This window comes from Mytilus galloprovincialis, chromosome 14, assembly GCF_965363235.1.
Source record: "Mytilus galloprovincialis chromosome 14, xbMytGall1.hap1.1, whole genome shotgun sequence".
NCBI classification, from domain to species: domain Eukaryota; kingdom Metazoa; phylum Mollusca; class Bivalvia; order Mytilida; family Mytilidae; genus Mytilus; species Mytilus galloprovincialis.
This window is the reverse complement of record NC_134851.1, coordinates 33664432-33725379: the sequence shown is the minus strand read 5'-3', so window position 1 is coordinate 33725379 and position 60948 is coordinate 33664432. Positions and strand designations below refer to the sequence as shown.

The 60948-nt window shown below is 31.3% G+C and overlaps 2 protein-coding genes across 2 annotated transcripts in view; one reads left to right on the top strand and one right to left on the bottom strand.

Annotated features, from left to right (window-relative positions):
* The first annotated feature begins 1480 nt into the window (after positions 1–1480).
* Positions 1481–40055, top strand: LOC143059444 (uncharacterized). The gene is made up of 7 exons (XM_076232942.1): positions 1481–1517; positions 2148–2243; positions 3728–4030; positions 11361–11479; positions 18852–19023; positions 29189–29337; positions 39960–40055. Exons 1-7 carry the CDS (start codon positions 1481–1483, stop codon positions 40053–40055), a joined length of 972 nt encoding a protein of 323 aa, XP_076089057.1.
* Positions 40056–58670: 18615 nt separating this feature from the next.
* Positions 58671–60948, bottom strand: part of LOC143058778 (uncharacterized) — a 7995-nt gene continuing 5717 nt past the window's right edge. Inside the window, exon 6 of the mRNA XM_076232220.1 lies at positions 58671–60672. Coding sequence (XP_076088335.1) covers positions 60596–60672 — 77 coding nt within the window. The 3' untranslated portion in view covers positions 58671–60595. The remainder of the gene's footprint in view (positions 60673–60948) is intronic.

Sequence of the window (60948 nt, the reverse complement as noted above, 5' to 3'; positions counted from 1 at the left end):
TTTATGATCATAAGATAGTATCAAGAAGAAAATTTTGTAAAAATAAATTTCCACTTTTCTGTATTTTACTTATAAATGGACTTAGTTTTTTTGCCAGAAACAAAACATTCACTCTGTGGTTTAAGTTTTTAAAATTTTTATAATGTTCTTAAACTATCCTGGATTTCTACCAAACTTAGACAAAAGCTTGTTTCTGATCATAAGATATTATTCAGAAGTAAATTTTGTAAAAAAAAAATTCACTTTTTCCGTATTTTACTTATAAATGGACTTAGTTTTTCTTCCAGTTAACATTACATACAGTCTGCAGTTAAAGTTTATAAAACATTTATTAGATTCATAAACTATCCTGGATTTTTTTACCAAACTTGGAAGCTTCTTTCAATCAAAAGACAGTATCGAGAGGAGAAATTTTTATTGATGTTTTTCCTCATTTTTGTTGAGTCTGCGATTAATAGCAAAAGTAGGCGAGACACTGGGTTCCGTGGAACCCTTACAAATTTTTATGATAAATACATGTTTTGACTTCTTTAAGTCAAAAACAAAAATCGACTTGTTTATGTCTGAGCTCTGACTGCCAAAGGAGCAATTTTTGAAGGCTTTGCCCAAATACTTAAGATCTTTGCACAATCAGTTTCTTTGTTGAGTTAATGATCTTTGCACAATCAGTTTCTTTGTTGAGTTAATGATCTTTGCACAATCAGTTTCTTTGTTGAGTTAATGATCTTTGCACAATCAGTTTCTTTGTTGAGTTAATGATCGATATGAAACATTGAACTCTAATAAAAGGTTATGAGCAAACCTGAGAAAAATCATTAAAGGCATGATTTTACATCTCCAAACTAGAGAATTTTGATGGGATTGTAAAAAGTATTTTACTTTTATAAGTACATGAAGTAAATTTTTGAGAAAAGTAAGGGGAGATTATACAAACATTATAATTTACTTATATAAGTATATGTATATTTACTTGTTCAAGTAAATAAAAATTACTTGTACAATGTCAAGTAGTACCCCTGACTGACAAAAATGAAACAAGTATGAAATGTAATAATTACAATTAATGCTATAGTTAATGCAAAAGCCACATGATGAGTTCCCTTGGCAGGAACAAAACTGTTTTTATTTTTTGTAATAATGAATCATTCATGTCATTCTAAATCACTATTCATTTTCATTCCTTGGATTTGAAACTTCTAACATACTTTTGAAAAGTCATTAAGTACATTTATTTGGTTTAACCATATGTTAACATTTGTTTAAGCAGTTGTATATATTAGCATTGGCACATGAAATTTCCTGTACATTCAGTCATGGTTCATTGACTTTAGATATTTGCATATAAACTTACATCTTAAAGAATTGCCATTTAAATTTCAGCAGTTGAATTATCAAAATAACAAATTATACACAAAAAAATGACATGATACATGAGACATATCTCTGTACAAACAGTTTATTAATTGTCTGGCCTTTGTAGATGTCTTTAGTGCAAGATTTACACCCCAAAAAAACAGGTGAGCGACTGAGCAATTTTAAGGCACACGGGCAACACACCAGGGGTGTGGAAATTCTAAGCCCGACTCGCCCGACTCGTACATTTGAACAACCGGACAAGTAGTTATTTTTGTCTAGGTTCCATGGACAAGTTAAAAATAATACTTAACAACACAAAGTTGAAATCCATCAAAAATAAAGGATTAATTCCAAAACGTATAAAGATGTTTAATTTATGTAAAAGAAACCAATGTTCAGGGAGTAAAATCATCAATGTTCATGACAATAAATATTACATAATACCGGAAATAGATTTATTACTAAAATAAGTAAAAATAAGTATGCGAACCCGAATCTCATTACATTGCATTGGCTTTGTCCATTGACCCGGGATCGTTATTTAGGTTTTATCCATTAATCACCAGAAGTATCTTTTCTTTAGATTTTGTATCGAGATTCAGATTGATAAATACTTAATAAAACACTGGGCAAGCGGACAAAAAAAGTTACGAGTCGAGTAGAAAACCTAAAATTCAAATTGAGAAGAACACAGAGTATTTATTAAATACATCATGCATATCATATACATATATTGCCCCTGGCTTTGTATGGAAATTTGGAAAATAAATTACTTTTTTGCCTATTTACAGATCAAAGGTCAACATTATTTGTTGTCAAAGTGGTAAATAAAAAGGATGCTTTAATGGCTCATCTAGACAATTATCAAGAAACAAACAAGTGTGCCAGTTGGAGTGAAACACCAAAAATAAATAGTGTTTCATTTAGATTCAATTTCTTCACTCACTGTCCACTAAAGGAGTATGTTCGGTAAGGTCCTAAAATGGCCCCCCTTTTTAACGTAAATTTCAAATTCAGATTTATTGACCAATATCACAATAAATTATAGCTTATACAGTGACAAGATAGGAAATGAGACATTTTGTTGAAAATTTTACGTATCTGAGTTTTATTATGACGTCACAAGTTGTACTCATATTGATTTTTTCACGAAAAAATCAATAAAAATGGGTAAATTTCAATAGATTATTGGACAGGAAACATAGAGCGCATATGTCGACAACAAATATCCTTTAAAATAATGTTTGTGAAGCCATTTCACATGTCTCATTTGAAAATTAGGTTTGTCGACGCCTTCGCTCTGTTTCCTGGTCCTTAATTTGGTTGAAATCCAGCTGATTTTGTCAAATTTCACCAATATCCCTTATCTTGACCTTTTTTGGATGTAAATAATAGCTCTGTTAAACTTTCTCACATATCTTTAAAGCAACTTAAAACATTTGTTGTCTTATAACTATGAACTTTATAATTGGGGCCAAATATGGCCCGTACCGAACTTACTCCTTTATATTAAAAAACTGCTGCAAAATCTTCCTTTGTATGTCATTTCATTCAATTCATTGTTTGGTTTGCTGTAAGGTTTCTGTCCCATTGATGTTAACCCATTTCCTACTTTCCAAATTTTTAAACATATTAAACAAATGACTTCATTTGTTTGTGATGCAAAACAGTGCCAAGATTTATATATTAGCTTACAATGAAAAACTTCAATATTTATTGCAACCATCAGGGCAAGTAACTTTTTTTCCGGACAAGTTAACTTTACAGTTTTACTTGCCCAGGGACAAGTGCTCACAACAAATATTTCCAGACCCCTTCACACCTACTTTTGTTGTCAGAATCATCCGTAGCAATCCTACTCAAGTATGTCAATCGTAATTATTTCGTCAACCTACACAAAATTTGCAATAAATGTCTCGCAGTATATGATTAATTATGGAAATTGTTTCAGAAAAAACTTAGTTTTTGTATAAACATGATGAATAGTACTTATCAACCAGTTAGTAAATTTGTATAAGATACCGTGAAAAAAATCTAACATGTTTTATTTTTGGTATGTCTATAATAAGTTACAAATTTTCCCATGACGTCAATGTCATTCAGACTCTCTCTTGACTTTACGTATGAAATGAAACCAGCTCAGATAACTCCCAAGAATCATTTAGACTTTCCAATAAAATTGACCAATCGGAAACCGAGACATATAAAAGACGTGACGCGTTTATTGCCAATCCATCTTGTACCTTGTGTTATACAATGTTATATATAGGTATATAGGGGGAAAAAATTATGAGACGAGTGCCTATGACTTAGAAGCCTCTTGCTGAAGATATGAGGTACTTATAAATACTACTTTTTAATTTATTTATAGTAACATGGGAAACAGACACTAGAATTATACATATTGGAGAAACTGTTGTCCTCACCTGTACAGTGCATGGAATAGAAGAAATTGACACTGGAGAGACAAGACAGTGGTTTAAAGACTCAAGTCTAGTTTGTTACAATGGCAAACCCACAAATTCATTAAAGTATAAGGAATTATTAATTAGAAACAAGTTTCAGCTACTTATCTACAATATAACAGAGGATGATTTAAACTGTGAATACCAGTGCCTGTACTCTTTTCAAACATGTACCAAAAAATTAGAAATAACAACAAAAAATTTTGAATGTAAGTAAAAGTATCCTTTCATTTGATGAAAAAAATATGTATGGTTATCTACATATATAATGTCTAAAAGTAGCAACAATCAACATTCAATCTACATGTATTTAGACGTGGATCAGTTTGTTATATACATACAGGTATGTATATATATGATCCGATGGATAAATCTGTTGTAGAGTTGTCACTGGCTCAGACGTACTCATAAATATAATTATATCCCATGCAACGAAGTTGCGGAGGGTATAATGTTTTTGACCCGTTAGTCCGTCCGTCCATCCATCAGTCCTGTTTCTTGTCATTGCAACTCCTCTCAAACCACACAACAGAATTTCACGAAATCTTTTCAGATAATAAGGACATACTATGTAGTTGTGCATATCGACGGGAAATTGCGATTCAATTTTTTTTCTAGGAGTTACGCTTCTTTGAACTTATTTACTTTAATGTATTACTGCAACAGTTTGTCATCGCAACTCCTCTCAAACCACACAACAGAATTTCATGAAACTTTGTAGATAATAAGGACATACTATGTAGATGTGCATATCGACGGGAAATTACGGTTCAATTTTTTTTCTAGGAGTTATGCCCCTTTGATCTTATTTGCTTCAAAGTACTTCTGCAACAGTTTGTCATCTCAACTCCTCTGAAAACACACAACAGAATTTCATGAAATTTTGTAGATAATAAGGACATGCTATGTATATTGACAGGAAATTATTATTCAATATTTTTTCTTATACAATTTTAATTTCTCCAATGACAATGTGGGGACGTGGGGTATGTGAGCGTGCTCACTAAGGTTCTTTAATTATTTTCTGTGACTGTATCTTACATTAATTTGTAGGTTCCTTTACTATAGATAATTTATCTGATCTGTAAAAATAACATCTCCATGCCTTATATGGACCATAATTTGGTATTGGGACCGTTTCCTATAACAATAGAAAAGTGATAAAATATTGTATTTTGGTGAGAGAAGTTCTTGCTCCCCAATCAAATGCTATTATTTCTATTAAAATAAAGGTGCTTTCTACTCTCCCCTAGATAGAATTTGAAATAAACAAATGTTTCAGATTATCCGGCCGCTTTTCTGTGTCGTTTCTTAGCATTATTTTCGCTTCCTAAGTCATGTAAGTGTGTAACTCTGCATGGCAAATTTAAAGATTATCGTCGCCTGCAAAATCGTTACTTTTGGTTTCAATTAATAAAGAACATCGACCAATAAGAATAGTCAGAAGAAAATGCCGAGAACTATAAGTATTTCTGTAGCAGGTGTAAGAACACTAGCGTTACTATGGTTTCCAATTTCGTAACACAAATTTTAGATGGTGTAATCTGCTTTGTTGTAATAGAATATTTTCAACAATATGCAAATATGAACTCTTGGAAGATGTTCAAACAAGTAAATCAGAGATGATTTACATTCTTGTTTTGTTCTTAGTAATAATTAAGTTAGAAAATGACGTTATCGTTATGCGTTACATTTCACAAGAAAGAGAAGTCCAGTTATTTCCTTTTTTTTTTTTAAATTGTTTTTGTCATTAAGTTCTAATCATTTCTGGTCATATGTGAAACATGTGACTGACATGTGATCACACGCTTACGGCCAGATATATGAAATACTAGGTCTAAACATTGTTTTTGTTTCCAACGGGATGTTAGCAAGCATATTTTGTAGACTTGTTTCATATTGTTTAAAAAAGGAAAATACTAATTTCAAAGAGATCGCGCCGGGGGTCTATTATTTTTCCTATGTGCATAATGTTACATACGATCTTGAGTGAAAATAAATGCCCAATGACTTGACAAAATCGATTTCAGATTTTACGGGACGTTATAACACACTTCGTTTCCAGATAACGATGTAAAGGGTCCTTGGAAAATTCAATCGACATAACGTCTCTTATCATTGTGCCGATCCTCGTTGAATTGATTTTGCTTCAGCAGTAATTATTACTGAATATTTTAGCCAATTTAGGTGAATAAAGATAATTTAATAAAAAATACATGTTAATATACCGTTACTCTTGGAATGTACAAAGTTGGTATCTTTGTCTCAATTTAAATTTTTTTTTTTTTAACATGTTCTGCAAACACTTCAGAAATGCAATAAACTTGTCAAAGGAGAAGTAAACTGTTACCATGCATGACTTGAAGGGAAGTACTTTATTGATTTTAGCCCACTAAAGTAGGTTAAAATGTGGAAACCATGTAGATGGTGTACAGGTCACAAATATCACATGGTGCCTATTTTAAAGATTTAAATTCCAAGTTCAAAGTTTTTTACTTGACAGGATTTATGGGATTTTGACATTGCCAATGATTTGGAATAAATTGTATATAACTGGAATTTCAAAACCAAATATAGATACATGTTTTTGGCTAAAACATCAAGATACCAGGCCTCTACAATAACTTTTTTTTTCAACTTGTCCTGTAGGACAAGCACATACCAAAATTTACTTGTCCGAATGAAATTGTTCATGTTGTTACTTGTCCAAAAATTTTCTATTAAAAATAACCTTTTTTTACATTTTTAGTTGATTAAAGGAACAAAACGAATTTAAACAATATAACAGAATTTGATGTATTTTAAAAAAAATACTTTTCAAAAATATGAGTCAAGTACAACTGCGAAACTAGTCATATCACAGGAATTAGGTTCTAGTTTCCATCAATGCTAGTCTCATCAGTCTCTAATCATGAGGCACCATCTGATAGGCCTGTACACTCATTGGGGGTCTATTATTTTTTTTGTATTCTGTTTTTTTTTTTTTTAAGTTAAAAAAAAAAGTTTATTCAAATGCAATCAATAAAAAGAAGATAAGCCATCATAAGGTCTGATTGCCAATGAGTCAACTCTCTGCAAAAGACCAAATGACACAGAAATTAACAACTATAGGTCACCATATTGCAAGTAATGTTTTTTAGCTCACCTGGCCTAAAAGGCCATGTGAGCTTTTCTCATCACTTGGCGTCCGTCGTCGTCGTCGTCGTCGTCGTCTGTCGTCGTTAACAATTTTTCAAACATCTTCTCCTCTGAAACTACTGAATGGATTTGAATGAAACTTAACATGATTGTTCCTTAGTATATCCTGCACAAAATGTGCGCTTCGATTTTTGATCCGTCAAAAAACATGGCCGCCGTTACTTAAAATAGAACATAGGGGTCAAATGCAGTTTTTGGCTTATATCTCAAAAACGAAAGCATTTAGAGCAAATCTGACATGGGGTAAAAATGTTCATTAGGTCAAGATCTATCAGCCCTGAAATTTTCAGATGAATCAAACAAACCATTGTTGGGTTGCTGCCACTTAATTGGTAATTTTAAGGAAATTTTGCAGTTTTTGGTCATTATCTTGAATATTATTATAGATAAAGATAAACTGTAAACAGCAAAAAAGATCAGCAAAGTAAGATCTACAAATAAGTTAATATGACCAAAATTGTCAATTGACCCCTTAAGGGGTTATTGTCCTTTAATGACAATTTTTCACAATTTGTTCATCATATTTGCTAACTTTAAAAAATCTTCTCCTCTGAAACTACTGAATGGATTTGGTTAAAACTTAGCATGGTTGTTCCTTAGATTATCCTGCACAAAGTGTGTGCTTTGATTTTTGATCCGTCAAAAAACATGGCTGCCGTTACTTAAAATAGAACATAGGGGTCAAATGCAGTTTTTGGCTTATATCTCAAAAACGAAAGCATTAAGAGCAAATCTGACATGGAGTAAAAATGTTCATTAGGTCAATATCTATCAGCCCTGAAATTTTCAGATGAATCAAACATCCAATTGTTGGGTTGCTGCCACTTAATTGGTAATTTTAAGGAAATTTTGCAGTTTTTGGTCATTATCTTGAATATTATTATAGATAAAGATAAACTGTAAACAGCAAATATGATCAGCAAAGTAAGATCTACAAATAAGTCAATTTGACCAAAATTGTCAATTGACCTCTTTAGGAGTTATTGCCCTTTAAAGACTTTTTTCACAATTTGTTCAAAATGTTGACTTACTTTAAAAAATCTTCTCTTATGAAACTGCTGTATCAATTTCAGCCAAACTTAGGCTAAATGAGTTTCAGAGTTTCAGAGTATCTAGTATAAATTTTATATTTCATTTCCTTGTATGTCAAGAAACATAGCTCCTATGGCTAAAATAGAACATAGGAGAAAATGATTTTTTTTTGCTTTTGAAGAAAATAGGACGATTCAAAGAACATTTAAATAAATTGAAAAGCCAAAATAATCATTGATGAGAGATTAAACCAAAAAAATTCAGGTGAGCGATTCAGGCTCTTGAGAGCCTCTTGTTTCTACTTATGATAAAATATGATTTTGTGAATTTTATGGTAAATAAAAAAAATTATTTTTGTGAAAAAATTACCGGTACGGTATTTATTATAAGGAACAGAATAAGGTAGCAAAATGAGGTACTGATTTGTCTTGGTCCCGAAATGTCTCCTGCCTTGTCAAACTGTCTATCAATCATGTCTACTAAATATGTCTCCTACGGTGCCAAACTGTCTCTTAAACAATTGGAGCTGAATCTTTCCACAACTGTCCTGTAAAGTTACCTTATCTACAAAGTGCATCATTGATTCCGATCAGTAAGACTGTTTTCTGAGAATAGTATACCTTTTACCTGTTAAAAAGTACCTGACAAAGAACCAGTTAAAAAATATCGATTGCAAGTAAACATGTTGAAGAAAAAGGTTTTGCATTTGAATAAACAGAATACAGAAACATGTCAAATTAATATTTGTTTTCCTGTTTTTGTTTATAATAAATTACTTTGTTCATCAAAGTTGGATTAAATTTATTTTCTGCAGAATAATTGTACTTGTCCCGACGGACAAGCTTGATCCAGCTTTTACTTGTCCGACCTTTTTTCCCTCTGGTATCGGACAAGCGTTATTGTCGAGGCCTGGATACAAAGATTATAGTATCCTGTATCAATAAAGAAAATATGGAAATTTCTGAATAAATTGTACTAAGTGTTTTCAAAACAAGCACATATTTAGGAGTTTTAAAATACTGTTACATTTAAGATGGATTTCAAGAAAAAGTATACTGTTCAGATTATTTTAAGCAGATTTTGCAATAAAATAAAACTAAAAAAATGCTTTCGGTTTCTTATGGTTTCCTGTCGGGTTTAAAAAAAACCTTTAATTTAACATTGAAAATAGATTTTAAATATTAACATGAAGCAAGTAACACCAGTAATGGTGCGCATTCATGTCTTTTGAAATATATTGTGCAAAATAAAGAAAAAAAGATTGGTTTCCTGTTTGGTTTCCTGTCAGGTAAACGGTGAATCAAAATGTATTATTTTTTTTCTTGAAAAACCCACTTATCCAATAATACTATTCTAACACCAACACGACCCAAAAACTAAAAGTTAAACTTTTAGAACTGACAAAAAAGGATACAAAAAGAAACCAAAGGCTGAATACCAAATTATGGTCCATATATCATGTACTCTAGTACAACGCTAGATTAAAACTGAAGTGGAAAGGAAACACCTGGCCACTGAGAGCTTTATTTTTATGAAGTCCAGGTGGTTGTGTGGTCTAGCAGGACGGCTACAGTGCAGGCGATTTGGTGTCACGATATCTCAGTAGCATGGGTTCGAATCCCGGCGAGGGAAGAACAAAACATTTGCAAATCTAACATTATTGGGTTACAATGTTAGATCTGTAAATTTGCTTTCGCAAATTTTTGGTTCTTCCCTCGCCGGGATTCGAACCCATGCTACTGTGATATCGTGACACCAAATCGCCTGCACTGCAGCCGTCCCGCTAGACCACATGACCACCTGGGCTCTCATAAAAAGAGCTTTCGCTGGCCGTGTGTTACCTTTACTCGTCAGTTTTAATCTAGCGGCGTACTACAGTACATGATATATAAGGCATGAAGATGTTATTGTTACAGATCAGCTAAATTATCTATAGTAAAGGATCCTACAAATTAATGTAATATACAGTCACAGTAAATAATTATATTTACAAGTACGTCTAAGTTAGTGACAACTCTACAACAGATGTATCCATCGGATCGCCATCAATGATGGTGATAAATGGCTGTGTACATAATGTATATACAACTCGTCTAAACATCAACCCAACAATGTTAGATCTGTAAATTTGCTTTCGCAAATTTTTGGTTCTTCCCTCGCCGGGATTCGAACCCATGCTACTGTGATATCGTGACACCAAATCGCCTGCACTGCAGCCGTCCCGCTAGACCACATGACCATGTATATATATATATACATATGCACAAACCCAAGAAAACATTAGCATGAATAGGGATTTCAAGGGTATAATCAATGAAAAATGGAATGAAAGCAAAAGGAGAAACAAATCATGTTTATTCAAATTATTGATCATTTTGATTAATGTGAAAGAAAAAGGTACATATCATAGTTATAATTATAGATCATTTTGATTATCGTTGGATATTTCACTGAGATTAATTTTCTCACTTGATCTGGTACAGAGAAAGTGAGAAAAGCAATCAAGTTGACAAATGATAATCTGTTTATGGCTATTTTGACTGAGTATGTTAACCTTGATGTTTACATTGACAGTGGCCGGTGTGCCATAGTTTCTTAATTTTTCTTATCACTCCATTGTGCTGAGGAAGGAAATCATCAGTCAGTAAGCTAAGTAAGATCAAAGGAAAATTTTGTAAAATAGCGATCATTAACATGATTAATGTATTATGTTCGTTTACTGATATACAATATAATACTTTACTTACTCCTGTTTTAAAAGTACATGTACATGCACATAAGTTTGACAAAAGAATTGCCTTTCTGTACAGGATTCACATATCATGTACATGTACAATGTATATTGTGGCCAAATTTTTGCAAATTATTATTATATTCCCCTTAAAATGAATTCGACGGGTTCAAACAGAAAGATTTTGAAAGCAGAGAAAACTGTGCATCTTATAATCAGCATGACTTTATCTGATGACAATACCAATACTAAAAATCCAGGCTAAAATAAGGCTTACACATATAGTTATACTAAAATTCAGTCACAGACCCACAATATCACTGGTGTGTTCTAGTATTCTAATATATTTATTGTTTAGATTGACATTTTTTTTCTCTCAAGTTTTGACCATGACATCTAAATCATTTGTAAATACTTATAATCAACATGATCAATACAAACTATAGCCATGAACTATAGCCATGAAGGGAAGGAATTTTTCAAGTTTTGAAAAATCATATTGGTTGCAATTGTTTTTTTGCATTTTTTTTGTGTATTGATTTGCTAAAAATATTCACTTGTTGAAACTTATTTTGCAGATCCACCCACTGAGAACACAACAGAACTTGATTACAATTACACAATGAATGGCAGTTTCAGTGTAAAACTACACTTGAAAAAAGTTTTTCCAAGGCCTAATTGTACAGTTTCTTTTCAGGTAAAATAAACTGATTGGTGTAGCTTGAGTGTTCCCCTTTTCCATTATTAATCTTAAGCTTACAAGTGATAAAAAGACTCTATTTAACATGTTTAAACAATCAATTGAGTTCGTGTATTCAGTCTTTGAATAAATTTCAACGAATTTGCAATAAGGAAAGTAAAATAAATAATAATTGCCAAAATGTAGTTTATATCATGCTCAGTGTTCTCCCGGGGTCGTTTTGCGGTGCACTTTTCAGTGCAATCCCAATTTCCTGCTGTTCTATTGCACTGACTGCAGCGCTATCCAACGCAAGCGCGTCACTATAATTTTCAAAATTTTTCAAATTTCCCGCTTATTTTTCACTTCGAATCACGTGATCGACTTGCTTACTATTTCTGAATGAATTATTTTCGTTGTATTAAGCATGTTAAGTAACTCCGCGGGACCAGCCTAATAAATTTTACAAAATGGTAACTTTGGAAGATCAAAATAAACAAAGATTTCAACATTGACATCTATTTTTTAGCTCAACTGGCCTAAAAGGCCAAGTGAGCTTTTCTCATCACTTGGCGTCCGTCTTCGTCGTTAACTTTTACAAAAATCTTCTCCTGAAACTACTGGGCCAAATTAAACCAAACTTGGCCACAATCATCATTGGGGTATCTAGTTTTAAAAATGTGTCTGGTGACCCGGCCAACCATCCAAGATGGCCGCCATGGCTAAAAATAGAACATGGGGGTAAAATGCAGTTAATGGCTTATAACTCAAAAACCAAAGCATTTAGAGCAAATCTGACATGGGGTAGAATTGTTAAACAGATGAAGATCTATCTGCCCTTAAATTTTCAGATGAATCGGATAACCCGTTGTTGGGTTGCTGCCCCTGAATTAGTAATTTTAAGGAAATTTTGCTGTTTTTGGTTATTATCTTGAATATTATTATAGATAGAGATAAACAGTACGCAGCAATAATGTTCAGCAAAGTAAGATTTACAAATAAGTCAACGTGACTGAAATGGTCAGTTGACCCCTTTAGGAGTTATTGCCCTTTATAGTCAATTTTTAACCATTTTTCGTAAATCTTAGTAATCTTTTAAAAAAATCTTCTCTGAAACTACTTGGCCAAATTAATCCAAACTTGGCCACAATCATCTTTTGGGTTAGTAGTTTGAAAAATGTGTCCGTTGACCCGGCCATCAAACCAAGATGGCCGCCATGGCTAAAAATAGAAAACATTAATAGCATAATATAAGAAAAACACAACAAATCAATTACAAACAAACAGCGCGCCGCGACAAATTCACTGAGAATTGTTGAAAATTTCGCACTTACCACAGCGCTATCCAAAAATCCTGGGGAGAACACTGTCATGCTTTTAACAAAAAAATAATAAAAAGAATGGGTCACAGGGCTTATTTTCACGCTACGCTGTGTTCAAAATTGACAGATTTTGTATAGATTATGCATGGAAAACCCAATTTTCTGCAATAAAGCATAAACTACACCATAGAATTTTGAGAAATCATATGAGAAGATATAGCTTTTAATTTAATAGTCTGCTTTCAGTTAAGAAAAAGAAAAAATGGGGTCACCAGACCCGTTTTCCTGCTACATTTAAAAATAGGTAAATTCTTAAACACATTCTATTGTAAAAGTACCTTAATCTGAATTATATGCCCTTGCATTTGAGTTGCCTCCCCTTATGTGGCAAAGATGGAAAAAATTCAATCAAACAAAAGTTGTTTTTTTTTAAAATACAACCATAAATATGATAAAACACGTCATTTTCTATATTGAAATGAATGTTCTTACACATGAATTACCTGCTACTCTAAAGATTTGCACATTCTATTAAAGATCTAGACCTTGTTTTCTTGTATTTCCAAATCAAAGATGGAGGAAGACACCCTATCTACCTTAATTACCATTATTCAAATTTTTAGCTCACCTGTCCCGAAGGGACAAGTGAGCTTATGCCATCACTTGGCGTCCGTCGTCGTCCGTCGTCTGTCGTCGTCGTAAACTATTTCAAGAATCTTCTCCTCTGAAACTACTGGGCCAAATACTTTCAAACTTTAACTGAATGTTCCTTAGGGTATCTAATTTATAAATTGTATCCGAAGTTTTGATCTATCAACAAACATGGTCGCCATTGCTAAAAATAGAACATAGGGGTCAAATGCAGTTTTTGGCTTATAACTCAAAAACCAAAGCATTTAGAGCAAATCTGACATGGGGTAATATTGTTTATCAGGTCAAGATCTATCTGCCCTGAAATTTTCAGATGAATCAGACAACCCGTTGTTGGGTTGCTGCCCCTGAATTGGTAATTTTAAGGAAATTTTGCTGTTTTTGGTTATTATCTTGAATATTATTATAGATAGAGATAAACTGTAAACAGGAATAATGTTCAGCAAAGTAAGATTTACAAATAAGTCAACATGACGGAAATGGTCAGTTGACCCCTTTAGGAGTTATTGCCCTTTATAGTCAATTTTTAACCATTTTTAGTAAATCTTAGTAATCTTTTACAAAAATCTTCTCCTCTGAAACTACTGGGCCAAATACTTCCAAACTTTAATTTAATGTTCCTTAGGGTATCTAGTTTGTAAATTGTATCCGAAGTTATGATCTATCAACAAACATGGTCGCCATTGCTAAAAATAGAACATAGGGGTCAAATGCAGTTTTTGGCTTATAACTCAAAAACCAAAGCATTTAGAGCAAATCTGACAGGGGTAAAATTGTTTATCAGGTCAAGATCTATCTGCCCTGAAATTTTCAGATGAATCAGACAACCTGTTGTTGGGTTGCTGCCCCTGAATTGGTAATTTTAAGGAAATTTTGCTGTTTTTGGTTATTATCTTGAATATTATTATAGATAGAGATAAATTGTAAACAGGAATAATGTTCAGCAAAGTAAGATTTACAAATAAGTCAACATGACAGAAATGGTCAGTTGACCCCTTTAGGAGTTATTGCCCTTTATAGTCAATTTTTAACCATTTTTAGTAAATCTTAGTAATCTTTTACAAAAATCTTCTCCTCTGAAACTACTGGGCCAAATACTTCCAAACTTTAACTGAATGTTCCTTCGGGTATCTAGTTTGTAAATTGTATCCGAAGTTATGATCTATCAACAAACATGGTCGCCATTGCTAAAAATAGAACATAGGGGTCAAATGCAGTTTTTGGCTTATAACTCAAAAACCAAAGCATTTAGAGCAAATCTGACGTGGGTAATATTGTTTATCAGGTCAATTTCTATCTGCCCTGAAATTTTCAGATGAATCAGACAACCTGTTGTTGGGTTGCTGCCCCTGAATTGATAATTTTAAGGAAATTTTGCTGTTTTTGTTTATTATCTTGAATATTATTATAGATAGAAATAAACTGTAAACAGCAATAATGTTCAGCAAAGTAAGATCTTCAATTAAGTCAATTTGACCAAAATTGTCAATTGACCCCTTAAGGAGTTATTGCCCTTTAAAGACTTTTTTCACAATTTGTTCATCATGTTGACTTACTTTAAAAAATCTTCTCCTTTGAAACTGCTGTATCAATTTCAGCCAAACTTAGGCTAAATGAGTTTCAGAGTATCTAGTATAAATTTTATATTTTATTTCCTTGTATGTCAAGAAACATAGCTCCTATGGCTAAAATAGAACATAGGAGAAAATGATTATTTTTTTTGGCTTTTGAAGAAAATATGACGATCCAAAAAACATTTAAATAAATTGAAAAGCCAAAATAATCATTGATGAGAGATTTAACCAAAAGAATTAAGGTGAGCGATTCAGGCTCTTGAGAGCCTCTTGTTTAAGAAAGAACAAAAATGCAAGGTTCATTATTACAATTTCAGGACATTCTGCATACAACATGTACAAGTTGCATTTCTGTAAATATATAGACAATGCAATTTCCCACAGGAACTTTGCAGCTGTGACACTTTTACAATGAAGTTTCGTGTAGAATCATATTCTAGAATGGAAAGATGATATGCACTACTATTTTATTTTAAGGTCAAAACATAGGGCTGTGTGGCATATTTTCAACATTTATATGCCCTGAACTTGTTAGAGATTAAACTTATACTAAAATTGAACTACCCCTACCTTTACTTTTTGCCTACTTCAGAATTCATTTCTCACCGCATAATATGTTTTTATACTGCCTTACTGGTAACAGTCCCAAGTTATGTCTAGAGCTATGATATATAACATAGAGATCATATCTGGGAGCCAGTATGTCAGCAAATCAAATTATCTATGAATATTATATACAGTCAGGGGGCTTACTGAAATAAGTGATTTTTAAATCACTTATTTGTGTAGCAAATTCAAGGTTTTGTCACAAATCGGGATTTTGTAGTTTTTTCAAAATTTTAAACACATAGGTTTAAATAATATCTTTTAATTAGTAAAATTAAAAAAAAATGAACTTTTTGCTTCTTTTAAATATAAGTAGCAAAGTTTATGCCTTTGATGCTATCATTTAGCTGAAAATTCTATTTTAGTTGGAAAAAATGCTATTATAATGGCTTTACATAATGAACTGATACTTTCTTAAAAGATTTTTCCCAGCAGTGGGAGTATTTTTTCCTGTGAAGTTCAAGGTTTCATCTTTCAGATTATGTAATAAAATTCTACTGTTCGTGATAAAAATGTCACTGTTCAGGGGTGTTGAAATTAGTGGGGGTTATTAAAACAATGATACTTAAAGAAGTGATTTTTGGGAAGGAAATTGAGGTCTGATACTTAAACAAGTTATTTTTATGTCATTAACCTAGATTCAGTACAAGGTGATCACCTGAAATGACCTGGTCATCCTAGACAACACAGATGTTGGTTCTGATAAGTTTAGAAACATAATTAGTCCCTGGATCATTAGTATTCTATATTTAAAGCTACAATAAAATTAAATCACTTCTTCTAGTGATTAATTTGTACTACTTAAATAGGTGATTATTAAAGAAAGACAACTCTAACTTCCAACCTTTATGGAAATAATGTTACTTGAATCAGTGATTTAGATAATCACTTATTTAAGTAAGTCCCCTGACTGATATATCTTCCCAAAAGAGGCGTGGTTTGAGAAACGACTATTACTGTGAAAGTACTTTTATTCGTGGGGTACCAATTTTCGTGGTTTTCATGGATGACTTTATCCACGAATTTAAATGTCCAACGAAATAAAACAACCATTGTCCAAATCAAGACATGGAAAGATCCCCATCGATAGGTTTGACTACTGATATGATTAGGAGAATACATTGAATAACGCCAAATCTGAGAATACTTTAACAGCAGTCATAGAAATACAACTGCATGCAGGATTATACCCATTTAATCTTTAATAACCTTAACTGAACAACTTTTGATCTTTTAAATTAATTCTCATAAAAAATATTTTTGATCGATAAAAGTCAGATTTCCGGTATATATATTGATATGCTAGTATGAGAAAATGTTCATTTTATATCCTCATAGTTCTCTTACATATATAGGAAATAGTAGTTTCATATTGGGCTTGATTTTGATAAGAATTATTTGACAATTCAAGATACGTTTATAGCATTTGTTTATGTTACTGTTTTCTTTAGGTGACATATTTATGACCTAATTAAGGGCATACGATACAGTTTTGATTCTGTATTTACAAGTTGATGAAAATTTGCATTCATGCTATTTTTTACCTGATTAAATCAAATATGCATTAAAAAATATACCTTCATGTGCTACTTTTTGAGTAAAATGAGGTCGAAATTTGGTATGTTTGCTCAAAATTTGGATTTGTAGCCGTATTTTTCTTTTTCGAAAGAAAGGCATAACTTTTGTGTTTTAAAAGATAAACACAAATTGTTTTTGTTAAATAATTTGTAATTTCACTATTTTATAAGTAAATTTATACATTTTTTATTCAGAAATAACTCATATTTATCAAATGTTCATGAATGTAAAAGAAAACATCATTTTTTCGCTGTATATTTATCATATTAAAAAAAATTGCACTATTTACTTTTTCATGAAAATTGGCACACATAATCTTCTCGTGTAATCAAATCAAGTGGCATTTTAAAAAATAGGGGTCCATGAACTCGTTTTCAAGTTAAATAAGTTTAAATGGCAAAAATCAGTCAAAACTGCATCTTTTCCCAATAAGTCATAGTTTGACGTCGTGAAAATAACAATTTACGTTAGCAACGTCATTAACCCCCCTGTAACTGTATCGTATGCCCTTAACACCTTTGATGGACTTTAATCTGTTGATCACTTTATCATGGATTAATTAGTGTTATCACTACGGTGTAAACCGGGTCAATGTTGACTTTGCAATTTTCTTCAATCCAGACTAATTGTAACCTAGTTTCTAAAGGCTTTAATTTTTTTATTTTTTTTTAGTGTTTCTAATATTCAAAAAAAAAGGCCAGTTTATATTATAAGGATACTCACCATCCCCATACTTCTTTTTATAGAAACCTCTCAATAATTTCTGAATTTACAGTATATAAAAGTCTCTTGACTATTTGGATATGTCAGCCATAATTATACCCCCGCTTTGAAAAAAAGGGGGATATACTGTTTTACCTCTGTCTGTCCTTCCGTCAGTCCGTCAGTCCGTCAGTCAGTCAGTCTGTCCGTCCCATGAATATTTTTCGTCACATTTTTCTCAGGAACTACACTACCAGGATTTCTGAAATTTGGTTTCAGGCTTGATATAAGTCAGCTATACTTTGTGATGCGTTTTCAGATTCATCACTCAACAACTTCCTGTTTACCGAACACTTGTATCATTTTTACACCTGATAGCCAAGTTGAAAATTTTTCGTCACATTTTTCTCAGGAACTGCACTACCAGGATTTCTGATATTTGGTTTCAGACTTGATATAAGTCAGCTATACCGTGTGATGCGTTTTCAGATTCATCACTCGACAACTTCCTGTTTACCGAACACTTGTATTATTTTACACATGATAACCAAGTTGAAATTTTTGTCACATTTTTCTCAGGAACTACAATACAAGGATTTCTGAAATTTGGTTTCAGGGTTTATCTAAGTCAGCTATACCGTGTGATGCGTTTCAGATTGATCACTTGACAACTTCCTGTTTACCGAACACTTGTATGATTTTACACATGATAGCCAAGTTGAAAATTTTCGTCACATTTTTCTCAGGAACTACAATACAAGGATTTCTGAAATTTGGTTTCAGGATTTATATAAGTCAGCTATACTGTGTGATCCGTTTTCAGATTCATCACTTGACAACTTCCTGTTTACCGAACACTTGCATATTTTTACACTATTTAATATTATCCACTTGCGGCGGGGGTATCATCAGTGAGCAGTAGCTCACAGTTTCACTTGTAAAATGATTGTTTTTCAGGCTTTACAACACACCTTTGCAGAAAGAATGTACAAGAAAATTGGTTTATATTTCGAGGTCCATCTGCTGCATATGTCAAATGTAATACTTGATGCCATTACAACATTTAATGTAACTTGCCTGTTACAAAAAGAGCATTTAATAGCAGAGGGAGAAATAGGATTTGACAAAGGTATTTTTTTCTAAATAATGCATAGAGAAGACACAATGTTGGGCAATAAATACTGCCCCTGGTTTTTGTCTCAACTGATAGGAAAGTTGCAGTATGTGAGACAGGTATTACTTATTGGCGTCAGGGTACACTATTTGTATAAAGCTTTATAATTCAGAGAGTAAGACCTGGATACTTCATATCATGTGTGCAGATACAAATGTACCTTTTGTCACAATATTTCCATCATTCATAATTATGTTCACTGTCCTTGACCTCATTTTCATGGTTCAGCTACTACTTGAAAAAATATTGAGGTTGTCAATTGAATTTCTCTCTTATTATGATCAATATTTAGGATAACTATATTTGGTATATAATTATGTATTCCTTGCAATGTCTTAATGTCCGTCTGACAGAGATCAAATGACCTAGACCTCATTTCATGGATCAGTGATCAAGGTTAAAGTTATGTGACTAGGTCCATTTCTCAAATACTATAAGCAATAGGTCAACTTTATTTGGTGTATGGAATGATTGTTAAGGCTACATGTCAGTCTGACAGGTTTCATCCGACCTGGACCTCATTTTCAGTATTTTTGTGATTTTACTTTTTTCATACATTTGTAGTTCATTGGTCTGATTGTTAATTTTTGGGTTTTGGTCTGTTTTTCAATTAACATAGTTCACATTCAAAAGGTCAACTATATTTGGTGTATACAAAATTGTAAGGTGAATATGTCAGTCTGTCACAATTGACCAGACCTTGACCTCATTGTCATAAAAATGTTAAGTTTCTGTAATGCTTTTTCACGTTTTTGGTAAACCTTTTATCTCCAAGATTTTCAACATAAAATCAATGGTTAGTACAGCACTCAGACTCTTGTTATCTTAAGCTAAAGTGGTTAATCCTTGACAATTGAAATTTTATAGCTGTATAGAGTACAATAAACAAGAAATAAGAGAATAAAACCGCAGACTATACAAGCCTTTCTAAAAAATGATTCAGTTTATTCATAAAGAATGATATTGAACAATATGTAAATGATTATTAATTTAGACATTAGACATGTATATTAAATTTTTAACATATCTATAACAGGGCTTCCAAAAAATATTTGAGCCAGCCGGACATTTTATATCTGATCCTGATTTTAATCTCTTAAGACACAATCATTGACAAACATCGACGAAAGTCAATTATGGTAATCAGATGGCCATTCCAATGATTGACATTAGATAAAAAAAAAAAAAATAAACTTTACTTTGATATGAATTTGATGTTCAGATGTAAACTGTTAAATTGGCAGTGCATCATTCATATGGTGCACATCAGCATGTTCATAGCTGCCTTAGACTCTTTATTTGTGCCTAATGACATTGACAAAAACTTTCCGTTTGTTTTTAACTAAACCAGATGTTGACTTGACAATGGTAAAACATGGACCAGAAACGGCAACGTAAAATCCCTGACGTTTACAAAGCACGACTGAGTGAAGAAGCTCTTTCCACGTTAATTCTTCAATAGAATACTTGAAATGAACGATAGATACAGGTATCAATGATAGTTTTAGCATTTTTGAAGAAATGTAGGATGCATAATTAAATTTCCCAACTGTGCACATGCGCACACATGTTCTAGTTCATACAACAGAGTTCTGACCAGTTTTCATTTAAAACCTTTTTAAATTTTTCATTAAATCATGTTGATAAACTAATTTCTTATAATTTAAATTTTTGGACTAAATCAATTAGATACAAACTGCTGTAATGTAAGAAAATAATTTGGAAAAGACAGATAATTTTTACAATGTCCGGTACTGAAAATAGTTAGCTGTCACCTGAACAGGTAGATTTCAGCTGTCCAACAACTAATTAGCCTTGATTAAAATTAGAAAGTATTGGAGTAGGGGTTGTTTTAATAGTAATTAATCATAGTGTGACTTTTATGACCGGAAGTCTGTGGCAAAAGGTTGGGTAAAAAAGATGGATAATTATGTTAAAATGACCGAAAAAGCCTTGAAAACTAAAAAGTAGATGACGGTTTCATGCTTTGCTCAGCCGGACTTTTACCGGACATTATCATGATTATAGAAATAACCGTAATATATGACTGTTTTGGAAGCCTTGATCTATAAATCTTTTTTCCTTGAAAATTTTGATTTTTTACAGATATATAATATATACTGTAGAAAGGCTTGTATTATAGTCTGCGTTTTTATTCTCCAAAATTGACCTTTCAGACAGGGTGTGGACTATATAGCTGAATAGAGTACAATAAACAAGAAATAAGAGAAAAATTTCAATTTGTTTACATTACGCCATCTTTATTATTGAAATTGTAGAGGGCGCTCTTATTATTTTTCAAACTAATTATTTTAACTAAGTAATCCATATAAAAAAGTTATTTATATTCAATATCAAATTGAGACTGATAAATATAAAAACTAAACCTATCATTACAAATTTCTTGTTTCTTTTCAATGCATTGGTTGAAATAAACTGGTATCTGCTTCATTGAAACAATTCAAACATAGTTAAAAAGACAACCGTGAACCAGCTTACAATTTGTAACTACAAAATGTAAATGGTTATTGTTCTTTCTGATTTGTTGTTTCATACTGTCGGACCATAATGGTTTGTATTAGCTTAAGACCCTTCAAACAATAATGTGATAGATGTATATATATTAAAAACTGTTTTATAAAAGGATGGAACTGTTTTACTTTCAAAGTCATATTATAGTGATATCTGTTATGTACAGATTTCGACTCTCACCGGTTAATTTCTTCTTTTACACATGCTTTTAAAACTTCCTGTTTAACCATACACATGTTTCTAAATTGTTTTTTAATTGAATTAAACTAATTTTAACAATCATGAAGCGTTCTGGAATCATTTACAAGCTGAATTACAAGCAGTTTCAGCTTCTGTTTGATGATGTTTTTCCAAGAAAATAACGCACAGAAGACCGCACATGATTTGAAATTATCGGAGTTTCATTAGACCTTTTCTAACAGTTTTTTTACCTAAAATTTCGTGGGGGAAGGGGGAGCAGACTATGTACCAGTGCGAACATTACAAGTCTTTCTAGGGCATATAAAATTATATATTTTACTTTTAATATATGCCTATTTTTAAACTCACCTGGCATAGTAAAATATATGATAGCTATAAAAGAGGGCAAGAGTTATGTGAAAACAATTCTACTACAGTTTTAAACCCAGATCGCTGAAATTTCACTGGAAAGTTACACCTACAAAGATGGCAACCATTACGATTTTTCCGTAGTTTTTCCGATTTTGCCATAAAAACTACGCTACTACGGTCAAAGTCGAATAGTTACGGATTCCCAATCATCCCTGTTCAATTTTGTAAAGCACAGATTTTTATTATTACTTTTCCGTCCTGGTCCAGTATTTAGAAAACGCCAATGTTATGCTTCAGGTTTCTCGGGAGTTGTCAACCTATTATATGGTAACGAACTGACTTTCGAAGAGGCAAACTTGCATTTCATGAAGGGAAAACGGTACTATTTATTCTGCAATAGGCGACAATACTAACATTTTCTAAATTTACCACTTTTTATAATAAAAACCTGGATAAAACAGTTATGTGTGGTGTTATTATTATTCTATTTAAAAAATTGAAGCCAAATAGTATCATGACCAATTTCCAACGGAGCTGGTTTATGTTATCCATGCCCACTGTCATTTTACACCAAATTTATGAAATTTTGGAAACTTTTTGGAATAATTCTCTAGAAAATATTTCAATAGGTTTTAAAATTTATATTGTAAATATATATACACACTGCAGTTATTAATAGATAGATATACCCTGTCTTGGGTACACAAAAGGCCAACCTAATGCTAGGAAAATGTAATACTACCTTTTTCCCTGAAGTAACTTCACCCTTTCTCTACTTCTCCGTGAGAAATCGAAACTGTACGAGTCAAGAACATCTGAACAATTAATGAATGAAATACATACTACAGACAACATGTTAAACGACAAATTTTAGTGCACATCACTTTGCAACCACTCGTCAGTAATTTTTTATTGGTAAATGCACATTTATCAATGTTTATGAATGATTACTGAAAACTTTTCAAAAATATGGAAAATTTGAGTTTGTTACTGATTGTGTCAAAAGGAGGTTGGCATCTATGCACATATATTTGTACATACATCTACAAAAGACTCATCAGTGACGCTCAAATCAAACAAGAGGCTCTCAAGAGCCTGAATCGCTCACCTGAATTTTTTTGGTTTAATCTCTCATCACTGATTATTTTGGCTTTTCAATTTATTTAAATGTTCTTTAAATCGTCCTATTCTCTTCAAAAGCCAAAAAAAATTCATTTTCTCCTATGTTCTATTTTAGCAATAGGAGCTATGTTTCTTGACATACAAGGAAATGAAATATAAAATTTATACTAGATACTCTGAAACTCTGAAACTCATTTAGCCTAAGTTTGGCTGAAATTGATACAGCAGTTTCAAAGGAGAAGATTTTGTAAAGTAAGTCAACATGATGAACAAATTGTGAAAAAAGTCTTTAAAGGGCAATAACTCCTTATGAGGTCAATTGACAATTTTGGTCAAATTGACTTATTTGTAGATCTTACTTTGCTGATCATTTTTGCTGTTTACAGTTTATCTTTATCTACAATAATATTCAAGATAATGACCAAAAACTGCAAAATTTCCTTAAAATTACCAATTAAGTGGCAGCAACCCAACAATGGTTTGTTTGATTCATCTGAAAATTTCAGGGATGATAGATCTTGACCTAATGAACAATTTTAACTCATGTCAGATTTGCTCTAAATGCTTTCGTTTTTGAGATATAAGCCAAAAACTGCATTTGACCCCTATGTTCTATTTTAAGGGGGTTCGCGGGTCTAAATCATTTATATAGGATTTCCCTATATTTTTCTATAAATGAACTTTATCTTATAGTTAATAGGAAAAATAAAATAAAAAAGTGGTGTCACCGTTCATTTGCGCTCACAATCTGCCTTCGAAAGAAGCATACATTTTTGTAAAAGTGGGTTTTTTCTGTTGAAGTAATAGGAGAAATAAAGTTAATATCGAAATAGAAAAAGAAATTTATTACAGAAATCGCTCAAATTTTACAATAATTTAGTTTAAGTACAGCTTATATGGAAATTGTATTAAAAAATATAGGTCACCGGTGAGTTGAAAAAGATATTTCAATTTTAAAGCCAAAAAATGGCATTTTTCCACCAAAGGGAGATAATTTGGAACTTTTTGAATGATGTATACATTTTAAAAGTCATCTGGGGCCAATACGAATTGATTGTTTTGAACGATTTTTGTACCATATGATAAAGTAACAACTACAAAAGGTAACAAATAAAATTTGTAATGAAAAACAAATGTTTAATTTTTTTCTGAAATTTTTATACCCTCGAGCCTCCTTAAGTAACGGCGGCCATGTTTTTTGACGGATCAAAAATCTAAGCACACACTTTGTGCAGGATAAGCTAAGGAACAATCATGCTAAGTTTTATCCAAATCCATTCAGTAGTTTCAGAGGAGAAGATTTTTTAAAGGTAGCAAATATGATGAACAAATTGTGAAAAATTGTCATTAAAGGACAATAACCCCTTAAGGGGTCAATTGACAATTTTGATCATATTAACTTATTTGTAGATCTTACTTTGCTGATCATTTTTGCTGTTTACAGTTTATCTTTATCTATAATAATATTCAAGATAATGACCAAAAACTGCAAAATTTCCTTAAAATTACCAATTAAGTGGCAGCAACCCAACAATGGTTTGTTTGATTCATCTGAAAATTTCAGGGCTGATAGATCTTGACCTAATGAACAATTTTAACCCATGTCAGATTTGCTCTAAATGCTTTCGTTTTTGAGATATAAGCCAAAAACTGCATTTGACCCCTATGTTCTATTTTAAGTAACGGCGGCCATGTTTTTTGACGGATCAAAAATCGAAGCGCACACTTTGTGCAGGATACTCTAAGGAACAATCATGCTAAGTTTCATTCAAATCCATTCAGTAGTTTCAGAGAAGAAGATGTTTGAAAAATTGTTAACGACGACAGACAACGACGACGACGACGGACGCCAAGTGATAAGAAAAGCTCACATGGCCTTTTAGGCCAGGTGAGCTAAAAAAGTTTAAAAAGAAAGGCCAGGTTAGTAAGCTAGGCAAGCTGCACTTTTGCTAAAGTAATGCCAACTCCAAATTTTGATGTTTAAAACCATCTTCTAGTAAACTGTAGGAGAGTTTCTTCAAATTTTTGGAAATATTAACATGATGATCACTTTACAGGGAGCAGTACTAGTAATGATTACTCCAAGACTTTAGGTCAATTGAAAATAGCAAAATATCAGAATATCACAACTACAGCCCTCTTCCTGCTGTTCTTCATTATGTTATTTTAAAAAGATAACATCTTCTTTTCTTTCTCAAATGTTTCTTGTACTTATAACTACATTTCAAAAATTCTACATTGATTGTTCACAAATATTTCAACCCACCCATTGGAGACTTTGACAAATTTTGTAATGTTCAAGCTTAATGTATTCAACAACAGTTATTTAAATATTGAATTTATAGACCCATTATGAACATATCTCTATGTTCATTGCTAAATACATGAAATAGTTGTAATAATATATGGTTTTTGAAATTCTGGTCCTTGTAGAGTGAGTGACCCATATTTGCCTCAAAATTTGTTCATTTTAACTTACATTCAACCTACATTTGAATATTTGGAACTTTTTATGTAGGTTTCAGAAATTATGAAAAAATTGTTTGACAAAGGACTTATCTTCAAAACATTGGTAAATTGATCTGATGATAAACACAAACTCTAGAGGAAATCTAGTTGTTCGTGTACAATGGGTGACACTTTTTCACTGCAATGTATGATATGACAATCCTCCCTATCCTGGTATATTATAAAAACTAATGTTAGTAATTACATGAATAAGAATGAGAGAACATTCCTATATTATTTTCTCACAAATATTTTCTTCAAGACTGTGCATGATTACCATATATAAATCTTACATGGCGAGCCGTTTACCTATTTATTTAAATTTCAAGATATATATCTCATATAATATAGTACATTATATATATAATTTATGATATATGTTATAAAGAAAATTATATAAGATATCTTATAAAGTTGATGAGATATATTGAAGTAAGAATAAATAGCAAAACTGCTTGCCATACTTACATAATAGCTCAAATTGTTTAAAAAGACCTGCATATTTCTTTATATGTGCGAATAATCTTCAAAATGGAGTTAAGAGGAATATTAGCTGTTCGAACATTACAAACAGCCTTTACTATCTCTTTAGGCAAAAACTAGCGGCCTAGCCACAATCAGATGTGCATTTTGTGTTTCACATGAAGTCAAAAATGAGTATCACCTCAGGGAAAAACTCTTTTGATATTTTGGTTCAAAAATGGTTTAAATTATGAAAAATTGCCATCGTTAGGCTAACACTGGAAGCATTTATATAATTACATGCAGTTTTTGAAGGAAATATTTAATATTTTTATTAAATAAATGGTGTTTAAAAACTGTATAATTTTCTTTAATGGTTGCCTTCAAGACATGGTCACCAGTGACAGATTTTTGGTCAATGACAAAGACAACAAAATATGTTTAGAACTATTAAATATCAAACATTTTAATTGAAAAAAAAATAACAAGAACATGTTTGACTCACAGTTATTTCAAACAATAGTAGCTTTCTTTGATCATTAATCTTATCTGATAAAACTGTGTCTAAAATTATCTATAAATAACAAAACTTCCAAAAGAATCCTTTCTTTTGGTGTATAGAACATTAAAATAACTTGATGCATATTCTTACAATAAACAATCAAACTTAGCAATACAATTTATATGTTTTGTCTACGGACAAGACATTGTATTCATATTTAATGAAATGCATTATTAAAACCTAATAAAAAGTGTTATCTTGAAGAAAAAAAACATACATTTTATCAGGTTTATCTATCAAATGATGCTTAACTTGAGGAAAATGGAAACAAATACATTTTGATAATGTCTACGGACAAGACATTTTATTGATATTCAATTAAATGCTTTCAAAGATGATTGTTAAAGTTAAGATTAAAAGTTACTAATTAAGTTTTAAGCGGTGTTTTTTAATTTTGGAAAATATAAAAATGTACCCATAATTCTTTACATATCTCAATAATTTATTGATTAAGCCAAAATGAAGACACATTCTTTTAACTGAAATACATATATCTGACTGTTTAAAACAATCAAACTATTGTTAAAACTCAATTTTGACATAGTTGAATGTGTTCTCTTGAAAAAATAACATACATTTTACCTATCAAATTAGGCTGAACTCAAGGAAATTGGATACAAATATATTGTGGTAATGTCTACGGACAAGACAATTTCAGTTAAAAAAAAATTCTGTTAGAAATAATTGTGACTATATTTATGTTGAAAATACTGAGTTTTAATTTGAATAGATAACTTTCATCACCTATAAATAAGATTTAAGTTCCATAGCAGACAAATAATTGAATTTAATACTTGTTATGTACAAGTGTCTTGTCCGTAGACACTTCCTCATCTGCTGTTAATACTGAAATGCAAAAGATAAAGTTAGAGAGAGAGAAATACTTTTTCTTCATTTGATTTAGTTAATCTTTTAAGGTATGCAGCAACTGGAATAAACAATATTGAAGTAAAATAAGGTATGCTTTTTATGACTGATAATCTGACACTTTTTAAAATCCACTCCTGTAAAGTAATTTTACAAAAATTGAGAACACTTAGATTACCATTTATTTATTAAAAATAAGATATTTCTAAGTTTAAACAACACATAGGACTAATTAAGACCCATAAAGCCAAGCAATATTGATAAAAAGACATGTCTACGGACAAGACATGTGTCTACGGACAAGACATTCTGACATATTTTTGAATTTTTTCCTCTATTAATAGATGGTAGAAAAAAATGTTAGTAGTGTTTTCATATCTACAAAAGAACAGGAACTTAGCAATGCAACATTAATGTTATTATGCTTCCAGTTTACTAGGGAATGCATGTCTACGGACAAGACATTTTTTCACTTTATTTGTATATCCAACTTTGATGGCATATATCTCCAGCTAGGGTACTGCAAATTTGATAAATGAGGTAGTTTTTGATAATGTATATACTAGAAGAGAAAACAAAACACATAATAGCATAAATTTGGTTTATTTTTCTCTTTTATCACTACACTGAGCAAGCTAAAAACAAAAGTACAAAATTGCATAACAAGCGCATAGTATTCAACTTTTTATCATAACTTTGTAACCACTGAAGATTTTTTGTTGCAACAAACAGTAAAAGAAAGATGAATAAATTGTCTATAGCAATGAACCAATAATGTAGTTCAAATTAAGTTCACTTATTAACTATCAATTGATAAAAACAGCGAAATTTTAAATGAAACAACATAACGTGAAATTTTGCCCATTTCAGCGTGTATTGTAGTGTTTTTTTTAAAAACGGTAACACCTATACATGATATTTGATATTCATTGTGAAGCCCTACATTCTCTTCTTCAGTTCAAAGATGTATTACTTATGTAAAGTTTATCTTCTTGTCTTTACAAGCCTATAACATAGACCCAATATGAAATGCACATCTGATCTTGGCTAGGCCGTCGGTAAAATTTTATTGAAAAAATGACAAAATGGCGAAAATGTGTCTGATTAATATGCGACACCCATTCTACATTGTTATAACATTGTCTCATGATCATCTATACTCATCACAGTATAAGTATAACTGCTGATACTCTAAGTAATTCTCACACATTTTGTTTGGACCTAATATATTCTATGCAGTATGTGATGCGGTTTTTTTTTAATAGAAAGTCAATGTTGTATTTATTTTTTTCAAATCTTCAATTGAAAACAACTTTTTATATTCACTTCTCTTCTTGACTGGAACAAAAAAAATAAGATTCAAACAACTATTTTTTTCTTTAAATCATGACTAAAAGAGATTAATTATCTGTGTCTTATGAAAGTGCAATAAGCCACTACAATTAAACTCAACAGAATGTATAAAAAAACAATATGTTCTTTTATTCAATCAAAAATCCAGTATTTTTTTTTTAGGTGACCAATATGTGATCGATTTAGATGAATCTTCAACACTTCCTGATTCAGGTGAATCTTCTACGACACTTCCTGATTTGGATGAAAATGAATCTTGGGTACTTCCTGTTGTCATCACTCTTCCAGTACTGTCAATTTTAGCTATAATGGTAGTTTGTTACTTTGTTAGAAGAAATAGGAAAAAGAAAAGAATAAATTGGAAAAAGAAAAGAAGAAATTTGAAAAAGAAAGAAAATCCAAAAGGTAAGAAGAATTGCATTGTATCTGCAATGCTATAAATATTCACCAATTTAACAAGATAGAAAAAACTTAGACTTAGTAAACGGTCTTATTATAACTCAGTATGTTTTTTATGCCTCAGGCTTACTTAGGGATATAATAAACGACATTAAAGACAACAACACCCATCAATTACCGCATGGTGATTAATTTATTGTGGTCGACATGTTTCGCCAACAAGCGTGGCGTCTTCAGGACAATATTATACATGAAATCAAAAAGTGAAGTACAAATTTTGCAGTTGTGTGGTTTGCCGAACAATAGAGGTTGTTATGACGACATTATAGATATAAATAGAAAGTGAAAGTAAAATAAGAATCTAGTATAGTTAAAACAGAGAAAGTTTGTCAATAAAGTTATTAAGGATGTGGTTATCTGCTATTCTTGCACGTCTGTGTAGTGGTCCTCATAGAAGTTTCTAGTGGTAATATTGTAGAAATGATGGAAGTAGCTCATAAAATGTCAGTTCATTTCCAAATTGGACAACACCCCATTGGCCATCCCATACCAATTCAACTGGCTTCGCTCCGAGGGAGGAACTGCTTCCATTGAGTTAGTAAAAGGTGAAGTGTATGATCGGCGCAATTTTGGGAATTGTAAATCATGGTAGACGAATAGTAGATGTGTTCATAAATATCAACTTTGCTAATAAAATGTCCGTGGATGAAGCTTTTCTTTATAAATATTGTTTGTGGTTTATGTGGTTCATCTTGGTTCTGGTTCCTTCCTTTTTTCTCTAAGTAAAATGCCTGGTATTTCGAATTACTTTGACTTTGTGTACTTATGTATGGTATGTAAATCTTCAGTGATGAACTGCTTCTTCTTTGTATGTTTCTGTGGTTGCTTGTTTCCAAATCTCTCCTTATTTTTTCTCCTTATCTGGTAATTTCGGGAACGGATCGAGAACTTTTTAAATGGTCCGGTATTTCGTTCATGCTGTGTGGTTGTTAGGTACAACGCTAGTTTGGCAAAGGTGGATCCTCTCGAATGCAGGGTGTTCACAGTAAAAAAGTAAACTTCAACTTGGAAAATGGTGAACCAACACCTGAAGTGGTTATCGTGCGGTTGGGTAATAGCGGGTGGATACCACGCGGTATTCACAGTTGTCTTTCACTATAAAAGCAAATAAACGACATTAAAGACAACAACACCCATCAATTACCGCATGGTGATTAATTTATTGTGGTCGACATGTTTCGCCAACAAGCGTGGCGTCTTCAGGACAATATTATACATGAAATCAAAAAGTGAAGTACAAATTTTGCGGTTGTGTGGTTCGCCGAGCAGTAGAGGTTGTTATGACGACCTTATAGATATAAATAGAAAGTGAAAGTGAGAGTAAAATAAGAATCTAGTATAGTTAAAACAGAGAAAGTTTGTCAATAAAGTTATTAAGGATGTGGTTATCTGCTATTCTTGCACGTCTGTGTAGTGGTCCTCATAGAAGTTTCTAGTGGTAATATTGTAGAAATGATGGAAGTAGCTCATAAAATGTCAGTTCATTTCCAAATTGGACAACACCCCATTGGCCATCCCGTACCAATTCAATTAGGGATATTTTGTATTTTGGTCTGTGGGTCCATTAATTTGTTCGTCCCTGTGTCCACCGTTTTGTCCCGCTTCAGGTTAAAAGATTTTGGTCAAGTAGTTTTTTATGCTGAAGTCCAATCAACTTGAAACTTAGTACACAAATTTTTTTATTGTTCTCTTTGATATGATCTTTGTAATTTTAATGCCAAATTAGAGTTTTCACCCCAATATTACAGTCCACTGAACATAAATGATGTTGCCAGTGAGGCATCTGTGTACTATGGAATCATTCTTGTTTTTATCTTTATATAGATATAGGAAGATGTGGTGTGAGTGCCAATGAGACAACTCTCCATCCAAATAACAATTTTAAAAAAGACAACCATTATAGGTCAACACGGAGCTGTGGCTCACACTGAACAACAAGCTTTAAAGGGCCCCAAAATTACTAGTGTAAAACCATTCACACAGGAAAACCAACTGTCTAATCTATATAAAAAACCGAGAAACGAGATAGACATATAAATTACATAAACAAACGACAACTACTGTACATCAGATTCCTGACTTAGGACAGGTGCAAACATTTGCAGCGGGATTAAAAGTTTTAATGGATCCAAACCTCCCTTTTTCTGAACCAATAGACATCACAACATAGAAAACATATTATAAAATATCAATTGGCAGGCTTAACTCAATCAAAAACGTAAATTAATACACTATGAACGAATAAATTTGATAGGTGATATCTGAATGGAAATGCACAGTTAATAAAATATTGGGGTCAAACATTCAAGGCCAAAAAAGCAAACAAACAAGTCCAAACAAAGCCATGGCAAGACACCACTGCGAAATATTTAACCCTTCGAAAATATATATATTTCTCACATCAAAACATTTTCATATTATTTTTTTATGTTCTTTAAAAAAATTCATGTGTATTCATTGAAGAAGTGATAAGATATGTTGTTTCACAGAATAAAACCATGTATTTATGCGAAATACATTCCTTTGTCAGTCAAAACACAAGTCACATGGTTTGTAATGTCTGTGGCAACATATATAACACAAGAAAAATTGGTCATCTTCTGTAAAAATAGGTTAACATATCTGAAATAATAAATTGTCAGTCAAATAGGATGTATTTTTCCGTAAAAGCAATATTTAGCAAGAATTTACTATTATGTGTTTAAAGAGAAACTGTTATTAGAAAAAATAGATCATCAAAAAAGAGAATTTAAGAGTGACTTAGTCTTCATGGTCATGAATTATGTTCTAGTCTATGTGGTAAATTCAGAAATTATTGTGATATTTTTATTATTGCAAAAAATGCAATGGTTATAACCACAATAATTTAAAAACACATTTTGATTTTTTTTTCTATGAATAAGAGATGATTCTTCTTGATAATGATTATGGCAAAAGTAAAAATCAAATTTTAGTCTTGCATGACAAAATAAGAAAAATAAATGCAAGCAATAATTATATCTGAATTTACAGTAATCCTAGAGAGTGACAAGTGTGGAAGATGCACAAGAGCCATGTTCATGTTAGCTAAGGCCTAAAAAAAAAAATGTTGTGTTTCCGGTCACCCGACCGACCGTCCTTCAGACCCCCGACTCAAAAGTTTTTAAAGCTGATGTGGAAAAGAAAAATAATTTGTATACCTACCGACCGTTTTTTCTGAAAGAAAATAAAAAATTCTAAGTCCCTCGATCTTTTTATCGCCCCAAAAGAAAACAACGCTAATTTTAAACTTGAGGCTTGTTTTTATAATGTACAGTAGATTCCGGTTATTTGCATAGCCTAGTTGTCAGACAAAATTATGCAATAAAGCGGAGTATGCTTATATCCGAAATACCAAATGACAGAGTCAAATAACATCGATAGAACAGATCAGGAAATCCCTGAAGAAAGATGAACGTCTGTAATCCACATACAACATACTGAATGTTGATTTATTCTAATAACAAATATTTGTATAGTGTCATATGTGTTATTTTATTTTGTTTCTTTTGATAAAGATTATAAACACATTTTGTTTTAGTTTATTTGCGTTCCGACTTTCCTTTACCTGGGATACAAAAATAAACTTCTAAAAATAGATTTGTTTCTATGACATAATATGTACACTGTACATTGCTATGCTTTGATTTAAATAAGCTTTCAAACAATTCTTCACAGTTTATAATTATTTTAACAGTAGATATATGTAATGAATTGCCTTTGATATGCAGTTTGACATTGAAGTAACACCTCGTTAGTTTCGTATATATTTATGCACAGCAGTAATGGGGCCCTGTACGGGTTATTTGCTGGACACAAGTGTTGAAAGTGAGAAAATGTAATAATTAAGGGTAAATACTCTTTTCATAAAATATCAAAAATAAATGATTCATGTATAAAATTCTTAAACCATATATAAATGCCCTACAATATTTAACATTAATACAGATCACCCCAAGCCCAAATTCTAGAGTTCACATTGGTTATGTCATGATCGATAATGAGCAGGAGTTATTGTTTTTAAAATTAACCCCAAATGTTACAAATCTGACAATCCCAAACTTTTGGTCCTGAAATAGGGGAATTTGGTTTAAAAAGCTAATTTCAATGGGGAAGCGGTGCCAAAATTTTTTTTAGGTTTGGACTTATTTTTTTTCTCAGGGTATTTACAAGGGGGAAAACTACTATTCAAGTTATTATATATAAAATACAAAAGAAAATGAATGGATAAGGCTGATAAAAACTCACACAATAATCTTGAAAATTGTCAAACGGTCATAAGCAATGAACAAAGTGTCCATGCCTTTAAACAAAACCAAGACAGCAATGAAGATTAAAAAAAAAAAAAAAAAAAAAAAATCCTTACCTACCGTCCCTTCAAAATTTCAAGGGGGTGATCGGAAACACAACATTATTTTTTTTAGGCCTAAACAGGATACTTATAGCCTCTTGTTCAAAAATATTAGCACCTCAATGCAATGTTCAACAATCCTCATTTTACATATAGTTATTTTTTATTCCTTTTTACTATAGCATACATACTTTTCTGGTAAGCATGGTTCAACTGAAAAGTTAGGTAATGGATGGCATGATGGTATCATCTATATAGCTTTATGCATGGTATTTGTAGTAGTATCCATAAAATTTCATGTATGGGAAATACGTTTTCATTTATAAAGTGACATGTCATGTGTTTCATTTTCTTGTGGTACGTGCTGAATTTCTCTCATCATAATTTGATGTATATGTCCCAGACCTTATGAGTATTTGGACCGTATGCATACTTTTTCAAAATACTCTTACGGTCGGACCGTCTGGTACAGTCTGACTAATATTAAGAAGTTGGTCAAGTTTATTAGATACAAATGCATATAACAGATCAACATAACTTAATTCTCAAATTAATATAAAATAGTTCAATTACAATTGAAATATTATAAAGCTTTATATTTTAACGTTTTAAAAAATCCACGCTAATTTTAAGTCTGTTAATGTCTTGTATTTAGCATGTTTAGCATGTCCATCTGTAATACATTAATTGAATTATGATCACTGAAATTGAAGAGATGGGAAGTAAACATAATTTGGGAGAACAATTGTTTTAGAATATTTAGCAACTTAACAAAAAAATGCAATTGCAAAGAAACATGCATGAACTGCAAACATGTAAATGTAAAAAATATTACGTAACTTGTGTCACCTTTGAAGAGAGTACAAAAATAGGATTCAGATATACAATTTAAACAAATATTCAATTTCAATTGTTTGTTTGTTAATTTTATCCAGGTAATTGTAAGAATAACAATTTGTAAAACTAAAAATAAGTTGTGATAAATGGTTGTTTAAATTTAACCCATATGATCCAATAACATGTAGGTCAGCTCGTACTGTTATGGTCCGACCATAAGAGTATACATATACAGTCCGTACTGTACGTAGGTGTACAGTCCAAATACTCATTTGGTCTGGAACATATATACCTGCCAACTGCCACTATTTGTGGGAGATTTCCCCAAGTGGAAATTTTGAAACAGCAAATTTGTCCACAATTAAAAACAAAGCAATCAATGTGATCAATTTGACCATTGGTATATATACATGTAGCATTGTAAAAGTATGAAAAAGCAAATTTAACAACAACAGCAATAAATTTTAAGGCCTCTTTAAAGGTTTTGTAGGACTATGACAGCTCCCATCTTGCATGTAAAATCCCCATGGGCATTTTGAAATGCTGGCAGGTATATGTATATGTATAACTGTTGCTGGTGTAGAGTATCTACTTATATTTATAAATGCATGTTGTACTGTGCCATTTTGAGATGTTCATGATTGTTTGGTAACCATACATACCTTGTGTTACATCATTAACCATAGTTATCATATGGGCAAGAATTCACTAACAGATCTAAAGTGTGACATTGAAATTAAAAAAAAAAAATCCCCTTTATTCATTCAAAAATGCTTTACTTCTAAATGTCAAGACATCTAAAATCAAGAGTTTGTTGGGAAATATGTCTTCTTATAAAATAGTATTTATTGATATATGGATTATCTAACATATCTAACATTGACACCAAGATTGTTTCAGATTTAAATTAATCACTGATTTGAAAATTTCATTTAATTAAAGCAACTGAAAGCATTCAAAATTTGTAAGATTTGATTGAAACCAAAGACTAAGACATTATTTCTGGCCTTATATTTTTAAAAAAGTGCACTATTTAAATTTATTTATCAACTTTTTAAATTAAAGATAGTATGAGACAAAAATTTAAGTCCTTGGTTGCTGCAATTTATGTTTGTTTGATACATTTTTGCATGTAACAATGTTAAAGGCCCTCTGGATGATGCTGCATGTCAGACTTGGGGTCAATTACATTGGAATGTAATTAATTAAATTACACATTACATTGCAAAAATGGTCAATTACACTAATTACACATTACACAGTTTTTGAAATGTAATTAATTAAATTACAATTACTTTACTAAAGTAATTAATTAAATTACACATTACATTTCATCACGATTTTTTTTAACAATATTTTACATGTTTATATAATGCATGTCTAAAATATTCATGTAAGCATATGTAGTTGAAGCGTTGCATTTGATAATCATTTAATATAGTTATTTTAATGTTTTGTCAATAAGTCTGAATCTTCTGGTCTGAAAACAGCAATTGTAAATAGTCTTTCTACAGGAGCTAATGTTGAGCAAGATATTGCTTGATCAGGACATGGAAGTTTTATGATTAGAAGATCATTATATTGATAGGAGAGGGAATTTGTTCCCATTAACTTGCCAATACATCAACAGTCTTCACGACAAACTTTCAAATCTACAGGCCCGGAGCTCAATTTTTGAAAATTTTTAGTTAGATTCTGTTGGCCTGTAGATATGATTTTTACAGGCCCGAGAGCAATTTTACTAGCCTGGGATGCCTGGGCTGCCACTCAGCGTGAAGACTGCATCAAGGGGTATTTTGACATCTCAGAAATGAACTCCTTTGAATTAAACATAATATGAATAAAGAAATTATAAATGAATTTAAAATATCTTTTTATTTTACTTTAAAAATATTAAAAAGTGTGCTTGTCACAATATTGAAAATAATTTTTAGTACAAACAATGTATATAATGTCTAAATATTAGCAATATTTTGCTAATTAGATAAAATATCAGTAATAGTGGCATTGCCCCTGGACATTTTAATCTGGTTAATTGCTGTTTGTTTTTACAGCTGTTAATTTTTAATTCTATAATCCTTTTGTGTATACTAATTTGACAAAATGATTGTATGCAGTGATTTTAAATTCTAAATGAACTGTTTCAGAAAGATGTTTCACAGTGACACATTTTATTGTTTTTGTTTAACAAGGTGTTTATTACTTATCAATCTATTTAGTTAAAGATCTTTCTTAAAAACTGAACAACCTTTATATATGATTATCACATTTTTTAAATTATAAGGCTATTCAAAAAAAAATCTGTAGGTCAAATAAATGATATAAAAACTTCAGAACAAATACAGACTTCATATATTAAAAAAGAATTGATATTAGTATTTGAAAAATATATATAATTTTACAATTTATATTATTAAACTCAAATCCTTAACTGTAACACCAAAAAAAGTACATGTAATTGAAATGTAATTCAAAAGTAATTGAGCATTACATGCTTTTTTCAATGTAATTAATTAAATTACCATTACATGTAATTAAAAAAATGCTCAATTACACATTACATTCAATTACACGGAAAATTGTAATGCATTACACTTAATTACCATTACATTTTTAATTACCCCATCCCTGCTGCATGTGATAAAAATTTTGGCATGTATTATTCTCTATATATATTTACACTTTCTTACACTTGACTTGCTCCCTATATTAATACCTAAGCATGTAAAACAACCTTAATTTAAAAGATATTACATTAAAAGGATAACAGGGTTTTCTGAGAGGAAAATAAATGCAATGAATATTAGGTTATTAATATTTCATCAATAAAAACTTCTACTAAAAAATGTACTTCAGTGTCTTAAAGATAAATGTTTCTCTGACAGAGTGTTGCAGATCAGTCTGATAATGATTAAAATTTAAATATTTTGTAAATGTTTACTTGACTAATAGTCTATGTCATTTTTCTATTAAACTTTTTTGACAAACTCTTAAATTTTATGGATCCGTTTGCTATTCTACTTATAGTCATAAGAAACGAGTGAGTGGTGAAAAATAATGTATGTCCAATTCTTGAACCAATGCATGTATACATAATAAACTTAGTCCTCTTTGCACGATTTTATCATTATTTTCGCAAATATATCATATAATCGTCATTTTTTTTCTCTCTGTTTGTTATGATTTAACAAATATGGTTGCTCATTAAATGCCGTGTTTAGATCCGAGTTTTACCGATTGTCACTTTAAAGTAAACAAATCACAAAAAGCATGGGCATTGAGCACGTGTTTAACATGTATAATCAGATATTTGTTTATTTCAATGACAGATCCATGCGTATTGTGGTCACCGGATTTTTACGAGGAGGGTTACGTGGGTCACTGTGCAAACGGAAAATATGTCAGCGAATTGCTTGCTGGAAGCAAGCAATTAAAAATAAGTAAACTTCTTCTAAATGTGGAAAAATTAAAGAATTTTCCTCAGAAAAAAGTATATGTACATAAGTTGTATAATGAAAACTATCCATTTAGTTACAAAAAACATATGCATTTTTTTTTAATTTGAGGTTTCTTATGACTTTAATATACAGTTGAACCTCTATAACTTCATAAGACAAAGTTGAGATGATCAGAAAAGAACTATTTTGACTTATTGTCATGCTTATTTGATATTATTTGTTATTTTATGTTTTCCTTTTATAATATTGTAAATTGTACTGTCAATCTGGTGTAGTATTCCATTTAAGTGATCAAAATCAATAGTGCATGTAGTACAATATGTAGTATCAACAAAACACAAGTTATTTTATAAAAACCTAGACAGAAAATTAGTAATGTGATTTGATATGAATTTAATGGTTCTTTCATCCTTTATGAATCTGCTCAGCTTGTGTTGGTATGCACAAATACTAAATTTCATTATAAGACCGGTTAAGTGTGGTCACAAAAAGAATGCTTAAAGGTTTTTTTCAATTGAAATCACATTCTTTTGTAAAAAACAAATGGTGCATTGTAGGTGAGGCAAGAAGTAGCAAGCTTACAAGTAGAAGAATCCAGTCATCATGGTCAAAGAGCAATATATCTGCAGTAGATATAGATGTAATTCATGTAATTATGATTTATATTAATACATTTGATGCTGTATCATCAATACCATTAACAGTAATAATTTTACTGCACCTGTAATTGTTTTGCTGCTTATATCCTGGTTATATATAACATTTGCACCAACACAAATTAATTAAAAAAATTGTATGAGAACCAGAAGATTATGGTCATACAGTTATTTTTTTTTTAAGATTAAAAATAGTTATTTAAAGTATATATCTAGAAACATTGACTTATCATGCAAACTGAAAAATTACATACATTTAGAAATCTCCATTATTTCTTTTATACACAATATTATTTGCTATTTCTTTACTTGTGTGTGATGTATAATATATAAAAGTCTGTCCTGTCTGCAGAATGTGCAGTTGTATATATAAAGTTTATAGTGCATTTGTTGAAATTCAATATATTCTCTTCATTATATGCTGGTATCCATGAAGTTAAATCTACTTGAGGATCTTTCTATGTCTTGAGTTGGACAATAAACGAATGACTGTAATATTTTTTCTGTCGATGAAGAAATAACATAAAAAATTTGGTACACACTGAATAACGCGCATAGCGGGTTATTTAACAGTGTTCACCACATTTTTTATGTTAATTTGAATAGACAGAAAAAAATTACAGTCATTTCTAATGATTTGATTTTAAATTCCATTTTAAACCGTAGAAAACTTTGATGACATCACGGTCACATTACTAAACTATGTCTATGGGCTGATAACAAAATCAGAAGACGCATTACATCTAAAGTTAAATTATCAGTTAATATATTTTATGGACACTTAAATTAATGGATAAAGCCATCCACAAAAATTGGTACCACACAAATAACAGTACCTTGACAGTATGTATGTTACATGACGTCACAACAATTCAAATGTATAATACTAAGGGATAAAGAAAAATACTTGTCAAACCAATATCCCAATGATATTAAATTATTTTGAAAGTTTAAAATGTTGAAGTCAAAATTGAACCATCAGTGTAATTATTTTGCATATTGTCTTGTACCTTATCGCATTTACTACCTTACATCATAAAATCTTTTCACTAAAAATTTATTAGTTGAAGTTGAATAGATATTTTTTTTCAATATATTGAAGACAGCACACTTCTCATTTCTTTCTAAATTATGGTTTTCTATTGTCTTTCTAGCTAGAAGAAGACGGTCTGATTGATAAAGAACAGCTATCCTTTAGAAGTCTACAAAAGAGAGTGAGTGAGGCTGACTGTTTAGAAACAAATACATAATCAAATTGTCAGAACTTGTGCTTTTTTGTTAGATATTCTGACCTGCAATGACATAGGAGTCAGACTACTTTTATTCTGAGTTTTACTGTGTGTTTGTTTATTCTCAATTGGCTAAAGGTAAAGGGGAGACTTGAGATCTCACAAATCATGTTAAGCCTGCATCATTTTTGTGCTTGTCCTAAAACAGGAGCCTCTGGTCTTTGTTAATCTTGTATTTCTTTTTTAGCTCACCTGGCCCGAAGGGCCAAGTGAGCTTATGCCATCACTTGGCGTCTGCGTCTGTCGTCTGTCGTCGTCGTCTGTCGTCGTAAACTATTTCAAGAATCTTCTCCTCTGAAACTACTGGGCCAAATACTTCCAAACTTCAACTGAATGTTCCTTAGGGTATCTAGTTTATAAATTGTATCCGAGGTTTTGATTTATCAACAAACATGGTCGCCATTGCTAAAAATAGAACATAGGGGTCAAATGCAGTTTTTGGCTTATAACTCAAAAACCAAAGCATTTAGAGCAAATCTGACAGGGGTAAAATTGTTTATCAGGTCAAGATCTATCTGCCCTGAAATTTTCAGATGAATCAGACAACCCGTTGTTGGGTTGCTGCCCCTGAATTGGTAATTTTAAGGAAATTTTGCTGTTTTTGGTTATTATCTTGAATATTATTATAGATAGAGATAAACTGTAAACAGCAATAATGTTCAGCAAAGTAAGATTTACAAATAAGTCAACATGACCGAAATGGTCAGTTGACCCCTTTAGGAGTTATTGCCCTTTATAGTCAATTTTTAACCATTTTTCGTAAATCTTAGTTATCTTTTACAAAAATCTTCTCCTCTGAAACTACTGGGCCAAATACTTCCAAACTTTAACTGAATGTTCCTTAGGGTATCTAGTTTATAAATTGTATCCGAAGTTTTGATCTATCAACAAACATGGTCGCCATTGCTAAAAATAGAACATAGGGGTCAAATGCAGTTTTTGGCTTATAACTCAAAAACCAAAGCATTTAGAGCAAATCTGACATGGGGTTATATTGTTAATCAGGTCAAGATCTATCTGCCCAGAAATTTTCAGATGAATCAGACAACCTGTTGTTGGGTTGCTGCCCCTGAATTGATAATTTTAAGGAAATTTTGCTGTTTTTTGATATTATCTTGAATATTATTATAGATAGAGATAAACTGTAAATAGCAATAATGTTCAGCAAAGTAAGATTTACAAATAAGTCAACATGACCGAAATGGTCAGTTGACCCCTTTAGGAGTTATTGCCCTTTATAGTCAATTTTTAACCATTTTTCGTAAATCTTAGTAATCTTTTACAAAAATCTTCTCCTCTGAAACTACTGGGCCAAATACTTCCAAACTTCAACTGAATGTTCCTTCGGGTATCTAGTTTATAAATTGTATCCAAAGTTTTGATCTATCAACAAACATGGTCGCCATTGCTAAAAATAGAACATAGGGGTCAAATGCAGTTTTTGGCTTATAACTCAAAAACCAAAGCATTTAGGGCAAATCTGACAGGGATAAAATTGTTTATCAGGTCAAGATCTATCTGCCCTGAAATTTTCAGATGAATCAGACAACCCGTTGTTGGGTTGCTGCCCCTGAATTGGTAATTTTAAGGAAATTTTGCTGTTTTTGGTTATTATCTTGAATATTATTATAGATAGAGATAAACTGTAAACAGCAATAATGTTCAGCAAAGTAAGATTTACAAATAAGTCAACATGACCGAAATGGTCAGTTGACCCCTTTAGGAGTTATTGCCCTTTATAGTCAATTTTTAACCATTTTTCGTAAATCTTAGTTATCTTTTACAAGAATCTTCTCCTCTGAAACTACTGGGCCAAATACTTCCAAACTTTAACTGAATGTTCTTAGGGTATCTAGTTTATAAATTGTATCTGAAGTTTTGATCTATCAACAAACATGGTCGCCATTACTAAAAATAGAACATAGGGGTCAAATGCAGTTTTTGGCTTATAACTCAAAAACCAAAGCATTTAGAGCAAATCTGACATGGGGGTTATATTGTTAATCAGGTCAAGATCTATCTGCCCTGAAATTTTCAGATGAATCAGACAACCTGTTGTTGGGTTGCTGCCCCTGAATTGATAATTTTATGGAAATTTTGCTGTTTTTTGATATTATCTTGAATATTATTATAGATAGAGATAAACTGTAAATAGCAATAATGTTCAGCAAAGTAAGATTTACAAATAAGTCAACATGACCGAAATGGTCAGTTGACCCCTTTAGGAGTTATTGCCCTTTATAGTCAATTTTTAACCATTTTTCGTAAATCTTAGTAATCTTTTACAAAAATCTTCTCCTCTGAAACTACTGGGCCAAATACTTCCAAACTTTAGCTGAATGTTCCTTCGGGTATCTAGTTTATAAATTGTATCCGAAGTTTTGATCTATCAACAAACATGGTCGCCATTACTAAAAATAGAACATAGGGGTCAAATGCAGTTTTTGGCTTATAACTCAAAAACCAAAGCATTTAGAGCAAATCTGACATGGGGGTTATAATGTTAATCAGGTCAAGATCTATCTGCCCTGAAATTTTCAGATGAATCAGACAACCTGTTGTTGGGTTGCTGCCCCTGAATTGATAATTTTAAGGAAATTTTGCTGTTTTTTGATATTATCTTGAATATTATTATAGATAGAGATAAACTGTAAATAGCAATAATGTTCAGCAAAGTAAGATTTACAAATAAGTCAACATGACCGAAATGGTCAGTTGACCCCTTTAGGAGTTATTGCCCTTTATAGTCAATTTTTAACCATTTTTCGTAAATCTTAGTAATCTTTTACAAAAATCTTCTCCTCTGAAACTACTGGGCCAAATACTTCCAAACTTCAACTGAATGTTCCTTCGGGTATCTAGTTTATAAATTGTATCCGAAGTTTTGATCTATCAACAAACATGGTTGCCATTACTAAAAATAGAACATAGGGGTCAAATGCAGTTTTTGGCTTATAACTCAAAAACCAAAGCATTTAGAGCAAATCTGACAGAGGTAAAATTGTTTATCAGGTCAAGATCTATCTGCCCTGAAATTTTCAGATGAATCAGACAACCCGTTGTTGGGTTGCTGCCCCTGAATTGGTAATTTTAAGGAAATTTTGCTGTTTTTGGTTATTATCTTGAATATTATTATAGATAGAGATAAACTGTAAACAGTAATAATGTTCAGCAAAGTAAGATTTACAAATAAGTCAACATGACCGAAATGGTCAGTTGACCCCTTTAGGAGTTATTGCCCTTTATAGTCAATTTTTAACCATTTTTCGTAAATCTTAGTTATCTTTTACAAAAATCTTCTCCTCTGAAACTACTGGGCCAAATACTTCCAAACTTTAACTGAATGTTCCTTAGGGTATCTAGTTTATAAATTGTATTTGAAGTTTTGATCTATCAACAAACATGGTCGCCATTACTAAAAATAGAACATAGGGGTCAAATGCAGTTTTTGGCTTATAACTCAAAAACCAAAGCATTTAGAGCAAATCTGACATGGGGGTTATATTGTTAATCAGGTCAAGATCTATCTGCCCTGAAATTTTCAGATGAATCAGACAACCTGTTGTTGGGTTGCTGCCCCTGAATTGATAATTTTATGGAAATTTTGCTGTTTTTTGATATTATCTTGAATATTATTATAGATAGAGATAAACTGTAAATAGCAATAATGTTCAGCAAAGTAAGATTTACAAATAAGTCAACATGACCGAAATGGTCAGTTGACCCCTTTAGGAGTTATTGCCCTTTATAGTCAATTTTTAACCATTTTTCGTAAATCTTAGTAATCTTTTACAAAAATCTTCTCCTCTGAAACTACTGGGCCAAATACTTCCAAACTTTAGCTGAATGTTCCTTCGGGTATCTAGTTTATAAATTGTATCCGAAGTTTTGATCTATCAACAAACATGGTCGCCATTACTAAAAATAGAACATAGGGGTCAAATGCAGTTTTTGGCTTATAACTCAAAAACCAAAGCATTTAGAGCAAATCTGACATGGGGGTTATATTGTTAATCAGGTCAAGATCTATCTGCCCTGAAATTTTCAGATGAATCAGACAACCTGTTGTTGGGTTGCTGCCCCTGAATTGATAATTTTAAGGAAATTTTGCTGTTTTTGGATATTATCTTGAATATTATTATAGATAGAGATAAACTGTAAATAGCAATAATGTTCAGCAAAGTAAGATTTACAAATAAGTCAACATGACCGAAATGGTCAGTTGACCCCTTTAGGAGTTATTGCCCTTTATAGTCAATTTTTAACCATTTTTCGTAAATCTTAGTAATCTTTTACAAAAATCTTCTCCTCTGAAACTACTGGGCCAAATACTTCCAAACTTTAACTGAATGTTCCTTAGGGTATCTAGTTTATAAATTGTATCCGAAGTTTTGATCTATCAACAAACATGGTCGCCATTGCTAAAAATAGAACATAGGGGTCAAATGCAGTTTTTGGCTTATAACTCAAAAACCAAAGCATTTAGAGCAAATCTGACATGGGGTAACATTGTTTATCAGGTCAAGATTTATCTGCCCTGAAATTTTCAGATGAATCAGACAACCTGTTGTTGGGTTACTGCCCCTGAATTGATAATCTTAAGGAAATTTTGCTGTTTTTAGTTATTATCTTGAATATTATTATAGATAGAGATAAACTGTAAAGTGAGCAATAATGTTCAGCAAAGTAAGATCTACAAATAAGTCTATCTGACCAAAGTTGTCAATTGACCCCTTAAGGAGTTATTGCCCTTTAAAGACTTTTTTCACAATTTGTTCATCATGTTGACTTACTTTAAAAAATCTTCTCCTTTGAAACTGCTGTATCAATTTCAGCCAAACTTAGGCTAAATGAGTTTCATAGTATCTAGTATAACTTTTATATTTTATTTCCTTGTATGTCAAGAAACATAGCTTCTATGGCTAAAATAGAACATAGGAGAAAATGATTTTTTTTTTGCTTTTGAAGAAAATAGGTTGATCCAAAAACATTTAAATAAATTGAAAAGCCAAAATAATCATTGATGAGGGATTTAACCAAAAGAATTAAGGTGAGCGATTCAGGCTCTTGAGAGCCTCTTGTTTCAATATAAGTTTATTCAAATGTTTCAGATTATTTTGAGGCTCTGCCCTCTAGTTCATGGTTAAGATATTTGAATAAATAAGCAATGTTGCTGTCCATCAGGTGGCATTCTTACTTTCTTATTATTTTTATGCCAACAGACAACACTTGTAAATTTGTCAACAATTTATTTATTAAATCATGAAATGTCACATCCCATTTTATGCGGATGTGGGTCAAAAAACAAAATCCCCATGAAATTGTCAAGTCACAACATTTATCTTGGATATTTTAAAGCACGATCCTTTTTTTATGGGATTTCTATTGAAAAAAATTTGGACACTTGTGGTAACATGGTTACTAAATGTTGTAAACAGGGGAAAAAATGTGATTGCTTAACCTCCAGTGATGGTATTTTCTTATGATATATGCAGTGAAATGTTATGTGAAAGTTTGTCTGCAGTAATGGACAGGACAAAACTATACTCATGCCAATTTTTTTTTTATTTCAAACAAAGATAAATTCTGCACAATTTTTTTTAATTTAAATTTTACAAAGTTTTACAAAAAAAATGTTTATATAAGTTAGGGAAAAAAAGCTGGTGATATTACTCCTAAGCAAGATTGTATATATACATTTACATTAATTTCTCTAAAGGAAACCTTTAGTACAAAATATTTTGTTTATTGTTTTTTCCTTTTTAGCTCACCTGTCCCGAAGGGACAAGTGAGCTTATGCCATCACTTGGCGTCCGTCGTCGTCCGTCGTCGTCTGTCGTCGTAAACTATTTCAAGAATCTTCTCTGAAACTACTGGGCCAAATACTTTCAAACTTTAACTGAATGTTCCTCAGGGTATCTAATTTATAAATTGTATCCGAAGTTTTGATCTATCAACAAACATGGTCGCCATTGCTAAAAATAGAACATAGGGGTCAAATGCAGTTTTTGGCTTATAACTCAAAAACCAAAGCATTTAGAGCAAATCTGACAGGGGTAATATTGTTTATCAGGTCAAGATCTATCTGCCCTGAAATTTTCAGATGAATCAGACAACCCGTTGTTGGGTTGCTGCCCCTGAATTGGTAATTTTAAGGAAATTTTGCTGTTTTTGGTTATTATCTTGAATATTATTATAGATAGAGATAAACTGTAAACAGGAATAATGTTCAGCAAAGTAAGATTTACAAATAAGTCAACATGACGGAAATGGTCAGTTGACCCCTTTAGGAGTTATTGCCCTTTATAGTCAATTTTTAACCATTTTTCGTAAATCTTAGTAATCTTTTACAAAAATCTTCTCCTCTGAAACTACTGGGCCAAATACTTCCAAACTTTAACTGAATGTTCCTTAGGGTATCTAGTTTGTAAATTGTATCCGAAGTTATGATCTATCAACAAACATGGTCGCCATTGCTAAAAATAGAACATAGGGGTCAAATGCAGTTTTTGGCTTATAACTCAAAAACCAAAGCATTTAGAGCAAATCTGACGTTGGGTAAATTTGTTTATCAGGTCAACTTTATCTGCCCTGAAATTTTCAGATGAATCAAACAACCTGTTGTTGGGTTGCTGCCCCTGAATTGATAATTTTAAGGAAATTTTGCTGTTTTTGTTTATTATCTTGAATATAATTATAGATAGAAATAAACTGTAAACAGCAGTAATGTTCAGCAAAGTAAGATCTTCAATTAAGTCAATTTGACCAAAATTGTCAATTGACCCCTTAAGGAGTTATTGCCCTTTAAAGACTTTTTTCACAATTTGTTCATAATGTTGACTTACTTTAAAAAATCTTCTCCTTTGAAACTGCTGTATCAATTTCAGCCAAACTTAGGCTAAATGAGTTTCAGAGTATCTAGTATAAATTTTATATTTTATTTCCTTGTATGTCAAGAAACATAGCTCCTATGGCTAAAATAGAACATAGGAGAAAATGATTATTTTTTTTGGCTTTTGAAGAAAATAGGACGATCCAAAAAACATTTAAATAAATTGAAAAGCCAAAATAATCATTGATGAGAGATTTAACCAAAAGAATTAAGGTGAGCGATTCAGGCTCTTGGGAGCCTCTTGTTTATTTTATGTATCCTGTTATATGTCAGAGTTATAATTCAATATTTGTCATCTTAATCATGTTAATCATTGTTGCAAAAATTCCACTAGGGAATATGTATTACATTGAACATTGGTTTATTACTACATGTTTTTCATGTTTCGTTATTTTGATAATGCCTAATTGTGTTCGTGAATAAGAAATTACTGAGGATGAGCATATTTTATGTTTTTTCTTTATACATAAGTATACAATTTTATGTTAAAACATGTGACAAAATCTAAATGCAAGTTTATGGTTAAATTTCAAGTTGTTAGCACCTGCAATCTCTGGCAATGATTTCCTAGATACTATTGATGAAGAAGTTTCTGCAGTCTTTGATTCTATTGAGTCCGTCCAGTCATCTGTTACTGACGTAGAAACTTCTGAACTCCAATTTAGAAAAAAAATATACTTTAAGGTGGCTGAGGCCTATTCAAAGTTTCTATCAGACAGAAGTGCCGTATTTTTTGTTACTTTTATCTTTATAGATAGAGAATCAAATTGGCTGGGGGGAAAAAAGGGGGTCCCGGACCATTTGAGCTCAAAGTATTACTTTTAAAGAGGTATGTAAAAGGGACCGTTTTTCAATGAAATGATAGGGAAAATAGAGGTGTTGACATATTTCTATTAGAATATAAAAAAAAGTTCTATGACACTTGGTCCAAAACTGTAATATAAAAAGCTGAAATATTGCTTCAAAGAATGAGCCAATAAAAAACACAGGTTACTGATAAGGAATAAAAATAAATTGGCCTTAAACCCAAAATTTTGATGGGAAGATGGTGAATTGGGTGAAATGTGATTTTGAGTCTTTCACAGATACACATAATAAAGATAATAATTTGTTTGTGACAAAAGAACAATAATTTAACATATTTAATCAATCAAAATATTTTAAAAAATAATAGTGCAACATTAACTTTTCGTGTACATGGTAAATCATAGGTGAAATTATGCGCAGTCGAATAGTCCTAAGCCACCTTATATGAAGTTTTTGTTAATACCTGATCTGATAGTAAGTGAAAAGGTATTTTTAGATGAGGTGTATACTACATGTACTAGTTTTCATTGCCTATGTTTTGTCAAAATACCAAACAAATGTGAGTCATGCATTCAATTATCTGTTTTGATAGATTTATTTAAAAGCAATGATTTATTTTATACACCGGTTACTGACCTTGCCATTTTATATTTAGTTTTAGTTTTATAGACATATATTTTTTATACAAGGATAGACGTTCATCTCAAACCATTGTGTTCTTGATATAATTGCTAGTCTGCTTGTACAGGACTTGGTATGAAGCTTGTTTATGATAAATAAGTATCTAGAAGGAAGTTTTGTTTAAAAAAATCCTTTTTCCGCATATTACTTAAAAATGGACTGAGTTATTCTTCCAGTTAACATTTCATACAGTCTACAGTTAAAGTTTTTAAAACATTTATTAGATTCATAAAATTAAATCATCCTGGATATTTACCAAACTTGGACAGAAGATTCGTATAATTAAAAGATAGTATTTACAGGAAAATGTTTACTTATTTTTTCCCCCTGATTTGGTTGACCATTCGACTAACAGCAAAAGTAGTTAAGACACAAGCTTCTGCAGAACCCTTACACATCTTTTGTTAGTTAAACTGTTTTCATTTTTGTTGAAAAAAGTAGTTAAGGAGGATTCCTTCTTTATTTTGTTTTAGTATTTTCCCCCAATTATTTCATAAAACTCAGTAGCTATAGTATATTTTTTTTTATCTTTAATGCCCCCACTTAAAACAATATTCATAAGTCTTTTGTGAACAAACTTTAATAGTTTTTTAATGGTTACATGTACATATATAGTGTGTGAATTAACTATGAGATCCAAGATTTCATTGCTTATTAGTGTTATGCTTTACATTTTTAACTATCCTGCCAATATATATTAACCTGTGCATTTGTAATATTGTGATGACTTTTTTGTATTTTCATATATTGATGTGTTTGTTTGTGTTTGTGATGCCCTATATTGATATCACTGACTGAGCAGACTTATATGGTTTTATGGCTTTATTTATTGTTTATTAACTGTTAAATGTTCATGATTTTTGCTTGTCTTTAAGAAAGAAGTGTCATTATAACCATGATAACGATGCATTTATAGCATTTGTATTTGTTATGTTTTATTTTGTTGTTGCTTTTAACTAATGTCTTATACAGCCATAGGACAAAAGTGAGTTCTCACTCAAAAAATGTTTATCATTTCAACTAAAATCAATATTTTTCCAAAAAATATTTCCAAGTAATTTTATGGCGATTTAAAAAAAAATAGATACCATAAGATGAAGAAATGTCTGAAGTTTTATTGTTTATTTGGCCATAATTTTCTTGATGTCCTTTTTCATTATTTGATTGGTACACAAATTAAAATTTTTACGATTTTGATTTGGATAGAATATATATTCTTATCAACTTAACAAGATATGTTTTTCTTTGAGTTCACCTCGCCAGAAAGTTAAAATGAGTGTTAATAATATCATGACCTAATAAACAATAAAACATTTCTGCATCTTATGGTATGTACTTGAAGTAAACGAATCATGCAGTTTATACTTGGTAATTTAAAAAAAAATTAAATATTGATTTTACTTGATGATCATGATGATATTTTTTTAGACATTGATTTTTGAGTTGAAATGATAAGACATTTTTTGAGAACTCACTTTTTAAAATGACTGTATTGAAACAATTGATATTGCCAATTTAAATCAACTAATTTTTTATGAGCTATACTGTAAAAATAATATATGTGAAGGGTTTTTATACGCCCGTCAAAATTTTGACGGGACGTATTATGGTATACAAATGTCCGGCGTAAACATGTCGCACCGTAACTTGAGAACGACTTATCCAAATTTCATGAAACTTAATATAGTTGTTTCTTATGATGGTCAAATGATCTGTATACTTTTTGGTGAAAATAAGATTTAAACTTTTTGAGTTACGGCACTTTGTAACTAAAACAGGGGTGTGTTTTTTTTCACATGTCGCGCCGTATCTCAAAAACGTTTCTTGATTATTGCTTAAAACTTTACACACTTCTTAGTTATATTAATCTTAATATCTGTATACTTTTTGGTGATGATTCAAAATTTTATTTTTGAGTTTTTGAGTATTTTGTAAAAAAGGGGGAGGTTTTTTTTTACATGTCGCGTCGTATCTCAAAAACGATTTATGATTATTACTTAAAACTTTACACACTTCTTTGTTATATTAATCTAAAGATCTGTATACTTTTTGGTGATGATTCAAAATTTCATTTTTGAGTTATTGAGTATTTTGTAAAAAAGGGGGAGGGGATTTTTACATGTCGTGCCGTATCTCAAAAACGATTTATGATTATTGCTTTAAACTTTACACGCTTCTTTGTTATATTAATCTAAAGATCTGTATACTTTTTGGTGATGACTCAAAATTTTATTTTTGAGTTGTTGAGTTATGTTTATTTGAGTCTACTGTTCTTAAAGTCATAAGAAACCTCAAATTAAAAAAAAATATGCATATGTTTTTTATAACTAAATGGATAGTTTTCATTATACAACTTATGTACATATACTTTTTTCTAAGGAAATTTTTTTAATTTGTCCACATTTAGAAGTTTACTTATTTTTATTTGCTTGCTTCCAGGAAGCAATTCGCCGACATATTTTCTGTATGCATAGTGACGCCAGCGTAACCCTCTTAAAAATCCTGTGACCACAATACGCATGGATCTGTCTTGAAATAAACAAATATCTGATTATACATGTTAAACACATGCTCAATACCCATGCTTTTTGTGATTTGTTGTTGAGCCTGCAACTTTTGTTGCAGAAAGCGCGACATAGGGATAGTGATCCGGCGGCGTCGGTGTTAGCCCACTTCTTAAAAGCTTTATATTTTAGAACGTGAAAGACCTGGATGCTTCATACTTCGTATATAGATGCCTCATGTTACGAAGTTTCCGTCAGTAACATGTCCAATGTCCTTGACCTCATTTTCATGGTTCAGTGACCACTTAAAAAAAAGTTCAGATTTTTTGTAATGTTGAATTCTCTCTTATTATAAGTAATAGGATAACTATATTTGGTATGTGCGTACCTTAGCTTGCAAGATCCTCATGCCTGTCAGACAGTTTTCACTTGACCCTGACCTCATTTCATGGTTCATTGAACAAGGTTAAGTTTTGGTGGTCAAGTTCATATCTCAGATACTTTAAGCAATAGGGCTATTATATTCGGTGTATGGAAGGACTGTAAGGTGTACATGTCCAACTGGCAGGTGTCATCTGACCTTGACCTCATTTTCATGGTTCAGTGGTTATAGTTAAGTTTTGGTGTTTTGGTCTGTTTTTCTCATACTTTATGCAATAGGTCTACTATATTTGTTGTATGGAATGATTGAAAGGTGAACATGTCTGGTGGACAGATGTCATCTGACCTTGACCTCATTTTCATGGTTCAGTGGTCAAAGTTAAGTTTTTTCAGTTTCGGTCTTTTCATCTGATACTATACGTCATAGGTCATGTATATTAGGTGAATAGAAATATTTTATGATGTACATATTAGTCGCGCAGGTTTTATTTGACCTTGACACTATTTTCACAGTTTATTGCTCTGTGTTAAATTTTTGTGTTTTGGTCTATTTTTGTCGAGCCTTCGACTTTAGTCGAAAAAAGCGAGACTTAAGTGATCCTACATTCCGTCGTCGTCGTCATCGGCGGCAGTGGCCACAAATATTCACTCTGTGGTTAAAGTTTTTGAAATTTTAATAACTTTCTTAAACTATACTGAATTTCTACCAAACTTGGACAGAAGCTTGTTTATGATCACAAGATAGTATCCAGAAGTAAATTTTGTAAAAATAAAATTCCGTTTATCCGTATTTTACTTATAAATGGACTTAGTTTTTTTTCTGCAGGGAAACATAACATTAACTATGTGGTTAAAGTTTTTAGAATTTTAATAACTTTCTTAAACTATCCTGGGTTTGTACCAAACTTGGACAGAAGCTTGTTTATGATCATAAGATAGTATCCAGAAGAAAATTTTGTAAAAAAAGAAATTCATTTTTTCCGTATTTTACTTTTAAATGGACTTAGTTTTTCTGCGGGGAAACATTACATTCACTCTGTGGTTAAAGTTTTTAAAATTTTTATAACTTTCTTAAACTATTCTGGGTTTGTACCAAACTTGGACAGAAACTTATTTGTGTTCCTTAAATAGTATCCAGCAGTAAATTTTGTAAAAAGATAACTCCATTTTTTCTGTATTTTACTTTTAAATGGACTTAGATTTTCTTCCAGTTAACATTACATACAGTCTGCAGTTAAAGTTTTCAAAACATTTATTAGATTCATTAACTATCCTAGATATTTACCAAACTTGGACAGAAGGTTCTTACAAGTAAAGATAGTATTAGTGAAGAGGAATATTTTTATTGATTTTTTTCCTCATTGTTGTTGCCTGCTATTTACAGCAAAAGTAGGCGAGACACTGGGTTCCGCGGAACCCTTACAAATTTTTATTAAACTATAAGTATTAGGTCAACTATATTTGTTTTATGGAAGCATTGTTAGCTGTACATGTCAGCCTGGCATGGTTCATCTGACCTTGACCTTATTTTCATGGTTCATTGGTCTTTGTTCATTTGTTTAGTTATCTTGGTTAATGTAATCTTTATGTGTCAATTTCAATGTGTGCACTCTTGTTTACTATAAGTTGACAATCGGTAAAACTCGGCTTCAAAACACAGCATATAATGAGCAGCCATATTTGTTAAATCTTAACAAACAAAGAGAAAAAAAATTGACGATTATATGATATATTTGCGAAAATAATGATAAAATCGTGCACAGAGGACTAAGTTTATGATGTATACATGCATTGGTTCAAGAATTGGAATAACATTATTTTTCACCACTCACTCGATTCATATGACTTTTACAATCTTAGCGCATGTATACTGCAATTGAAAAAAAATTGATATTACCAGTAATTGAAGACTTATATTCTACTGTATGCAAATATCTCATTTCAGTTTTATTCTCCTTACCCACACAATTCATCTGAGTATAATTGAAAAAAAATGATTTTACAATGAGGAATGTCCTCTTCACAACACCCTTTTTTTTGACAGCCATTGATTCTGTTGCATGTGGATCCGGCCCAGAGTCAATCCCTCCCACGTAGATCCGGCCCCAAGTCAATCCGTCCCACGTAGATCCGGCCCTAAGTCAACCTGTCCCATGTAGATCCGGCCCTAAGTCAATCTGTCCCATGTAGATCCGTCCCCAACTCAATCCATCCCAAGTAGATCCGGCCCCATGTCAATCCAACCCAAGTAGATTCAGCCAAGTTATGGAAAACATTTTCATATGTATATGATGATACTGCTTTACAAAAGGTACCAATCATATTCAAGTACGTATCGATTTAAATAATTCATTTGAAAGTTACTCTATCTGTATACCTTAGAACTATCATTAAGCATTGATACTTTTAACAAATTAAATTTATACTGATTAAAATATGTCACCAAATGCTTAAAATTAATATACATTTTTCATTATTAATATTATTTTATTATTCAATAGATCTTGATTCCACAGTGGATTGATAGAAAACTTTATTGTCAGTCAACTTTAATTGAAAAGAACCCTGTCTCTATAGAACCCAGGAGATAAATACATTTCACCAATAATCAGATATTGAGCTTTTGTTTTAATATATTCTGCTTATTCTGTTGTACTAATGAATAAAATTCTAATTCAAATATGTGTTGTTTTGTCTTTTAGTTGTATCTTTTGATTGTCAGTTATGTGTTGATATTTCAACGGTATATGATCCAAGAAAAAACGGATGAAGGAAATATGTATGCAATGCAGTGAGTGAATGCATTTTACATACATACGAAGAATTTAAATAAGAAGATGTGGTATGAGTGCCAATGAAACAACTCTCCATGCAAGTCAGGATGTATTAAAAGTTAACAATTATAGGTCAAAAAGTACATTTGAAAATAAGATTTATTTGAGTTTGTCCATATATCCTTATTTTATTAATGATGTAAAAGGCTGACTGCGAAAGTTTACGTAAAATAAGAGTTAACAAATACAACATAAAAAGCCAAGGAGCTATATATATCAACAGAAAACTAATAACACAAAATAACAAAGAATTCTACAGCATAAGATATAAAAGAGATGTGGTATGATAGCCAATTTGGCAACTTTCAGCATATGGAGTCAAAATTGTGTAGATTTAAGCAACTATAAGTCACCTTATGACGTTCTACAAGATGCAAAAGCCCAACATGAAAAACACTGAAACAATCAAAGAAAAACAACTATAACACACATAAATCAGTGACTACTGAATTCAAGCTTTTGTCTTAGGACAGACTCAGACACAAACATGTGGCAGTGTTAATTATGCTAATAAGCGCTCAACGCATCAACTATAACAGGACCGAGCTGGAACAAGACGGCGTAGGAATTAACTGTAAAATCCATGTTAAATTGCAATATTTATAGATTGTCACATTGTAATTACTCAATGCTAGTTGGCAACAATACGTGGCAAACTATTGGACAACTATTCAGCCTCCCAAGTTCAGCAATATAAAATTGCTTTTTTTTTTTTTTTTTTTAACTATTTCGTACTTTACAGCTTTAAAGCTGCAACACCAATTCCAAACTCTTGCTGACATAAATATTGATACCACAGTTAAGTAAAATATTTTATATAAAGCTCAACATAAGGATAGTGATCTGGCGGCAGCATTTGCTAACTTCACAAAAGCCCAATATTTCAGAAGGTAGAAGACCTTTATGCTTCATATTTTGGATAAACTAGTAGATGCCTTTTAATATAAAGTTTCCGTCTGTCATGTGTCCATTGTCTTTGACCTTATTTTTTATGGTTCACCGACTATATGTAAACAAAGGTTTTAAAGATCTTTTAAATTTTATTTCTGTCTTATGTGTAATGGTTAACTATATTTCGCATGTGCATACCTCGTATGCAAGGTCCTCAAGCCTGTCGGACAGTTTTCACTTGACTTCGACCTCATTTCAAGGATCAGTTAATAAGGTTAAGTTTTCTAGGTCAAGTCCGTATCTCGGATACTATCTAAAATATGGGACTTTTATACTCGTCGTAAATAAAACTGGTGAATGAAATGAATTTAAGTTGTACTTTCCAACTGACATGTGCCATCTGACTGACTTTATTTCCATGGTTCAGTGATAAATGGTCCGTTTTTTAATACTCTATTGCAACAGGTCAATTATCTATTATTTCTGAAACAAGTTCACCTCTGGTCTTCTCTCAGTCAGCAGTTATACCCTAGCTTGCTCTCAATTCCAATTGGCTGTGCCGGATGGTTAAATAAGCAACCAAATCTGGTCAGAACAGGGACCTTCAATCTGATGTTTTATGACGAATGAATGTTACTCTGTACGTTAGTTGTTGTTGAGCCTGTTATTTGTCACTAGTCGGAGTCAGACAGATAAAAGACAGAGAACCAGTCTAATTATCATCCTGAATATGTACTGGACTGATGTAAAATAAAAAAAATTCGGGAATTGATTGAAAATATTAAATCTGTTTCGTATAAATATTCATTTATATTCATGATTTGAATAAACCCAGTAAAGGAGTCTGAATTTAATACTAATGAAAAAGAACTTCAAAATATACAGTAAAGGAAGTTTTAAAATTACTAGTAGACAATAAAAACATAATATTTTGCTTTTCGAAAACTTACAATGATAACTAAACTTTAAAGGTCAATGGTAATTAAATATATGGGAGACTACTCTGGCGGTCTTATATCATATGTATTAAATAAACAAAAAATGTGCACCATGAGAGATAACTCATATTTTTTTAAACGACTAGTAGGTTCGACCAAGGATTTCAAATTCTTACTTCAAAATATAGGTTCACCAAAAAAAATCATTTCAACTCATTAATAGACTATTAATAATATCAACTTTACATTGATATCAATAAATAAACAGCAAGATGAAGTCATAAAATGTTCACAATGTAACATTTCGCCTTTAATTTATTGATCTGTTTACTGTTAAATTTAGTTGGTGAATAAATACAAATTAACATTTTAAGATAAACATATAACTATATCTGATTGATTAACGTCATGGAATCTATTTAGACAGCAACATGCAACATATTGACATGTTAAATATAATGCACCCAACATGTTTTCCCCCTCCTGTTTCAACACAAAGGCATTTACATGTTTGAACCGTGTGGCTGTGATTGGTTGCTGTCTGCCATAACTAGTTTTCGTTTGTTGCAGTAGCTTAATATACATTAGGCCGTTGGAATTCTCGTCGGCGTGCGGAATTTTCTTGTAGCGTTGAAGGCTTATTACTGGGTAGTTTTTATGTGATTTATGCTGCTCTCTGATATCTTTAAAACATTCTACACTTCGATGGGTCAGAATTGGAATATTTGTATAACTTTGTAAACAAATTTTGAAAGATCCATTGTCCATCATTTGTCCATGCGCAACTTGTATTATATTATTGAAAGTGTTCGTCATTGTGATTATTTGAAAATTTGGAATGTATAATTGGTATTTTGAAGATGAATACTTGTTTTGATTGACCTTTTGTGGGGGAATAATCTCTTACTCAAAGAATAAGAAAGTTCATTTAATTAAAATGGTCCGTTTCCGAGCATGCATAATTTGTTAATACACATATGCATAGTATTAGTTATTTTTTTAGAATGTATTACATTCGAAAGAAATGATTAAATTTTATAACTATACCCCATACCAGATGGTTTTTGAAAATAAATAAAATAAAAATCAACTCTCTCTAGTAAATAAAAGAAACTACATCACTACTATATGTATATATTTTGTTTCTGGAATGAAAAATATCTCTTATTTCAAAACACGTACGTAATACATTTTGACACTGACATTAAAGAGGGGCCTGATGGGGTCTTATCACGATTCACGAGTTGATTTTTTTTGTCAATCACGATTCACAGAAAATAAATTTCCATGATCACGGATCACGAAAATATAAAAACTGTAGAAAAACGGATCACGATAGCGAAAATGCGCCGATCACGAAGAACGAAAATAACCCGGGCCACCAGGCCCCTCATATAACATTTTCAGACTCACAGGACATAAACAAAATAAACTGTTCGTAGTTTGAAATATAAGGTAAGTTTTTACATGGAATGCATGCTTCATTAAGCTGCCCATATAATTTTGTATCTTTATTGATTGTTTTATATCTACTCTTTTCAATAGTTGTCTGATGAGTACTCATTCTAAATTGAGTTGAGTTTTTCGATAATAAAATTCAAAAACACGATGAAATATGCTTCCCTTTTGAAGATGAATTATGTTCTTTAAATCTTTTTCCTTTGAGGAAAAAACAATTTCCCTTGAGGAAAAATCTTTTTACTTGAGGGAAATTTGATTTCCCTTGAGGAAAATTACTTTTTCTCTGAGGAAATTGTTGATAAGAGGGGCATAACTTTTTTCAACAGTGGTGCTAGAGTCAAATTTTGTTTAGGACAAATATCAGGGAATCAATACCAACCTAGTTATCAACTTCATTTTGACTTGACTCCAAACATTAAGGTGACAACTTTTGCACTCAGCGGAATTGCAAAATTGTCCCGGAGACTGTTCTTTAAACCATTAATTCTTTGTAAAAACTTAAAAATAATAATAAAAAACCAATCTCAATATACAATGGAGTACGACTCACCTCTTTGATAGTAGCTAAATTACATGAAATATTATTTACCTCGAGAATTTATTTGTAGAACTTAAGTTCGCCCAATATCGAGCTTACTTAATGTGTTCTCTATTTAAAAGGAGCTGCGCATTTGACATATTTAAAACATTAAATGTTCAAGTGTCTCCTGAGTCAGAGCCATATATTGAAATCTGATTTATGTGTGGACAGAGATATATAAACAATCATAACTTTTCGGGATGTTTTCAATTAAAGTACATTTTTAACTTGAAGAAAGCTTTTAACCCTCTTTGATACAAATCATATTGAGTCGTAGAAAAACTTTCAGAAGCAGAAAAATATAACACAAGTCATATATATTTAAAACAGCTAAAATTTTCCCTTAGCCGTATTTGGCATAACTTTTTGGAATTGTGAATCCTCAATGCTCTTCAACTTTGTACTTTTTTGGCTTTATAAATATTTTGACATTAGCGTCACTGATGAGTCTTATGTAGACGAAACGCGCGTTTGGCGTACTAAGTTATAATCCTAGTACCTTTGATAAATAACTTATCGTTTCACCATTACATAATAGTTACTTTTAATCAGTTTACCACCTTTTTAAAATTACAATTTATTTTTTTAAACATAAATACACCAACTTTTACAATATTCATCTCTTTTATTTAAACATCTAGTACTCTTAAAATCCTGATTGACTAGTCGGAAGACGCATAGCATAATTTTTTGAAATTCATATTTCAGCTGGTACACAGTTATCATCAAATATACACAGCAAATCATTGACAACTATCTTGAAAAGATTGGGTCTTAGATTATTCCCCTGCCCAACTTTAAATTTACTAGAGCTTTACGTTTATATGTTAATTTATCATCTTATCTAACTTGTAAAACAGAAAAAAAGTATACACGTTTTTAAATTTTTTATGAATAGAACACCCTTATTTCAATGTTTTGGCGTTTAACAGCTAGGCTTCATGAACCGCAGAATCAAAAGATTTCCTAAAATCTACAAAAACATATGTACAAGTAAGTTTGTTTGCTGTACACTTTTCGATTAGAGACATAAAAAACATATTGATCTGCTGTAACAGTTCCTGATATTTTTCTGAGAATTTAGGGAAATAACCATTCTTTATATTATAAAGACATGTAAGAATGGAATGAAAACAAAAAATCAACACAACTTGTAATAACAATACTACTATAATCAGAAGGATAATACTATTATTTTGAAACATTAAAATATTGGTATGACATCTCATGTTTCAAAATGTTTTGGATACATGCATGAACACAATAAATAAATTACATGAATGCCTAAAAAGTGTACAAGACAATACAATTTAAAAATAGGAAACATTAAATGTTATTATTTTAAAATTATGTTTCGGATAAAAGAAATATCCTTCACTTAGTATGATTATAATGTTAAATGAATCATAATTATCTATCTATTTGATGTCACTTTAACAATCTAGAAGTTTATACAAAAAACAATATAAATCAATATATGAATAATAAATGTAGCTGTGGTCACACCTTACTAGAAAGAACGAATAGACGACTAACGGATGAAAAAAAAAACCGGACATACAACGAACGTCTAACGAATAAGAACGGACGTCTAACGGACATGAACAGATTGAAAAAAAGTGGTCCGTGCATCGTCCGTTCGCGCTATCCTTTCAGGTGTGACCGGGGCTTTTGTTTTTATGTATTATGATAATCATTTTTGAGAATTATTTTGTATTATATGAAATAAGAAAGATAATAATTTTCATTTGCGAATTTTGGATTATTTTTATAAAGGTTTGCAACACAATTACACAAGCAAAATACGTCATCATTGAGATAACAGTGTAGAACTGTCTTCTATCAATAAAAGAATTTTTTTTGTTTATAGCAAACGAATTTTATTTTCTGATCTTTAAGATTAGAGGATGACGAATGATTGTCAATGGGATAACTAATTTTCAGAAACATAAATTAATTCTTTCAACGATCCAATGTCAGTTTTTTTCTCAATCTATTCGCAATGCACCACCATCGTTACATTGTACTTATTTTTATCATTGTCGTTTTTTTCAAACAACAGAACTTCAACCGTGTTAGTGAGTTGGTTCCTGCCTAAAAACTGTTCATTGGTTCAAATATTTACAAATATAGTGGAACGAAAAAAAGTCAATAAGTTACCCACAGGGTAACATGATGTCATTGAAGCATTTGCTTCCAACTGCACTTAACTGTTATTTTTATTTTCAAATATTTAGACCAAAGTGCAGTTAGTACATATATCTTAGTGTATCAATTCACAAACGGCCAACAATGGCCTTTCCTTCTCTTTCATCGGTTGTGCAAATAAAAAGTCAGATCAGATTAACGACCACATATATATTTACACAAAGAAAGAATCGTAAATAACAAACAGTGCAATGTTACATTATTACACCTACAAATGTCAGTGCCATTGTCAAATATCAACAGAATTTTTGTATGCACTGGTCAATACTCTGTTTTGTTCGATCCGTTTATCAATCAACAAATATGTACATTGACAGACAATTTTCAGATACTTTCATCTTGTATTACAGATGAACAATGTTGTATCAAAAGTGAGTCGTTTGCAAAATCACTCATAGCATCTGCAATGAAAAACTACTAGTGTATTTGATTATTACACAGTCATCAGTTTTATTCTAATCAGGCAATTTAATGATAGTGTTTGCTGCAATCATGCATTATGTACAAAGGATGTAGAGTAGATTATACCAAAGGCATAACCAAAGTTAAAAGTCGGAGAAAATTCATAGAATAATGCCATCACAAAAAAGAGAGAAAAACTACAAAACAAAACAAAAACAATCTACAAAACACTTCACAGCAAGCTTCAGTCTTTCTGAGCAACATTAGAATAATAC

Bases quoted from the DNA above. Each gene is read 5' to 3' on its own strand.
- LOC143059444 (XM_076232942.1), top strand. From the start codon at position 1,481: ATGTCTTTAGTGCAAGATTTACACCCCAAAAAAACAG. The intron at 1,518-2,147 runs GTGAGCGACTGA...GCCTATTTACAG, and splicing joins TTTACACCCCAAAAAAACAG to ATCAAAGGTCAACATTATTT. The intron at 4,031-11,360 runs GTAAGTAAAAGT...CTTATTTTGCAG, and splicing joins AACAACAAAAAATTTTGAAT to ATCCACCCACTGAGAACACA.